Source organism: Anopheles arabiensis, chromosome 2, assembly GCF_016920715.1.
Source record: "Anopheles arabiensis isolate DONGOLA chromosome 2, AaraD3, whole genome shotgun sequence".
Classification (NCBI taxonomy): domain Eukaryota; kingdom Metazoa; phylum Arthropoda; class Insecta; order Diptera; family Culicidae; genus Anopheles; species Anopheles arabiensis.
The window spans coordinates 49635182-49707057 of NC_053517.1; the positions used below are offsets into that span (position 1 = coordinate 49635182).

At 46.5% G+C, this 71876-nt stretch overlaps 4 protein-coding genes and 3 pseudogenes across 7 annotated transcripts; 6 read left to right on the forward strand and 1 right to left on the reverse strand.

Annotated features, from left to right (window-relative positions):
• The first annotated feature begins 290 nt into the window (after nucleotides 1–290).
• On the forward strand, nucleotides 291–6822 carry LOC120898593 (vitellogenin-A1-like). The gene is made up of 3 exons (XM_040304669.1): nucleotides 291–399; nucleotides 499–5439; nucleotides 5514–6822. The coding sequence occupies exons 1-3, from the start codon at nucleotides 369–371 to the stop codon at nucleotides 6695–6697; spliced, it is 6156 nt and encodes a 2051-aa protein (XP_040160603.1). The 5' UTR covers nucleotides 291–368; the 3' UTR covers nucleotides 6698–6822.
• Nucleotides 6823–9640: 2818 nt separating this feature from the next.
• On the forward strand, nucleotides 9641–16105 carry LOC120898602 (annotated as a pseudogene).
• A 2966-nt stretch (nucleotides 16106–19071) lies between these two features.
• LOC120907918 lies at nucleotides 19072–25455 on the forward strand (annotated as a pseudogene).
• A 2885-nt stretch (nucleotides 25456–28340) lies between these two features.
• LOC120898618 (vitellogenin-A1-like) lies at nucleotides 28341–34874 on the forward strand. The gene is given in 4 exon segments (XM_040304703.1): nucleotides 28341–28448; nucleotides 28548–28589; nucleotides 28592–33487; nucleotides 33562–34874. Coding segments are annotated over 4 exon segments (6153 nt in total). The 5' UTR covers nucleotides 28341–28417; the 3' UTR covers nucleotides 34746–34874.
• A 2838-nt stretch (nucleotides 34875–37712) lies between these two features.
• Nucleotides 37713–44217, forward strand: LOC120898612 (annotated as a pseudogene).
• A 13229-nt stretch (nucleotides 44218–57446) lies between these two features.
• Nucleotides 57447–59816, reverse strand: LOC120898631 (E3 ubiquitin-protein ligase TRIM37-like). 4 transcript variants are annotated; one of them, XM_040304749.1, is made up of 5 exons: nucleotides 59797–59816; nucleotides 58789–59706; nucleotides 58232–58687; nucleotides 57962–58168; nucleotides 57447–57892 (listed from the first exon to the last, which is right to left on the reverse strand). In XM_040304749.1, the coding sequence occupies exons 2-5, from the start codon at nucleotides 59511–59513 to the stop codon at nucleotides 57505–57507; spliced, it is 1776 nt and encodes a 591-aa protein (XP_040160683.1). In that variant the 5' UTR covers nucleotides 59514–59706; nucleotides 59797–59816; the 3' UTR covers nucleotides 57447–57504. The 4 variants fall into 4 exon arrangements, with proteins under 4 accessions (XP_040160683.1, XP_040160692.1, XP_040160675.1 ...); XM_040304758.1 differs by having other exon boundaries at nucleotides 59801–59814; XM_040304741.1 differs by having other exon boundaries at nucleotides 59778–59803.
• Nucleotides 59817–60442: 626 nt separating this feature from the next.
• On the forward strand, nucleotides 60443–67019 carry LOC120898626 (vitellogenin-A1-like). Its single transcript, XM_040304718.1, has 3 exons — nucleotides 60443–60547; nucleotides 60647–65587; nucleotides 65662–67019. The coding sequence occupies exons 1-3, from the start codon at nucleotides 60517–60519 to the stop codon at nucleotides 66843–66845; spliced, it is 6156 nt and encodes a 2051-aa protein (XP_040160652.1). The 5' UTR covers nucleotides 60443–60516; the 3' UTR covers nucleotides 66846–67019.
• Nucleotides 67020–71876: the final 4857 nt, after the last annotated feature.

Sequence of the window (71876 nt, forward strand, 5' to 3'; positions counted from 1 at the left end):
AGGTTCAACAATCATCATGCATCGTATAAGCGTTAAAGTAAAAAGGCAAACAATCAATTACCGTTGAAGCAATTGACGCTGAAGCAAAAAAAAAAAACTTCCATACACTCCCATCTTTAACCTATTTTACCAGAGACGTTGTGCTGCACTGATAAGAATCGAACTGTAAACATGTGGGCAGTAAAAATTATTTCATCGTTTAAAACGGCGATCATTACACTATTCGAAGCAGCTGAAAAGATTTGATGATAGCAGGACCGTGAGATCAGCAAATTTGAGGTATAAAAGATGATCCTGTGACCACCAGAAGGCACATTCGAGCTTTGGAGTGCATTCAAAGCATCCGGGCAACTGCGAACAACCGAACCATGATTGCGAAGTTACTCCTCCTCACTCTTGGTAAGTGTTATTCATTCAATCGTTGGCTATTCCATTCGAAGGATTTCATCTGCCGTGCAATATAACTAATCGGTTAGTGTGCTGCTTTGTGCTTTACAGTGGGGTTGTGTACGGCGTACCAGTACTCGTACGAGTATGAGTTCCCCTCCTCTCGCCCGTTCAACAAGACGGGCTTCGAGTTCGGTGCCTGGGAACCGAACAAGGAGTACGTGTACAACGTGACGACGAAAACCATGACCGCTCTGCCGGACCTCGAGGACTACTGGACCGGCATTGTGACGCACGGCTATTTGGTGATCCGTCCCAAGGATCACAACTACGTCGTTGCCTACATTGACCGTCCGACGTACGCGGCGTTCAACGAGTATCTGCCCCGTGGATACCGCACTGAACTGTCGCGCTTCAACCTGAAATGGCAGCCGATGCCATTCAGCTCGAAGCCCTTCGGAATCTACTACAACAAGGGAGCCGTCAAGGGCTTCTATGTTGAGAAGACGGTCCCCAACCACGAGGTCAACATGCTCAAGGGCTGGGTCAGCCAGCTGCAGCTGGACACTCAGGGAGCGTACGTGATCAAGTCGGAGTTCAACCAGTTCCCGGAGAACAACACCCTCACCGGTGTGTACAAGACCATGGAGCCATCGGTGACCGGCGAATGTGAAACCCTTTACGACGTCAACCCAGTCCCGGAATTCCACTTCCAGTCCCACAAGGAATGGGTTCCTCAGCCCCAGTGGCTCGAGGAGGACCAGCATGTGTTCCATGTTGTCAAGTCCCGCAACTTTGACCATTGCGAGCAGCGCATGGGCTTCCACTTTGGCTTCAGCGGGTTCAGCGACTTCAAGCCAAACACCAACCAGATGGGTAACATCATGACCAAGTCGGAAGTGACCCAGATGTATCTGACCGGCAACTGGTACAACTATACCATCCAGTCGGTGTCCACCGTCAACAAGGTTGTGGTCAGCCCGTCGCTGGTCAACAGCCAGAAGGCTATGGTCTACGCTCAGGTCAACATGACGCTCAATGAAATCACGCCCTACGATAAGTACCCCGAAGGCCCAGCTGACGATCGTCAGGTCTTCGTCGACCTGGTGTACAGCTACAACATGGCTCATGATAAGAACAACTTCGTTCGTCCGGCCAACGAGACCGATGACTCTTCGTCGTCGTCGTCGTCGTCGTCTTCGGATTCCGACTCTGACTCGTCCAGCACTTCGGACTCGTCCAGCTCTAGCTCGGAGGAGGAAACGGAAAACTTCAAAATCAGCCCGGCTGAGCAGTACAAGAAGCAGGCTAAGGAAGTCGAGCGTCGTGGAAACCGCAACCGTCGTGATCTGAATGCCTTCAAGGAGAAGCAGTACTACGAAGCGTACAAGCGCGACCAGTACCGTCTGCGTAAGCAAAACGACACCTCGTCCGACTCGTCTAGCTCCGATGATTCTTCGTCCAGCAGCTCTTCGTCCAGCTCTTCGGAGTCGGATGAGCACGACTTCTACAGCTCTTCCGAGTCCGACTCCGACTCGCTGAGCAGCGAGGAGTTCTACCAGCCGATCCCGGAAAGCATGAAGGATGCCCCTCAGACTCCCTTCCTTCCCTACTTCACTGGATACAAGGGATACAGCGTGCAATACGCCCACAACGTCGATGCCTCTCGCTACGCCTACAAGCTGGCCTACGAGATCGCCGACGAGCTGCAGGAAATCTCCCAGGTCCCCAAGTCGAACACGCTGAACAAGTTCACCATTTTGGCCCGTGTTCTGCGCACCATGCACTACCAGGACATCTACGACGTTTGCCAGAAGCTGTTTGTTTCGCAGAAGGAACGCGAAGAGGGCAGCAACCACAGCGAGTCGTTCGCCAAAAAGGTTGACGCCTGGAACACTTTCCGCGACGCTTTGGCCCAGGCCGGTACCCCGCCTGCCTTCAAGGTGATCAAGGAGTTGATCGAAGAGAAGAAACTGCGTGGTGATGAAGCTGCCAGCGTCATCGCTACTCTGCCCAAGACCATCCGCTACCCGACCGAAACGGTGATGCACGAGTACTTCCTGCTGGTGACGTCTAACGCTGTCCAGCATCAGGAGTACCTGAACACCACCGCTCTCATTTCCTACTGTGACTTCCTGAACCGTGCCCAGGTCAACAACCGTTCGGCCTACAACTACTACCCGGTGTATAGCTTCGGCCGTTTGGCTGATGCCGACTACAAGATCGTGGCTCACAAGGTTGTGCCGTGGTTCGCGCACCAGCTGCGTGAAGCCGTCAAGGCTGGTGACAGCGTGAAGGTGCAGGTGTACATCCGCTGTCTTGGACATTTGGGACACCCCGAGATCCTGAACGTTTTCGAACCGTACCTGGAAGGCAAGATCCCAGTGACCCACTTCCAGCGTCTGGCTTTCATTGTCGCTCTGGACCGTCTGGTCGAGAACTACCCGCGTCTGGCTCGCTCTGTGCTGTTCAAGGTGTACCAGAACACCGGAGATGCCCATGAGGTCCGTTGTGCCGCAGTGTACCTGCTGATCCGCACGAAGCCCCCGGTATACATGCTCCAGCGTATGGCTGAGCAGACCCACTACGACCCGAGCACGTACGTCCGCGCTGCCGTCAAGACCGCTCTGGAGAGCGCTTCCGAGGCTGATGAGTTTGATGATGATTACGAGTTCTCCCAGAACGCACAGGCCGCTGTCAAGCACCTGAACCCCCGTGACTTTAGCCTGCAGTACTCTGGCACTTTCCTGCGTGATTTTGCCTTCAAGGAGCTTGAGCTCTCGTACCGCATGTACTTCTCCCAGATCGCTGCTGACGACCACTACGTCCCGAGCGGCTTCTTCTTCCACCTGCGCAAGAACATGGGTGGCCTGAAGCGTTTCTCGACCTTCTACTACCTGATCTCGAGCATGGAGACGTTCTTCGATTTGCTCGACAAGCAGTACGACAGCTACAACAAGCACCAGGAGTACAAGTCTAGCGACTATTACTACAAGTACTACAAGCAGTATCCGCACCTGTTCAAGGACTACTTCAGCCAGTACAACAAGAACCACAAGTACCAGAACGATTACTACGAGCAGTTCGGAAACAAGAACCAGGAGGAGTTCCAGAAGTGGTCCACCACCCGCATCGCCAAGCTGCTGAACATCGATCCCGAGGAGGCTGAGGAGCTGGAGGGTCAGTTCATGTTTCAGATCTTCAACGGAGAGCGCTTCTTCGCCTTCAACAACCAGACCATTGAGCAGTTCCCGAGCCTTGTGAAGAAGTACTTCGAGGACTTCGAGGATGGTTTCGCCTACAACATGACCAAGTTCTATCAGCAGAACGTTGTCACCATGGCCTTCCCGCTGGCCACCGGTCTGCCATTCCACTACAGCCTGAAGACCCCGACTCTGATGAAGTTCGAGTTCGAGGCCTCTGCCACCACCTACCCGAGCATTTTCAAGACCCCCACTGGATACCCCGAGAAGGAGAACGACGACTTTATCCATATGCCCCGTTGGTTCAACGGATCCGCTGATGTGAACATGGCCTACTCTCGCCTGGTTGATGCCAAGGTTGGCTTCATTACGCCCTTCGACCACCAGCGTTATGTCGCCGGTTACCAGAAGAAGTTCCAGGGATACCTGCCATTCAGCTTCGACTTTGGCTTCGACTTTGAGAACAACGACTTTGAAGTGAACGTGCAGCCACTGGAGCCCAAGAAGGACGTGCTACTCTTCCACATGAGCTCGTGGCCGTACACCGGATACAAGGACATCGCCGATCTGCGCCCGATGGCCGAGCAGCCGAGCGTGCACATTCTGCACGATCGCGCCCAAACCACCAAGTCGTTCGAGCAGTCGTTCGGTCAGTCGCTGACCGGCTTTGCTCTGCGCTTCCAGGCCAAGTACGACAAGGACTTCATCGACTACGCCTACCTGATGAAGCACATTGAGCAGCACGACTACTGGTCTGCGCTGGTCTATCCGTTCGCCTCGGAGACCTACCACTACCATCAGTTTAACCTGTACTACGATGCTCAGCGCACCAGCGTGAAGAATGTCAAGTTTGTGCTACAGCACAAGCAGGCCGACTACGACCAGGACTTCCAGACCGCCGACGTGAAACACCCGAAGAGTCGCCACGGATACTCTGGATTCTACAACGAGTACAACTACGCCCAGCCCTTCGTGTACTACGCCGGAAGCCAGCGCCGACAGGAGCAGTTCATGCGCAACGCTGGTGCCGGTATTCGCAACAGCGATGTCAATGTCTACGATTTCGGAATCGTGTTCGAGGGCAAGCAGCAGAAGGCTGAGTTCGTGTTTACCACCGCCTATGCCGACAGCCCAGTCGACGAGAAGGAGCGTCTGTTGATGTTCCTGTCCTTCAGCCCGTACGTGTCGTCCAGTGCCTTCTTCGAGTTCATTCCGTTCTCTGGCAAGCAGTTCCAGATGTGCTTCTCGGCCACCAACCAGTACCCGAACATGCCTAAGCTCAACTTCCTCAATGTTCTCAACTTTGACAAGGTCGGAAGCATGAACTGGGAGCTGGCATACGGTGAGAAGTGCCAGGGAGGATCGCACGTCTCGATGAAGGGTAAGCTGATCCAGTCGGAGCCCTACCGCCACTTCCTGCGTATCTCCGAGGCTGGCCAGAGCTGCAAACAGCAGATGGACCAGGGATACTTCCAACTGCCCGCATGTCAAAACGCCACTCGCCAGGCCGGATACTTCGATCAGTACTCGTTCAACTTTGAGTACAAGGATGTCTCGAACTATGCAAAGAACCTGACCTACCAGTTCTTCGACTACGCTCGTTACTTCACCTTCCCGTACTGGAACGAGGACTACTTCTTCCAGGGCAAGCACAACCAGTTCCAGATCGACTTCCAGCTGGCTCCGTACTTTGATTACTACAACGCTTCCTTCTACGGATCTGACCGTAGCTTCGCTATCCAGAACTACCCGATCGAAAGCGAATACGCCCGTTACTTCTTCTCCGTCCACCCCGACTTTGACTACTACGAGCGCATGTTCAACTACGCTTACCGCGGAAACTACCATCGTAAGTATACTGGCGGAACATCATCATTATTACACGCTCCAAAGATACCAATAATTGTTTTCTTTCCTCTACAGCATCTTGCGCTGTGTCGAACAAATTCGTCAACACCTTCGATGGAAAGACCTACGACTATGAGCTTGGCAACTGCTGGCATGTTGTGCTGCACACCGTCAAGCCTGACTACTATTTCTACGCCCAGGACTCGCACTTCATGAACTCGGACTACGAATACAACTGGAAGAACGGCTTCGGAGAGGATGAGCAGATCACCATCCTGGCCCGTCACGGCGAGGACAACCAGCTCTTCTTGAAGGCTATCCTTGGCCAGTACAAGCAGAACGACTACAACATCGATATCATCCCCCACGGACACGAGCTCCCGATGGTCTACATCAATGGCAAGCCCCAGCAGATCCACGAGAAGTACGCCGTCGAAATGTACACCAATGATGATGGTGGCGATCAGCCGCTGATCCGCGTCTATGCCCTGCCTGGCAACGAGCTGGAGATCAGCTTCCGCGATGACGACATCAAGATCGTGTTCGACGGATACCGTGCCCGTTTCTTCGCCGACCAGTCGTACTTCAACAACTTCGTCGGTCTTTGCGGTACCAACAATGGCGAAGGAGAGGACGACTTCATCACCCCCGACCAGTGCGTCATGCGCAAGCCTGAATACTTTGCCGCTTCGTACGCGCTCACCGGCATGAACTGCAGTGGGCCAGCTCAGGCCTACTTCACCGAGTACCACCAGAAGGCTCAGCAGCACTGCGTCAAGCCCCAGTACTACTTCGGCAACGTCATCAGCGAGCAGGAAGCCGGACGTCAGCGTTACAACTACTACTACAAGGACTTTGATCTTTCGGACTCATCCTCGTCCGAGTCTTCGTCGTCGTCGGATGAATCTGATGATTCCAACTCGTCCTCGTCGGAAGAGCGCAAGCCGAACCGTGAGCACTTCTTTGAGAAGCAGCAATACACCGAAAAGGAGTGCCCCGTGAAATACCAGGCTCAGTACGTCGAGCAGGGTGACAAGATTTGCTTCACTAGCCGTCCGCTCCCAACTTGCGCTTCGCAATGCAAGGCTACCGAAAAGGCTCCCAAGTACGTCGATGTCCACTGCCGTGACGCTACCGATTCCGTGGCTCAGCTGTACAAGCAGCAGATCCGCAAGGGAGTCAACCCGGACATGAGCAACAAGTCGGTCACCAAGACCGTCAAGTTTTTCTTGCCCAAGAAATGTGTGCACGTCTACTAAAAACCACAAATCAAACTGAAACCACGAGCCAAATGAACCGTTTGTGAAAGAATCGAAATCAAGCATTATGAAAATGTATAAAAAAATGGAGGTGTATTTACAATAAAAAGAGCATTTTATGAAAACCTATGGTCTAAAGAACTTATTAAAACTAAACTATCTATCAGCAACCAGTTGGTGAACTCGGATGAGCAAATATACTCGTCTTAACTGGACGTGCCAACACATTTTGGCATCATCTCGAGCTTAGTTGTAATCCTATACAGAATAATATGTATATATTACAAAAGCATGGAATCATTAATAGGGTATATAAAGGGATCATAAAATGTTTGAGGTAAAGAGCCAAATTTTTAATTCAGTAAATGATCAAGTGCCGCGGGCCAGAAGAATGCATTTTTTGTTTTATTTTTGCACTTAATTTAAGTGCTCATTGTATAAAATGTGAGAAACAAACTAAATGGTAAATGATATCAAGCAACACGAATTGTGATGTTGTTGTGTTAGTTGTTATATCATCCAAGTGAGGTTCAAAATTAGTACTTCCTATTATTAACAACTAAATGTAAAAATTCATCAGTCAATGATCGGCAACATAGTGCGAAAAAGTGTGATAAGCCACGATCAAAGACAACATCTTTTATTGATGCCCCCCTCTCTTCCCATGCCGCAAATTTCTTCTATTTTGGCGTAACGTCCTACGCTGCGACATGTCAGCCTATACAGCCTCTCGAGACTTATTGAGTACCACCCAGGCGGATAGTTAATGCTTGCTACGGGGGGACGGTTCATATGAGGCTTGAACCCACTATGGTCATGATGTTAAGTCGTTCGAACTGACTGCTATACCATGCCTCACCATGCCGTAAACAATATTCCTAACAAATAATAACTAATAATTAATTTCTCATGAAAAAGCTCTTTGACAATCGTTGTACTCGTAAACAAAATCATCAGGATTTGTTAAATGTTGGATGATGTTTTCCAATTCGACAATTTTTTCCTAAAATCGATAACATTGAAGCCAAATAATTAGTATGAAATAAAGGAGAACTAATGGATCAGAGAAAATATACTACCGCGAGAAAAATTCATAGAGCTATTTCATGATTTTTAAATCGTTGTATTGCAGATAATTGACACGATATTACGTTGGCAAAAGGCATTGACGCATGCAAAACTTCAGTTATACCCATAAAATCAGTAAAGACCTAGGTGTATTTTCTCTATACAAAATTTCGTATGCGATTTTCATCATTGTGAATATCTCATCGTCGTGCGGAAATAATGTTAGTATTACATACGGGAAATTTTGACCTCGAGTTCAACTCGACTATAATAATTGATCCGTCAATCCATATTGGTCCGCAATAATGAAAGTTGCAAGAGTACGACGGTATGAAAAGAGGTTCAGTAAGTTGTAAACTAATAGTTTCTTCCCAACGTTCAAATGCTGGCAAATCTTTTCGCGGGCCGCACTTCGTCGATCGCTAGTCTTAATGATAATTTCTGAGAAAAAGGTGCTACTGCATCTACTATATTCTACTGGATATAAATGAAATAACAACGTGAGACTCACCTACAACATGTAATTTATTGATGGTTTAGTTTAACCAACCTATGAAATAATTTGATATAGAAATTTGTAGTCGTTTTTCTATGAAGTAAAATTCTAAAATCAAACATTAAACTGTTTTGTAGTACCCGGACTCATGGTATGGCTTCTATAAGCCGTAAACAAAGATTTACAGTTGACTAAGGTTAGGTCCGACACTGTAGGAGCCAGCGCGTCCTTTCAATACATCAACGGACCATCTCGTGTTGTTAAATACTTATTATTATTATGGTTTGCTAATTGATATGTTCCAAGACCGATTTGGATTTCGAAATAAGTATTCTCTGATTCATTTTGGGAGCCGGTCTCGTGATACAGTCGTCAGCCCGTACGACTTAACTACATTCTCGTCATGGGTTCAAGCCCCAGATGGACCGTGCCGCCATACGTAGAGTCAGTCCTATCCTGTTATGGGGGGTAATACATAAGACACTGAAAGCCAACCCCACAAGTGGTACAGACAAGCCTTGACCGACAATTGTTGTTGAGCCAAACAGAAGAAGAATCCATTTCGGGAAATGATTTTATCATTCAATCAAACCAGTCAATCATAAACATCATAGTTTTAAATACTCAAAACTAGCTGAGACCTTTAAAACACATTATTTTAGTTTAATTAAATGATCTGTTAGTTAGAAGGTAGAAACGATATTTTAGACGTTTCGTAATAGATCGCAAATCTCTATTATGTTGGTAATTCACTTCGTAAAACTCTTAGGCAAAACTCTTATTAGTAAAAAAAAATACTAATCAAACACTGATAAACTAACGCGATTTATACATTGGACAAAGAAGAGGCTGATTATAAAAATACTCGCTTTAAAATTTGCTTCATTCATCAATGTATTGTAAAGCACATAAAAAACACAATCATTGACTGAAAACAATTCCACGTCCCAGCCAACTTCCAGGATCAATGAAATAGACAAAAGCAAGTTCCAAGTTCCATTTCATTGATTATGGTAACTACTGATTATTTTCAATAACAAATATTTCGAAGACTACACAATTCAAAAGTATGAAAGAAAGGATTACTATCAATTGTGGGTTAATCAAACTAAGACAGGTGGCAAAAATGGAACCATTGATTAAGGCAGCCACTGACCGATTTCATTAAAAAACACACTCTTGGAAGTTTCCACACAATCTCACCTTTTGCCAATTTTTGCAAAGACGTTGTGCTGCACTGATAAGAATCGAACTGTAAACATGTGGGCAGTAAAAATTATTTCATCGTTCAACACGGCGGTCATTACACTATTCGAAGCAGCTGAAAAGATTTGATGATAGCAGGACCGTGAGATCAGCAAATTTGAGGTATAAAAGATGATCCTGCGACCACCAGAAGGCACATTCGAGCTTTGGAGTGCATTCAAAGCATCCGGGCAACTGCGAACAACCGAACCATGATTGCGAAGTTACTCCTCCTCACTCTTGGTAAGTGTTATTCATTCAATCGTTGGCTATTCCATTCGAAGGATTTCATCTGCCGTGCAATATAACTAATCGGTTAGTGTGCTGCTTTGTGCTTTACAGTGGGGTTGTGTACGGCGTACCAGTACTCGTACGAGTATGAGTTCCCCTCCTCTCGCCCGTTCAACAAGACGGGCTTCGAGTTCGGTGCCTGGGAACCGAACAAGGAGTACGTGTACAACGTGACGACGAAAACCATGACCGCTCTGCCGGACCTCGAGGACTACTGGACCGGCATTGTGACGCACGGCTATTTGGTGATCCGTCCCAAGGATCACAACTACGTCGTTGCCTACATTGACCGTCCGACGTACGCGGCGTTCAACGAGTATCTGCCCCGTGGATACCGCACTGAACTGTCGCGCTTCAACCTGAAATGGCAGCCGATGCCATTCAGCTCGAAGCCCTTCGGAATCTACTACAACAAGGGGAGCCGTCAAGGGCTTCTATGTTGAGAAGACGGTCCCCAACCACGAGGTCAACATGCTCAAGGGCTGGGTCAGCCAGCTGCAGCTGGACACTCAGGGAGCGTACGTGATCAAGTCGGAGTTCAACCAGTTCCCGGAGAACAACACCCTCACCGGTGTGTACAAGACCATGGAGCCATCGGTGACCGGCGAATGTGAAACCCTTTACGACGTCAACCCAGTCCCGGAATTCCACTTCCAGTCCCACAAGGAATGGGTTCCTCAGCCCCAGTGGCTCGAGGAGGACCAGCATGTGTTCCATGTTGTCAAGTCCCGCAACTTTGACCATTGCGAGCAGCGCATGGGCTTCCACTTTGGCTTCAGCGGGTTCAGCGACTTCAAGCCAAACACCAACCAGATGGGTAACATCATGACCAAGTCGGAAGTGACCCAGATGTATCTGACCGGCAACTGGTACAACTATACCATCCAGTCGGTGTCCACCGTCAACAAGGTTGTGGTCAGCCCGTCGCTGGTCAACAGCCAGAAGGCTATGGTCTACGCTCAGGTCAACATGACGCTCAATGAAATCACGCCCTACGATAAGTACCCCGAAGGCCCAGCTGACGATCGTCAGGTCTTCGTCGACCTGGTGTACAGCTACAACATGGCTCATGATAAGAACAACTTCGTTCGTCCGGCCAACGAGACCGATGACTCTTCGTCGTCGTCGTCGTCGTCGTCTTCGGATTCCGACTCTGACTCGTCCAGCTCTTCGGACTCGTCCAGCTCTAGCTCGGAGGAGGAAGCGGAAAACTTCAAAATCAGCCCGGCTGAGCAGTACAAGAAGCAGGCTAAGGAAGTCGAGCGTCGTGGAAACCGCAACCGTCGTGATCTGAATGCCTTCAAGGAGAAGCAGTACTACGAAGCGTACAAGCGCGACCAGTACCGTCTGCGTAAGCAAAACGACACCTCGTCCGACTCGTCTAGCTCCGATGATTCTTCGTCCAGCAGCTCTTCGTCCAGCTCTTCGGAGTCGGATGAGCACGACTTCTACAGCTCTTCCGAGTCCGACTCCGACTCGCTGAGCAGCGAGGAGTTCTACCAGCCGATCCCGGAAAGCATGAAGGATGCCCCTCAGACTCCCTTCCTTCCCTACTTCACTGGATACAAGGGATACAGCGTGCAGTACGCCCACAACGTCGATGCCTCTCGCTACGCCTACAAGCTGGCCTACGAGATCGCCGACGAGCTGCAGGAAATCTCCCAGGTCCCCAAGTCGAACACGCTGAACAAATTCACCATTTTGGCCCGTGTTCTGCGCACCATGCACTACCAGGACATCTACGACGTTTGCCAGAAGCTGTTTGTTTCGCAGAAGGAACGCGAAGAAGGCAGCAACCACAGCGAGTCGTTCGCCAAGAAGGTTGACGCCTGGAACACTTTCCGCGACGCTTTGGCCCAGGCCGGTACCCCGCCTGCCTTCAAGGTGATCAAGGAGTTGATCGAAGAGAAGAAACTGCGTGGTGATGAAGCTGCCAGCGTCATCGCTACTCTGCCCAAGACCATCCGCTACCCGACCGAAACGGTGATGCACGAGTACTTCCTGCTGGTGACGTCTAACGCTGTCCAGCATCAGGAGTACCTGAACACCACCGCTCTCATTTCCTACTGTGACTTCCTGAACCGTGCCCAGGTCAACAACCGTTCGGCCTACAACTACTACCCGGTGTATAGCTTCGGCCGTTTGGCTGATGCCGACTACAAGATCGTGGCTCACAAGGTTGTGCCGTGGTTCGCGCACCAGCTGCGTGAAGCCGTCAAGGCTGGTGACAGCGTGAAGGTGCAGGTGTACATCCGCTGTCTTGGACATTTGGGACACCCCGAGATCCTGAACGTTTTCGAACCGTACCTGGAAGGCAAGATCCCAGTGACCCACTTCCAGCGTCTGGCTTTCATTGTCGCTCTGGACCGTCTGGTCGAGAACTACCCGCGTCTGGCTCGCTCTGTGCTGTTCAAGGTGTACCAGAACACCGGAGATGCCCATGAGGTCCGTTGTGCCGCAGTGTACCTGCTGATCCGCACGAAGCCCCCGGTATACATGCTCCAGCGTATGGCTGAGCAGACCCACTACGACCCGAGCACGTACGTCCGCGCTGCCGTCAAGACCGCTCTGGAGAGCGCTTCCGAGGCTGATGAGTTTGATGATGATTACGAGTTCTCCCAGAACGCACAGGCCGCTGTCAAGCACCTGAACCCCGTGACTTTAGCCTGCAGTACTCTGGCACTTTCCTGCGTGATTTTGCCTTCAAGGAGCTTGAGCTCTCGTACCGCATGTACTTCTCCCAGATCGCTGCTGACGACCACTACGTCCCGAGCGGCTTCTTCTTCCACCTGCGCAAGAACATGGGTGGCCTGAAGCGTTTCTCGACCTTCTACTACCTGATCTCGAGCATGGAGACGTTCTTCGATTTGCTCGACAAGCAGTACGACAGCTACAACAAGCACCAGGAGTACAAGTCTAGCGACTATTACTACAAGTACTACAAGCAGTATCCGCACCTGTTCAAGGACTACTTCAGCCAGTACAACAAGAACCACAAGTACCAGAACGATTACTACGAGCAGTTCGGAAACAAGAACCAGGAGGAGTTCCAGAAGTGGTCCACCACCCGCATCGCCAAGCTGCTGAACATCGATCCCGAGGAGGCTGAGGAGCTGGAGGGTCAGTTCATGTTCCAGATCTTCAACGGAGAGCGCTTTTTCGCCTTCAACAACCAGACCATTGAGCAGTTCCCGAGCCTTGTGAAGAAGTACTTCGAGGACTTCGAGGATGGTTTCGCCTACAACATGACCAAGTTCTATCAGCAGAACGTTGTCACCATGGCCTTCCCGCTGGCCACCGGTCTGCCATTCCACTACAGCCTGAAGACCCCGACTCTGATGAAGTTCGAGTTCGAGGCCTCTGCCACCACCTACCCGAGCATTTTCAAGACCCCCACTGGATACCCCGAGAAGGAGAACGACGACTTTATCCATATGCCCCGTTGGTTCAACGGATCCGCTGATGTGAACATGGCCTACTCTCGCCTGGTTGATGCCAAGGTTGGCTTCATTACGCCCTTCGACCACCAGCGTTATGTCGCCGGTTACCAGAAGAAGTTCCAGGGATACCTGCCATTCAGCTTCGACTTTGGCTTCGACTTTGAGAACAACGACTTTGAAGTGAACGTGCAGCCGCTGGAGCCCAAGAAGGACGTGCTACTCTTCCACATGAGCTCGTGGCCGTACACCGGATACAAGGACATCGCCGATCTGCGCCCGATGGCCGAGCAGCCGAGCGTGCACATTCTGCACGATCGCGCCCAAACCACCAAGTCGTTCGAGCAGTCGTTCGGTCAGTCGCTGACCGGCTTTGCTCTGCGCTTCCAGGCCAAGTACGACAAGGACTTCATCGACTACGCCTACCTGATGAAGCACATTGAGCAGCACGACTACTGGTCTGCGCTGGTCTATCCGTTCGCCTCGGAGACCTACCACTACCATCAGTTTAACCTGTACTACGATGCTCAGCGCACCAGCGTGAAGAATGTCAAGTTTGTGCTACAGCACAAGCAGGCCGACTACGACCAGGACTTCCAGACCGCCGACGTGAAACACCCGAAGAGTCGCCACGGATACTCTGGATTCTACAACGAGTACAACTACGCCCAGCCCTTCGTGTACTACGCCGGAAGCCAGCGCCGACAGGAGCAGTTCATGCGCAACGCTGGTGCCGGTATTCGCAACAGCGATGTCAATGTCTACGATTTCGGAATCGTGTTCGAGGGCAAGCAGCAGAAGGCTGAGTTCGTGTTTACCACCGCCTATGCCGACAGCCCAGTCGACGAGAAGGAGCGTCTGTTGATGTTCCTGTCCTTCAGCCCGTACGTGTCGTCCAGTGCCTTCTTCGAGTTCATTCCGTTCTCTGGCAAGCAGTTCCAGATGTGCTTCTCGGCCACCAACCAGTACCCGAACATGCCTAAGCTCAACTTCCTCAATGTTCTCAACTTTGACAAGGTCGGAAGCATGAACTGGGAGCTGGCATACGGTGAGAAGTGCCAGGGAGGATCGCACGTCTCGATGAAGGGTAAGCTGATCCAGTCGGAGCCCTACCGCCACTTCCTGCGTATCTCCGAGGCTGGCCAGAGCTGCAAACAGCAGATGGACCAGGGATACTTCCAACTGCCCGCATGTCAAAACGCCACTCGCCAGGCCGGATACTTCGATCAGTACTCGTTCAACTTTGAGTACAAGGATGTCTCGAACTATGCAAAGAACCTGACCTACCAGTTCTTCGACTACGCTCGTTACTTCACCTTCCCGTACTGGAACGAGGACTACTTCTTCCAGGGCAAGCACAACCAGTTCCAGATCGACTTCCAGCTGGCTCCGTACTTTGATTACTACAACGCTTCCTTCTACGGATCTGACCGTAGCTTCGCTATCCAGAACTACCCGATCGAAAGCGAATACGCCCGTTACTTCTTCTCCGTCCACCCCGACTTTGACTACTACGAGCGCATGTTCAACTACGCTTACCGCGGAAACTACCATCGTAAGTATACTGGCGGAACATCATCATTATTACACGCTCCAAAGATACCAATAATTGTTTTCTTTCCTCTACAGCATCTTGCGCTGTGTCGAACAAATTCGTCAACACCTTCGATGGAAAGACCTACGACTATGAGCTTGGCAACTGCTGGCATGTTGTGCTGCACACCGTCAAGCCTGACTACTATTTCTACGCCCAGGACTCGCACTTCATGAACTCGGACTACGAATACAACTGGAAGAACGGCTTCGGAGAGGATGAGCAGATCACCATCCTGGCCCGTCACGGCGAGGACAACCAGCTCTTCTTGAAGGCTATCCTTGGCCAGTACAAGCAGAACGACTACAACATCGATATCATCCCCCAGGGACACGAGCTCCCGATGGTCTACATCAATGGCAAGCCCCAGCAGATCCACGAGAAGTACGCCGTCGAAATGTACACCAATGATGATGGTGGCGATCAGCCGCTGATCCGCGTCTATGCCCTGCCTGGCAACGAGCTGGAGATCAGCTTCCGCGATGACGACATCAAGATCGTGTTCGACGGATACCGTGCCCGTTTCTTCGCCGACCAGTCGTACTTCAACAACTTCGTCGGTCTTTGCGGTACCAACAATGGCGAAGGAGAGGACGACTTCATCACCCCCGACCAGTGCGTCATGCGCAAGCCTGAATACTTTGCCGCTTCGTACGCGCTCACCGGCATGAACTGCAGTGGGCCAGCTCAGGCCTACTTCACCGAGTACCACCAGAAGGCTCAGCAGCACTGCGTCAAGCCCCAGTACTACTTCGGCAACGTCATCAGCGAGCAGGAAGCCGGACGTCAGCGTTACAACTACTACTACAAGGACTTTGATCTTTCGGACTCATCCTCGTCCGAGTCTTCGTCGTCGTCGGATGAATCTGATGATTCCAACTCGTCCTCGTCGGAAGAGCGCAAGCCGAACCGTGAGCACTTCTTTGAGAAGCAGCAATACACCGAAAAGGAGTGCCCCGTGAAATACCAGGCTCAGTACGTCGAGCAGGGTGACAAGATTTGCTTCACTAGCCGTCCGCTCCCAACTTGCGCTTCGCAATGCAAGGCTACCGAAAAGGCTCCCAAGTACGTCGATGTCCACTGCCGTGACGCTACCGATTCCGTGGCTCAGCTGTACAAGCAGCAGATCCGCAAGGGAGTCAACCCGGACATGAGCAACAAGTCGGTCACCAAGACCGTCAAGTTTTTCTTGCCCAAGAAATGTGTGCACGTCTACTAAAAACCACAAATCAAACTGAAACCACGAGCCAAATGAACCGTTTGTGAAAGAATCGAAATCAAGCATTATGAAAATGTATAAAAAAAATGGAGGTGTATTTATAATAAAAAGAGCATTTTATGAAAACCTATGGTCTAAAGAACTTATTAAAACTAAACTATCTATCAGCAACCAGTTGGTGAACTCGGATGAGCAAATATACTCGTCTTAACTGGACGTGCCAACACATTTTGGCATCATCTCGAGCCTAGTTGTAATCCTATACAGAATAATATGTATATATTACAAAAGCATGGAATCATTAATAGGGTATATAAAGGGATCATAAAATGTTTGAGGTAAAGAGCCAAATTTTTAATTCAGTAAATGATCAAGTGCCGCGGGCCAGAAGAATGCATTTTTTGTTTTATTTTTGCACTTAATTTAAGTGCTCATTGTATAAAATGTGAGAAACAAACTAAATGGTAAATGATATCAAGCAACACGAATTGTGATGTTGTTGTGTTAGTTGTTATATCATCCAAGTGAGGTTCAAAATTAGTACTTCCTATTATTAACAACTAAATGTAAAAATTCATCAGTCAATGATCGGCAACATAGTGCGAAAAAGTGTGATAAGCCACGATCAAAGACAACATCTTTTATTGATGCCCCCCTCTCTTCCCATGCCGCAAATTTCTTCTATTTTGCGTAACGTCCTACGCTGCGACATGTCAGCCTATACAGCCTCTCGAGACTTATTGAGTACCACCCAGGCGGATAGTTAATGCTTGCTACGGGGGGACGGTTCATATGAGGCTTGAACCCACTATGGTCATGATGTTAAGTCGTTCGAACTGACTGCTGTACCATGCCTCACCATGCCGTAAACAATATTCCTAACAAATAATAACTAATAATTAATTTCTCATGAAAAAGCTCTTTGACAATCGTTGTACTCGTAAACAAAATCATCAGGATTTGTTAAATGTTGGATGATGTTTTCCAATTCGACAATTTTTTCCTAAAATCGATAACATTGAAGCCAAATAATTAGTATGAAATAAAGGAGAACTAATGGATCAGAGAAAATATACTACCGCGAGAAAAATTCATAGAGCTATTTCATGATTTTTAAATCGTTGTATTGCAGATAATTGACACGATATTACGTTGGCAAAAGGCATTGACGCATGCAAAACTTCAGTTATACCCATAAAATCAGTAAAGACCTAGGTGTATTTTCTCTATACAAAATTTCGTATGCGATTTTCATCATTGTGAATATCTCATCGTCGTGCGGAAATAATGTTAGTATTACATACGGGAAATTTTGACCTCGAGTTCAACTCGACTATAATAATTGATCCGTCAATCCATATTGGTCCGCAATAATGAAAGTTGCAAGAGTACGACGGTATGAAAAGAGGTTCAGTAAGTTGTAAACTAATAGTTTCTTCCCAACGTTCAAATGCTGGCAAATCTTTTCGCGGGCCGCACTTCGTCGATCGCTAGTCTTAATGATAATTTCTGAGAAAAAGGTGCTACTGCATCTACTATATTCTACTGGATATAAATGAAATAACAACGTGAGACTCACCTACAACATGTAATTTATTGATGGTTTAGTTTAACCAACCTATGAAATAATTTGATATAGAAATTTGTAGTCGTTTTTCTATGAAGTAAAATTCTAAAATCAAACATTAAACTGTTTTGTAGTACCCGGACTCATGGTATGGCTTCTATAAGCCGTAAACAAAGATTTACAGTTGACTAAGGTTAGGTCCGACACTGTAGGAGCCAGCGCGTCCTTTCAATACATCAACGGACCATCTCGTGTTGTTAAATACTTATTATTATTATGGTTTGCTAATTGATATGTTCCAAGACCGATTTGGATTTCGAAATAAGTATTCTCTGATTCATTTTGGGAGCCGGTCTCGTGATACAGTCGTCAGCCCGTACGACTTAACTACATTCTCGTCATGGGTTCAAGCCCCAGATGGACCGTGCCGCCATACGTAGAGTCAGTCCTATCCTGTTATGGGGGGTAATACATAAGACACTGAAAGCCAACCCCACAAGTGGTACAGACAAGCCTTGACCGACAATTGTTGTTGAGCCAAACAGAAGAAGAATCCATTTCGGGAAATGATTTTATCATTCAATCAAACCAGTCAATCATAAACATCATAGTTTTAAATACTCAAAACTAGCTGAGACCTTTAAAACACATTATTTTAGTTTAATTAAATGATCTGTTAGTTAGAAGGTAGAAACGATATTTTAGACGTTTCGTAATAGATCGCAAATCTCTATTATGTTGGTAATTCACTTCGTAAAACTCTTAGGCAAAACTCTTATTAGTAAAAAAAAATACTAATCAAACACTGATAAACTAACGCGATTTATACATTGGACAAAGAAGAGGCTGATTATAAAAATACTCGCTTTAAAATTTGCTTCATTCATCAATGTATTGTAAAGCACATAAAAACACAATCATTGACTGAAAACAATTCCACGTCCCAGCCAACTTCCAGGATCAATGAAATAGACAAAAGCAAGTTCCAAGTTCCATTTCATTGATTATGGTAACTACTGATTATTTTCAATAACAAATATTTCGAAGACTACACAATTCAAAAGTATGAAAGAAAGGATTACTATCAATTGTGGGTTAATCAAACTAAGACAGGTGGCAAAAATGGAACCATTGATTAAGGCAGCCACTGACCGATTTCATTAAAAAAACACACTCTTGGAAGTTTCCACACAATCTCACCTTTTGCCAATTTTTGCAAAGACGTTGTGCTGCACTGATAAGAATCGAACTGTAAACATGTGGGCAGTAAAAATTATTTCATCGTTCAACACGGCGGTCATTACACTATTCGAAGCAGCTGAAAAGATTTGATGATAGCAGGACCGTGAGATCAGCAAATTTGAGGTATAAAAGATGATCCTGCGACCACCAGAAGGCACATTCGAGCTTTGGAGTGCATTCAAAGCATCCGGGCAACTGCGAACAACAACCGAACCATGATTGCGAAGTTACTCCTCCTCACTCTTGGTAAGTGTTATTCATTCAATCGTTGGCTATTCCATTCGAAGGATTTCATCTGCCGTGCAATATAACTAATCGGTTAGTGTGCTGCTTTGTGCTTTACAGTGGGGTTGTGTACGGCGTACCAGTACTCGTACGAGTATGAGTTCCCTCCTCTCGCCCGTTCAAAAGACGGGCTTCGAGTTCGGTGCCTGGGAACCGAACAAGGAGTACGTGTACAACGTGACGACGAAAACCATGACCGCTCTGCCGGACCTCGAGGACTACTGGACCGGCATTGTGACGCACGGCTATTTGGTGATCCGTCCCAAGGATCACAACTACGTCGTTGCCTACATTGACCGTCCGACGTACGCGGCGTTCAACGAGTATCTGCCCCGTGGATACCGCACTGAACTGTCGCGCTTCAACCTGAAATGGCAGCCGATGCCATTCAGCTCGAAGCCCTTCGGAATCTACTACAACAAGGGAGCCGTCAAGGGCTTCTATGTTGAGAAGACGGTCCCCAACCACGAGGTCAACATGCTCAAGGGCTGGGTCAGCCAGCTGCAGCTGGACACTCAGGGAGCGTACGTGATCAAGTCGGAGTTCAACCAGTTCCCGGAGAACAACACCCTCACCGGTGTGTACAAGACCATGGAGCCATCGGTGACCGGCGAATGTGAAACCCTTTACGACGTCAACCCAGTCCCGGAATTCCACTTCCAGTCCCACAAGGAATGGGTTCCTCAGCCCCAGTGGCTCGAGGAGGACCAGCATGTGTTCCATGTTGTCAAGTCCCGCAACTTTGACCATTGCGAGCAGCGCATGGGCTTCCACTTTGGCTTCAGCGGGTTCAGCGACTTCAAGCCAAACACCAACCAGATGGGTAACATCATGACCAAGTCGGAAGTGACCCAGATGTATCTGACCGGCAACTGGTACAACTATACCATCCAGTCGGTGTCCACCGTCAACAAGGTTGTGGTCAGCCCGTCGCTGGTCAACAGCCAGAAGGCTATGGTCTACGCTCAGGTCAACATGACGCTCAATGAAATCACGCCCTACGATAAGTACCCCGAAGGCCCAGCTGACGATCGTCAGGTCTTCGTCGACCTGGTGTACAGCTACAACATGGCTCATGATAAGAACAACTTCGTTCGTCCGGCCAACGAGACCGATGACTCTTCGTCGTCGTCGTCGTCGTCGTCTTCGGATTCCGACTCTGACTCGTCCAGCTCTTCGGACTCGTCCAGCTCTAGCTCGGAGGAGGAAGCGGAAAACTTCAAAATCAGCCCGGCTGAGCAGTACAAGAAGCAGGCTAAGGAAGTCGAGCGTCGTGGAAACCGCAACCGTCGTGATCTGAATGCCTTCAAGGAGAAGCAGTACTACGAAGCGTACAAGCGCGACCAGTACCGTCTGCGTAAGCAAAACGACACCTCGTCCGACTCGTCTAGCTCCGATGATTCTTCGTCCAGCAGCTCTTCGTCCAGCTCTTCGGAGTCGGATGAGCACGACTTCTACAGCTCTTCCGAGTCCGACTCCGACTCGCTGAGCAGCGAGGAGTTCTACCAGCCGATCCCGGAAAGCATGAAGGATGCCCCTCAGACTCCCTTCCTTCCCTACTTCACTGGATACAAGGGATACAGCGTGCAGTACGCCCACAACGTCGATGCCTCTCGCTACGCCTACAAGCTGGCCTACGAGATCGCCGACGAGCTGCAGGAAATCTCCCAGGTCCCCAAGTCGAACACGCTGAACAAATTCACCATTTTGGCCCGTGTTCTGCGCACCATGCACTACCAGGACATCTACGACGTTTGCCAGAAGCTGTTTGTTTCGCAGAAGGAACGCGAAGAAGGCAGCAACCACAGCGAGTCGTTCGCCAAGAAGGTTGACGCCTGGAACACTTTCCGCGACGCTTTGGCCCAGGCCGGTACCCCGCCTGCCTTCAAGGTGATCAAGGAGTTGATCGAAGAGAAGAAACTGCGTGGTGATGAAGCTGCCAGCGTCATCGCTACTCTGCCCAAGACCATCCGCTACCCGACCGAAACGGTGATGCACGAGTACTTCCTGCTGGTGACGTCTAACGCTGTCCAGCATCAGGAGTACCTGAACACCACCGCTCTCATTTCCTACTGTGACTTCCTGAACCGTGCCCAGGTCAACAACCGTTCGGCCTACAACTACTACCCGGTGTATAGCTTCGGCCGTTTGGCTGATGCCGACTACAAGATCGTGGCTCACAAGGTTGTGCCGTGGTTCGCGCACCAGCTGCGTGAAGCCGTCAAGGCTGGTGACAGCGTGAAGGTGCAGGTGTACATCCGCTGTCTTGGACATTTGGGACACCCCGAGATCCTGAACGTTTTCGAACCGTACCTGGAAGGCAAGATCCCAGTGACCCACTTCCAGCGTCTGGCTTTCATTGTCGCTCTGGACCGTCTGGTCGAGAACTACCCGCGTCTGGCTCGCTCTGTGCTGTTCAAGGTGTACCAGAACACCGGAGATGCCCATGAGGTCCGTTGTGCCGCAGTGTACCTGCTGATCCGCACGAAGCCCCCGGTATACATGCTCCAGCGTATGGCTGAGCAGACCCACTACGACCCGAGCACGTACGTCCGCGCTGCCGTCAAGACCGCTCTGGAGAGCGCTTCCGAGGCTGATGAGTTTGATGATGATTACGAGTTCTCCCAGAACGCACAGGCCGCTGTCAAGCACCTGAACCCCGTGACTTTAGCCTGCAGTACTCTGGCACTTTCCTGCGTGATTTTGCCTTCAAGGAGCTTGAGCTCTCGTACCGCATGTACTTCTCCCAGATCGCTGCTGACGACCACTACGTCCCGAGCGGCTTCTTCTTCCACCTGCGCAAGAACATGGGTGGCCTGAAGCGTTTCTCGACCTTCTACTACCTGATCTCGAGCATGGAGACGTTCTTCGATTTGCTCGACAAGCAGTACGACAGCTACAACAAGCACCAGGAGTACAAGTCTAGCGACTATTACTACAAGTACTACAAGCAGTATCCGCACCTGTTCAAGGACTACTTCAGCCAGTACAACAAGAACCACAAGTACCAGAACGATTACTACGAGCAGTTCGGAAACAAGAACCAGGAGGAGTTCCAGAAGTGGTCCACCACCCGCATCGCCAAGCTGCTGAACATCGATCCCGAGGAGGCTGAGGAGCTGGAGGGTCAGTTCATGTTCCAGATCTTCAACGGAGAGCGCTTTTTCGCCTTCAACAACCAGACCATTGAGCAGTTCCCGAGCCTTGTGAAGAAGTACTTCGAGGACTTCGAGGATGGTTTCGCCTACAACATGACCAAGTTCTATCAGCAGAACGTTGTCACCATGGCCTTCCCGCTGGCCACCGGTCTGCCATTCCACTACAGCCTGAAGACCCCGACTCTGATGAAGTTCGAGTTCGAGGCCTCTGCCACCACCTACCCGAGCATTTTCAAGACCCCCACTGGATACCCCGAGAAGGAGAACGACGACTTTATCCATATGCCCCGTTGGTTCAACGGATCCGCTGATGTGAACATGGCCTACTCTCGCCTGGTTGATGCCAAGGTTGGCTTCATTACGCCCTTCGACCACCAGCGTTATGTCGCCGGTTACCAGAAGAAGTTCCAGGGATACCTGCCATTCAGCTTCGACTTTGGCTTCGACTTTGAGAACAACGACTTTGAAGTGAACGTGCAGCCACTGGAGCCCAAGAAGGACGTGCTACTCTTCCACATGAGCTCGTGGCCGTACACCGGATACAAGGACATCGCCGATCTGCGCCCGATGGCCGAGCAGCCGAGCGTGCACATTCTGCACGATCGCGCCCAAACCACCAAGTCGTTCGAGCAGTCGTTCGGTCAGTCGCTGACCGGCGTTGCTCTGCGCTTCCAGGCCAAGTACGACAAGGACTTCATCGACTACGCCTACCTGATGAAGCACATTGAGCAGCACGACTACTGGTCTGCGCTGGTCTATCCGTTCGCCTCGGAGACCTACCACTACCATCAGTTTAACCTGTACTACGATGCTCAGCGCACCAGCGTGAAGAATGTCAAGTTTGTGCTACAGCACAAGCAGGCCGACTACGACCAGGACTTCCAGACCGCCGACGTGAAACACCCGAAGAGTCGCCACGGATACTCTGGATTCTACAACGAGTACAACTACGCCCAGCCCTTCGTGTACTACGCCGGAAGCCAGCGCCGACAGGAGCAGTTCATGCGCAACGCTGGTGCCGGTATTCGCAACAGCGATGTCAATGTCTACGATTTCGGAATCGTGTTCGAGGGCAAGCAGCAGAAGGCTGAGTTCGTGTTTACCACCGCCTATGCCGACAGCCCAGTCGACGAGAAGGAGCGTCTGTTGATGTTCCTGTCCTTCAGCCCGTACGTGTCGTCCAGTGCCTTCTTCGAGTTCATTCCGTTCTCTGGCAAGCAGTTCCAGATGTGCTTCTCGGCCACCAACCAGTACCCGAACATGCCTAAGCTCAACTTCCTCAATGTTCTCAACTTTGACAAGGTCGGAAGCATGAACTGGGAGCTGGCATACGGTGAGAAGTGCCAGGGAGGATCGCACGTCTCGATGAAGGGTAAGCTGATCCAGTCGGAGCCCTACCGCCACTTCCTGCGTATCTCCGAGGCTGGCCAGAGCTGCAAACAGCAGATGGACCAGGGATACTTCCAACTGCCCGCATGTCAAAACGCCACTCGCCAGGCCGGATACTTCGATCAGTACTCGTTCAACTTTGAGTACAAGGATGTCTCGAACTATGCAAAGAACCTGACCTACCAGTTCTTCGACTACGCTCGTTACTTCACCTTCCCGTACTGGAACGAGGACTACTTCTTCCAGGGCAAGCACAACCAGTTCCAGATCGACTTCCAGCTGGCTCCGTACTTTGATTACTACAACGCTTCCTTCTACGGATCTGACCGTAGCTTCGCTATCCAGAACTACCCGATCGAAAGCGAATACGCCCGTTACTTCTTCTCCGTCCACCCCGACTTTGACTACTACGAGCGCATGTTCAACTACGCTTACCGCGGAAACTACCATCGTAAGTATACTGGCGGAACATCATCATTATTACACGCTCCAAAGATACCAATAATTGTTTTCTTTCCTCTACAGCATCTTGCGCTGTGTCGAACAAATTCGTCAACACCTTCGATGGAAAGACCTACGACTATGAGCTTGGCAACTGCTGGCATGTTGTGCTGCACACCGTCAAACCTGACTACTATTTCTACGCCCAGGACTCGCACTTCATGAACTCGGACTACGAATACAACTGGAAGAACGGCTTCGGAGAGGATGAGCAGATCACCATCCTGGCCCGTCACGGCGAGGACAACCAGCTCTTCTTGAAGGCTATCCTTGGCCAGTACAAGCAGAACGACTACAACATCGATATCATCCCCCACGGACACGAGCTCCCGATGGTCTACATCAATGGCAAGCCCCAGCAGATCCACGAGAAGTACGCCGTCGAAATGTACACCAATGATGATGGTGGCGATCAGCCGCTGATCCGCGTCTATGCCCTGCCTGGCAACGAGCTGGAGATCAGCTTCCGCGATGACGACATCAAGATCGTGTTCGACGGATACCGTGCCCGTTTCTTCGCCGACCAGTCGTACTTCAACAACTTCGTCGGTCTTTGCGGTACCAACAATGGCGAAGGAGAGGACGACTTCATCACCCCCGACCAGTGCGTCATGCGCAAGCCTGAATACTTTGCCGCTTCGTACGCGCTCACCGGCATGAACTGCAGTGGGCCAGCTCAGGCCTACTTCACCGAGTACCACCAGAAGGCTCAGCAGCACTGCGTCAAGCCCCAGTACTACTTCGGCAACGTCATCAGCGAGCAGGAAGCCGGACGTCAGCGTTACAACTACTACTACAAGGACTTTGATCTTTCGGACTCATCCTCGTCCGAGTCTTCGTCGTCGTCGGATGAATCTGATGATTCCAACTCGTCCTCGTCGGAAGAGCGCAAGCCGAACCGTGAGCACTTCTTTGAGAAGCAGCAATACACCGAAAAGGAGTGCCCCGTGAAATACCAGGCTCAGTACGTCGAGCAGGGTGACAAGATTTGCTTCACTAGCCGTCCGCTCCCAACTTGCGCTTCGCAATGCAAGGCTACCGAAAAGGCTCCCAAGTACGTCGATGTCCACTGCCGTGACGCTACCGATTCCGTGGCTCAGCTGTACAAGCAGCAGATCCGCAAGGGAGTCAACCCGGACATGAGCAACAAGTCGGTCACCAAGACCGTCAAGTTTTTCTTGCCCAAGAAATGTGTGCACGTCTACTAAAAACCACAAATCAAACTGAAACCACGAGCCAAATGAACCGTTTGTGAAAGAATCGAAATCAAGCATTATGAAAATGTATAAAAAAAATGGAGGTGTATTTATAATAAAAAGAGCATTTTATGAAAACCTATGGTCTAAAGAACTTATTAAAACTAAACTATCTATCAGCAACCAGTTGGTGAACTCGGATGAGCAAATATACTCGTCTTAACTGGACGTGCCAACACATTTTGGCATCATCTCGAGCCTAGTTGTAATCCTATACAGAATAATATGTATATATTACAAAAGCATGGAATCATTAATAGGGTATATAAAGGGATCATAAAATGTTTGAGGTAAAGAGCCAAATTTTTAATTCAGTAAATGATCAAGTGCCGCGGGCCAGAAGAATGCATTTTTTGTTTTATTTTTGCACTTAATTTAAGTGCTCATTGTATAAAATGTGAGAAACAAACTAAATGGTAAATGATATCAAGCAACACGAATTGTGATGTTGTTGTGTTAGTTGTTATATCATCCAAGTGAGGTTCAAAATTAGTACTTCCTATTATTAACAACTAAATGTAAAAATTCATCAGTCAATGATCGGCAACATAGTGCGAAAAAGTGTGATAAGCCACGATCAAAGACAACATCTTTTATTGATGCCCCCCTCTCTTCCCATGCCGCAAATTTCTTCTATTTTGCGTAACGTCCTACGCTGCGACATGTCAGCCTATACAGCCTCTCGAGACTTATTGAGTACCACCCAGGCGGATAGTTAATGCTTGCTACGGGGGGACGGTTCATATGAGGCTTGAACCCACTATGGTCATGATGTTAAGTCGTTCGAACTGACTGCTATACCATGCCTCACCATGCCGTAAACAATATTCCTAACAAATAATAACTAATAATTAATTTCTCATGAAAAAGCTCTTTGACAATCGTTGTACTCGTAAACAAAATCATCAGGATTTGTTAAATGTTGGATGATGTTTTCCAATTCGACAATTTTTTCCTAAAATCGATAACATTGAAGCCAAATAATTAGTATGAAATAAAGGAGAACTAATGGATCAGAGAAAATATACTACCGCGAGAAAAATTCATAGAGCTATTTCATGATTTTTAAATCGTTGTATTGCAGATAATTGACACGATATTACGTTGGCAAAAGGCATTGACGCATGCAAAACTTCAGTTATACCCATAAAATCAGTAAAGACCTAGGTGTATTTTCTCTATACAAAATTTCGTATGCGATTTTCATCATTGTGAATATCTCATCGTCGTGCGGAAATAATGTTAGTATTACATACGGGAAATTTTGACCTCGAGTTCAACTCGACTATAATAATTGATCCGTCAATCCATATTGGTCCGCAATAATGAAAGTTGCAAGAGTACGACGGTATGAAAAGAGGTTCAGTAAGTTGTAAACTAATAGTTTCTTCCCAACGTTCAAATGCTGGCAAATCTTTTCGCGGGCCGCACTTCGTCGATCGCTAGTCTTAATGATAATTTCTGAGAAAAAGGTGCTACTGCATCTACTATATTCTACTGGATATAAATGAAATAACAACGTGAGACTCACCTACAACATGTAATTTATTGATGGTTTAGTTTAACCAACCTATGAAATAATTTGATATAGAAATTTGTAGTCGTTTTTCTATGAAGTAAAATTCTAAAATCAAACATTAAACTGTTTTGTAGTACCCGGACTCATGGTATGGCTTCTATAAGCCGTAAACAAAGATTTACAGTTGACTAAGGTTAGGTCCGACACTGTAGGAGCCAGCGCGTCCTTTCAATACATCAACGGACCATCTCGTGTTGTTAAATACTTATTATTATTATGGTTTGCTAATTGATATGTTCCAAGACCGATTTGGATTTCGAAATAAGTATTCTCTGATTCATTTTGGGAGCCGGTCTCGTGATACAGTCGTCAGCCCGTACGACTTAACTACATTCTCGTCATGGGTTCAAGCCCCAGATGGACCGTGCCGCCATACGTAGAGTCAGTCCTATCCTGTTATGGGGGGTAATACATAAGACACTGAAAGCCAACCCCACAAGTGGTACAGACAAGCCTTGACCGACAATTGTTGTTGAGCCAAACAGAAGAAGAATCCATTTCGGGAAATGATTTTATCATTCAATCAAACCAGTCAATCATAAACATCATAGTTTTAAATACTCAAAACTAGCTGAGACCTTTAAAACACATTATTTTAGTTTAATTAAATGATCTGTTAGTTAGAAGGTAGAAACGATATTTTAGACGTTTCGTAATAGATCGCAAATCTCTATTATGTTGGTAATTCACTTCGTAAAACTTTTAGGCAAAACTCTTATTAGTAAACAAAATACTAATCAAACACTGATAAACTAACGCGATTTATACATTGGACAAAGAAGAGGCTGATTATAAAAATACTCGCTTTAAAATTTGCTTCATTCATCAATGTATTGTAAAGCACATAAAAAACACAATCATTGACTGAAAACAATTCCACGTCCCAGCCAACTTCCAGGATCAATGAAATAGACAAAAGCAAGTTCCAAGTTCCATTTCATTGATTATGGTAACTACTGATTATTTTCAATAACAAATATTTCGAAGACTACACAATTCAAAAGTATGAAAGAAAGGATTACTATCAATTGTGGGTTAATCAAACTAAGACAGGTGGCAAAAATGGAACCATTGATTAAGGCAGCCACTGACCGATTTCATTAAAAAACACACTCTTGGAAGTTTCCACACAATCTCACCTTTTGCCAATTTTTGCAAAGACGTTGTGCTGCACTGATAAGAATCGAACTGTAAACATGTGGGCAGTAAAAATTATTTCATCGTTCAACACGGCGGTCATTACACTATTCGAAGCAGCTGAAAAGATTTGATGATAGCAGGACCGTGAGATCAGCAAATTTGAGGTATAAAAGATGATCCTGCGACCACCAGAAGGCACATTCGAGCTTTGGAGTGCATTCAAAGCATCCGGGCAACTGCGAACAACCGAACCATGATTGCGAAGTTACTCCTCCTCACTCTTGGTAAGTGTTATTCATTCAATCGTTGGCTATTCCATTCGAAGGATTTCATCTGCCGTGCAATATAACTAATCGGTTAGTGTGCTGCTTTGTGCTTTACAGTGGGGTTGTGTACGGCGTACCAGTACTCGTACGAGTATGAGTTCCCTCCTCTCGCCCGTTCAACAAGACGGGCTTCGAGTTCGGTGCCTGGGAACCGAACAAGGAGTACGTGTACAACGTGACGACGAAAACCATGACCGCTCTGCCGGACCTCGAGGACTACTGGACCGGCATTGTGACGCACGGCTATTTGGTGATCCGTCCCAAGGATCACAACTACGTCGTTGCCTACATTGACCGTCCGACGTACGCGGCGTTCAACGAGTATCTGCCCCGTGGATACCGCACTGAACTGTCGCGCTTCAACCTGAAATGGCAGCCGATGCCATTCAGCTCGAAGCCCTTCGGAATCTACTACAACAAGGGAGCCGTCAAGGGCTTCTATGTTGAGAAGACGGTCCCCAACCACGAGGTCAACATGCTCAAGGGCTGGGTCAGCCAGCTGCAGCTGGACACTCAGGGAGCGTACGTGATCAAGTCGGAGTTCAACCAGTTCCCGGAGAACAACACCCTCACCGGTGTGTACAAGACCATGGAGCCATCGGTGACCGGCGAATGTGAAACCCTTTACGACGTCAACCCAGTCCCGGAATTCCACTTCCAGTCCCACAAGGAATGGGTTCCTCAGCCCCAGTGGCTCGAGGAGGACCAGCATGTGTTCCATGTTGTCAAGTCCCGCAACTTTGACCATTGCGAGCAGCGCATGGGCTTCCACTTTGGCTTCAGCGGGTTCAGCGACTTCAAGCCAAACACCAACCAGATGGGTAACATCATGACCAAGTCGGAAGTGACCCAGATGTATCTGACCGGCAACTGGTACAACTATACCATCCAGTCGGTGTCCACCGTCAACAAGGTTGTGGTCAGCCCGTCGCTGGTCAACAGCCAGAAGGCTATGGTCTACGCTCAGGTCAACATGACGCTCAATGAAATCACGCCCTACGATAAGTACCCCGAAGGCCCAGCTGACGATCGTCAGGTCTTCGTCGACCTGGTGTACAGCTACAACATGGCTCATGATAAGAACAACTTCGTTCGTCCGGCCAACGAGACCGATGACTCTTCGTCGTCGTCGTCGTCGTCGTCTTCGGATTCCGACTCTGACTCGTCCAGCTCTTCGGACTCGTCCAGCTCTAGCTCGGAGGAGGAAGCGGAAAACTTCAAAATCAGCCCGGCTGAGCAGTACAAGAAGCAGGCTAAGGAAGTCGAGCGTCGTGGAAACCGCAACCGTCGTGATCTGAATGCCTTCAAGGAGAAGCAGTACTACGAAGCGTACAAGCGCGACCAGTACCGTCTGCGTAAGCAAAACGACACCTCGTCCGACTCGTCTAGCTCCGATGATTCTTCGTCCAGCAGCTCTTCGTCCAGCTCTTCGGAGTCGGATGAGCACGACTTCTACAGCTCTTCCGAGTCCGACTCCGACTCGCTGAGCAGCGAGGAGTTCTACCAGCCGATCCCGGAAAGCATGAAGGATGCCCCTCAGACTCCCTTCCTTCCCTACTTCACTGGATACAAGGGATACAGCGTGCAGTACGCCCACAACGTCGATGCCTCTCGCTACGCCTACAAGCTGGCCTACGAGATCGCCGACGAGCTGCAGGAAATCTCCCAGGTCCCCAAGTCGAACACGCTGAACAAGTTCACCATTTTGGCCCGTGTTCTGCGCACCATGCACTACCAGGACATCTACGACGTTTGCCAGAAGCTGTTTGTTTCGCAGAAGGAACGCGAAGAAGGCAGCAACCACAGCGAGTCGTTCGCCAAGAAGGTTGACGCCTGGAACACTTTCCGCGACGCTTTGGCCCAGGCCGGTACCCCGCCTGCCTTCAAGGTGATCAAGGAGTTGATCGAAGAGAAGAAACTGCGTGGTGATGAAGCTGCCAGCGTCATCGCTACTCTGCCCAAGACCATCCGCTACCCGACCGAAACGGTGATGCACGAGTACTTCCTGCTGGTGACGTCTAACGCTGTCCAGCATCAGGAGTACCTGAACACCACCGCTCTCATTTCCTACTGTGACTTCCTGAACCGTGCCCAGGTCAACAACCGTTCGGCCTACAACTACTACCCGGTGTATAGCTTCGGCCGTTTGGCTGATGCCGACTACAAGATCGTGGCTCACAAGGTTGTGCCGTGGTTCGCGCACCAGCTGCGTGAAGCCGTCAAGGCTGGTGACAGCGTGAAGGTGCAGGTGTACATCCGCTGTCTTGGACATTTGGGACACCCCGAGATCCTGAACGTTTTCGAACCGTACCTGGAAGGCAAGATCCCAGTGACCCACTTCCAGCGTCTGGCTTTCATTGTCGCTCTGGACCGTCTGGTCGAGAACTACCCGCGTCTGGCTCGCTCTGTGCTGTTCAAGGTGTACCAGAACACCGGAGATGCCCATGAGGTCCGTTGTGCCGCAGTGTACCTGCTGATCCGCACGAAGCCCCCGGTATACATGCTCCAGCGTATGGCTGAGCAGACCCACTACGACCCGAGCACGTACGTCCGCGCTGCCGTCAAGACCGCTCTGGAGAGCGCTTCCGAGGCTGATGAGTTTGATGATGATTACGAGTTCTCCCAGAACGCCCAGGCCGCTGTCAAGCACCTGAACCCCCGTGACTTTAGCCTGCAGTACTCTGGCACTTTCCTGCGTGATTTTGCCTTCAAGGAGCTTGAGCTCTCGTACCGCATGTACTTCTCCCAGATCGCTGCTGACGACCACTACGTCCCGAGCGGCTTCTTCTTCCACCTGCGCAAGAACATGGGTGGCCTGAAGCGTTTCTCGACCTTCTACTACCTGATCTCGAGCATGGAGACGTTCTTCGATTTGCTCGACAAGCAGTACGACAGCTACAACAAGCACCAGGAGTACAAGTCTAGCGACTATTACTACAAGTACTACAAGCAGTATCCGCACCTGTTCAAGGACTACTTCAGCCAGTACAACAAGAACCACAAGTACCAGAACGATTACTACGAGCAGTTCGGAAACAAGAACCAGGAGGAGTTCCAGAAGTGGTCCACCACCCGCATCGCCAAGCTGCTGAACATCGATCCCGAGGAGGCTGAGGAGCTGGAGGGTCAGTTCATGTTCCAGATCTTCAACGGAGAGCGCTTTTTCGCCTTCAACAACCAGACCATTGAGCAGTTCCCGAGCCTTGTGAAGAAGTACTTCGAGGACTTCGAGGATGGTTTCGCCTACAACATGACCAAGTTCTATCAGCAGAACGTTGTCACCATGGCCTTCCCGCTGGCCACCGGTCTGCCATTCCACTACAGCCTGAAGACCCCGACTCTGATGAAGTTCGAGTTCGAGGCCTCTGCCACCACCTACCCGAGCATTTTCAAGACCCCCACTGGATACCCCGAGAAGGAGAACGACGACTTTATCCATATGCCCCGTTGGTTCAACGGATCCGCTGATGTGAACATGGCCTACTCTCGCCTGGTTGATGCCAAGGTTGGCTTCATTACGCCCTTCGACCACCAGCGTTATGTCGCCGGTTACCAGAAGAAGTTCCAGGGATACCTGCCATTCAGCTTCGACTTTGGCTTCGACTTTGAGAACAACGACTTTGAAGTGAACGTGCAGCCACTGGAGCCCAAGAAGGACGTGCTACTCTTCCACATGAGCTCGTGGCCGTACACCGGATACAAGGACATCGCCGATCTGCGCCCGATGGCCGAGCAGCCGAGCGTGCACATTCTGCACGATCGCGCCCAAACCACCAAGTCGTTCGAGCAGTCGTTCGGTCAGTCGCTGACCGGCGTTGCTCTGCGCTTCCAGGCCAAGTACGACAAGGACTTCATCGACTACGCCTACCTGATGAAGCACATTGAGCAGCACGACTACTGGTCTGCGCTGGTCTATCCGTTCGCCTCGGAGACCTACCACTACCATCAGTTTAACCTGTACTACGATGCTCAGCGCACCAGCGTGAAGAATGTCAAGTTTGTGCTGCAGCACAAGCAGGCCGACTACGACCAGGACTTCCAGACCGCCGACGTGAAACACCCGAAGAGTCGCCACGGATACTCTGGATTCTACAACGAGTACAACTACGCCCAGCCCTTCGTGTACTACGCCGGAAGCCAGCGCCGACAGGAGCAGTTCATGCGCAACGCTGGTGCCGGTATTCGCAACAGCGATGTCAATGTCTACGATTTCGGAATCGTGTTCGAGGGCAAGCAGCAGAAGGCTGAGTTCGTGTTTACCACCGCCTATGCCGACAGCCCAGTCGACGAGAAGGAGCGTCTGTTGATGTTCCTGTCCTTCAGCCCGTACGTGTCGTCCAGTGCCTTCTTCGAGTTCATTCCGTTCTCTGGCAAGCAGTTCCAGATGTGCTTCTCGGCCACCAACCAGTACCCGAACATGCCTAAGCTCAACTTCCTCAATGTTCTCAACTTTGACAAGGTCGGAAGCATGAACTGGGAGCTGGCATACGGTGAGAAGTGCCAGGGAGGATCGCACGTCTCGATGAAGGGTAAGCTGATCCAGTCGGAGCCCTACCGCCACTTCCTGCGTATCTCCGAGGCTGGCCAGAGCTGCAAACAGCAGATGGACCAGGGATACTTCCAACTGCCCGCATGTCAAAACGCCACTCGCCAGGCCGGATACTTCGATCAGTACTCGTTCAACTTTGAGTACAAGGATGTCTCGAACTATGCAAAGAACCTGACCTACCAGTTCTTCGACTACGCTCGTTACTTCACCTTCCCGTACTGGAACGAGGACTACTTCTTCCAGGGCAAGCACAACCAGTTCCAGATCGACTTCCAGCTGGCTCCGTACTTTGATTACTACAACGCTTCCTTCTACGGATCTGACCGTAGCTTCGCTATCCAGAACTACCCGATCGAAAGCGAATACGCCCGTTACTTCTTCTCCGTCCACCCCGACTTTGACTACTACGAGCGCATGTTCAACTACGCTTACCGCGGAAACTACCATCGTAAGTATACTGGCGGAACATCATCATTATTACACGCTCCAAAGATACCAATAATTGTTTTCTTTCCTCTACAGCATCTTGCGCTGTGTCGAACAAATTCGTCAACACCTTCGATGGAAAGACCTACGACTATGAGCTTGGCAACTGCTGGCATGTTGTGCTGCACACCGTCAAGCCTGACTACTATTTCTACGCCCAGGACTCGCACTTCATGAACTCGGACTACGAATACAACTGGAAGAACGGCTTCGGAGAGGATGAGCAGATCACCATCCTGGCCCGTCACGGCGAGGACAACCAGCTCTTCTTGAAGGCTATCCTTGGCCAGTACAAGCAGAACGACTACAACATCGATATCATCCCCCACGGACACGAGCTCCCGATGGTCTACATCAATGGCAAGCCCCAGCAGATCCACGAGAAGTACGCCGTCGAAATGTACACCAATGATGATGGTGGCGATCAGCCGCTGATCCGCGTCTATGCCCTGCCTGGCAACGAGCTGGAGATCAGCTTCCGCGATGACGACATCAAGATCGTGTTCGACGGATACCGTGCCCGTTTCTTCGCCGACCAGTCGTACTTCAACAACTTCGTCGGTCTTTGCGGTACCAACAATGGCGAAGGAGAGGACGACTTCATCACCCCCGACCAGTGCGTCATGCGCAAGCCTGAATACTTTGCCGCTTCGTACGCGCTCACCGGCATGAACTGCAGTGGGCCAGCTCAGGCCTACTTCACCGAGTACCACCAGAAGGCTCAGCAGCACTGCGTCAAGCCCCAGTACTACTTCGGCAACGTCATCAGCGAGCAGGAAGCCGGACGTCAGCGTTACAACTACTACTACAAGGACTTTGATCTTTCGGACTCATCCTCGTCCGAGTCTTCGTCGTCGTCGGATGAATCTGATGATTCCAACTCGTCCTCGTCGGAAGAGCGCAAGCCGAACCGTGAGCACTTCTTTGAGAAGCAGCAATACACCGAAAAGGAGTGCCCCGTGAAATACCAGGCTCAGTACGTCGAGCAGGGTGACAAGATTTGCTTCACTAGCCGTCCGCTCCCAACTTGCGCTTCGCAATGCAAGGCTACCGAAAAGGCTCCCAAGTACGTCGATGTCCACTGCCGTGACGCTACCGATTCCGTGGCTCAGCTGTACAAGCAGCAGATCCGCAAGGGAGTCAACCCGGACATGAGCAACAAGTCGGTCACCAAGACCGTCAAGTTTTTCTTGCCCAAGAAATGTGTGCACGTCTACTAAAAACCACAAATCAAACTGAAACTCCGAGCCAAATGAACCGTTTGTGAAAGAATCGAAATCAAGCATTATGAAAATGTATAAAAAAATGGAGGTGTATTTATAATAAAAAGAGCATTTTATGAAAACCTATGGTCTAAAGAACTTATTAAAACTAAACTATCTATCAGCAACCAGTTGGTGAACTCGGATGAGCAAATATACTCGTCTTAACTGGACGTGCCAACACATTTTGGCATCATCTCGAGCCTAGTTGTAATCCTATACAGAATAATATGTATATATTACAAAAGCATGGAATCATTAATAGGGTATATAAAGGGATCATAAAATGTTTGAGGTAAAGAGCCAAATTTTTAATTCAGTAAATGATCAAGTGCCGCGGGCCAGAAGAATGCATTTTTTGTTTTATTTTTGCACTTAATTTAAGTGCTCATTGTATAAAATGTGAGAAACAAACTAAATGGTAAATGATATCAAGCAACACGAATTGTGATGTTGTTGTGTTAGTTGTTATATCATCCAAGTGAGGTTCAAAATTAGTACTTCCTATTATTAACAACTAAATGTAAAAATTCATCAGTCAATGATCGGCAACATAGTGCGAAAAAGTGTGATAAGCCACGATCAAAGACAACATCTTTTATTGATGCCCCCTCTTCCCATGCCGCAAATTTCTTCTATTTTGCGTAACGTCCTACGCTGCGACATGTCAGCCTATACAGCCTCTCGAGACTTATTGAGTACCACCCAGGCGGATAGTTAATGCTTGCTACGGGGGACGGTTCATATGAGGCTTGAACCCACTATGGTCATGATGTTAAGTCGTTCGAACTGACTGCTATACCATGCCTCACCATGCCGTAAACAATATTCCTAACAAATAATAACTAATAATTAATTTCTCATGAAAAAGCTCTTTGACAATCGTTGTACTCGTAAACAAAATCATCAGGATTTGTTAAATGTTGGATGATGTTTTCCAATTCGACAATTTTTTCCTAAAATCGATAACATTGAAGCCAAATAATTAGTATGAAATAAAGGAGAACTAATGGATCAGAGAAAATATACTACCGCGAGAAAAATTCATAGAGCTATTTCATGATTTTTAAATCGTTGTATTGCAGATAATTGACACGATATTACGTTGGCAAAAGGCATTGACGCATGCAAAACTTCAGTTATACCCATAAAATCAGTAAAGACCTAGGTGTATTTTCTCTATACAAAATTTCGTATGCGATTTTCATCATTGTGAATATCTCATCGTCGTGCGGAAATAATGTTAGTATTACATACGGGAAATTTTGACCTCGAGTTCAACTCGACTATAATAATTGATCCGTCAATCCATATTGGTCCGCAATAATGAAAGTTGCAAGAGTACGACGGTATGAAAAGAGGTTCAGTAAGTTGTAAACTAATAGTTTCTTCCCAACGTTCAAATGCTGGCAAATCTTTTCGCGGGCCGCACTTCGTCGATCGCTAGTCTTAATGATAATTTCTGAGAAAAAGGTGCTACTGCATCTACTATATTCTACTGGATATAAATGAAATAACAACGTGAGACTCACCTACAACATGTAATTTATTGATGGTTTAGTTTAACCAACCTATGAAATAATTTGATATAGAAATTTGTAGTCGTTTTTCTATGAAGTAAAATTCTAAAATCAAACATTAAACTGTTTTGTAGTACCCGGACTCATGGTATGGCTTCTATAAGCCGTAAACAAAGATTTACAGTTGACTAAGGTTAGGTCCGACACTGTAGGAGCCAGCGCGTCCTTTCAATACATCAACGGACCATCTCGTGTTGTTAAATACTTATTATTATTATGGTTTGCTAATTGATATGTTCCAAGACCGATTTGGATTTCGAAATAAGTATTCTCTGATTCATTTTGGGAGCCGGTCTCGTGATACAGTCGTCAGCCCGTACGACTTAACTACATTCTCGTCATGGGTTCAAGCCCCAGATGGACCGTGCCGCCATACGTAGAGTCAGTCCTATCCTGTTATGGGGGGTAATACATAAGACACTGAAAGCCAACCCCACAAGTGGTACAGACAAGCCTTGACCGACAATTGTTGTTGAGCCAAACAGAAGAAGAATCCATTTCGGGAAATGATTTTATCATTCAATCAAACCAGTCAATCATAAACATCATAGTTTTAAATACTCAAAACTAGCTGAGACCTTTAAAACACATTATTTTAGTTTAATTAAATGATCTGTTAGTTAGAAGGTAGAAACGATATTTTAGACGTTTCGTAATAGATCGCAAATCTCTATTATGTTGGTAATTCACTTCGTAAAACTCTTAGGCAAAACTCTTATTAGTAAACAAAATACTAATCAAACACTGATAAACTAACGCGATCTATACATTGGACAAAGAAGAGGCTGATTATAAAAATACTCGCTTTAAAATTTGCTTCATTCATCAATGTATTGTAAAGCACATAAAAACACAATCATTGACTGAAAACAATTCCACGTCCCAGCCAACTTCCAGGATCAATGAAATAGACAAAAGCAAGTTCCAAGTTCCATTTCATTGATTATGGTAACTACTGATTATTTTCAATAACAAATATTTCGAAGACTACACAATTCAAAAGTATGAAAGAAAGGATTACTATCAATTGTGGGTTAATCAAACTAAGACAGGTGGCAAAAATGGAACCATTGATTAAGGCAGCCACTGACCGATTTCATTAAAAAACACACTCTTGGAAGTTTCCACACAATCTCACCTTTTGCCAATTTTTGCAAAGACGTTGTGCTGCACTGATAAGAATCGAACTGTAAACATGTGGGCAGTAAAAATTATTTCATCGTTCAACACGGCGGTCATTACACTATTCGAAGCAGCTGAAAAGATTTGATGATAGCAGGACCGTGAGATCAGCAAATTTGAGGTATAAAAGATGATCCTGCGACCACCAGAAGGCACATTTGAGCTTTGGAGTGCATTCAAAGCATCCGGGCAACTGCGAACAACCGAACCATGATTGCGAAGTTACTCCTCCTCACTCTTGGTAAGTGTTATTCATTCAATCGTTGGCTATTCCATTCGAAGGATTTCATCTGCCGTGCAATATAACTAATCGGTTAGTGTGCTGCTTTGTGCTTTACAGTGGGGTTGTGTACGGCGTACCAGTACTCGTACGAGTATGAGTTCCCTCCTCTCGCCCGTTCAACAAGACGGGCTTCGAGTTCGGTGCCTGGGAACCGAACAAGGAGTACGTGTACAACGTGACGACGAAAACCATGACCGCTCTGCCGGACCTCGAGGACTACTGGACCGGCATTGTGACGCACGGCTATTTGGTGATCCGTCCCAAGGATCACAACTACGTCGTTGCCTACATTGACCGTCCGACGTACGCGGCGTTCAACGAGTATCTGCCCCGTGGATACCGCACTGAACTGTCGCGCTTCAACCTGAAATGGCAGCCGATGCCATTCAGCTCGAAGCCCTTCGGAATCTACTACAACAAGGGAGCCGTCAAGGGCTTCTATGTTGAGAAGACGGTCCCCAACCACGAGGTCAACATGCTCAAGGGCTGGGTCAGCCAGCTGCAGCTGGACACTCAGGGAGCGTACGTGATCAAGTCGGAGTTCAACCAGTTCCCGGAGAACAACACCCTCACCGGTGTGTACAAGACCATGGAGCCATCGGTGACCGGCGAATGTGAAACCCTTTACGACGTCAACCCAGTCCCGGAATTCCACTTCCAGTCCCACAAGGAATGGGTTCCTCAGCCCCAGTGGCTCGAGGAGGACCAGCATGTGTTCCATGTTGTCAAGTCCCGCAACTTTGACCATTGCGAGCAGCGCATGGGCTTCCACTTTGGCTTCAGCGGGTTCAGCGACTTCAAGCCAAACACCAACCAGATGGGTAACATCATGACCAAGTCGGAAGTGACCCAGATGTATCTGACCGGCAACTGGTACAACTATACCATCCAGTCGGTGTCCACCGTCAACAAGGTTGTGGTCAGCCCGTCGCTGGTCAACAGCCAGAAGGCTATGGTCTACGCTCAGGTCAACATGACGCTCAATGAAATCACGCCCTACGATAAGTACCCCGAAGGCCCAGCTGACGATCGTCAGGTCTTCGTCGACCTGGTGTACAGCTACAACATGGCTCATGATAAGAACAACTTCGTTCGTCCGGCCAACGAGACCGATGACTCTTCGTCGTCGTCGTCGTCGTCGTCTTCGGATTCCGACTCTGACTCGTCCAGCTCTTCGGACTCGTCCAGCTCTAGCTCGGAGGAGGAAGCGGAAAACTTCAAAATCAGCCCGGCTGAGCAGTACAAGAAGCAGGCTAAGGAAGTCGAGCGTCGTGGAAACCGCAACCGTCGTGATCTGAATGCCTTCAAGGAGAAGCAGTACTACGAAGCGTACAAGCGCGACCAGTACCGTCTGCGTAAGCAAAACGACACCTCGTCCGACTCGTCTAGCTCCGATGATTCTTCGTCCAGCAGCTCTTCGTCCAGCTCTTCGGAGTCGGATGAGCACGACTTCTACAGCTCTTCCGAGTCCGACTCCGACTCGCTGAGCAGCGAGGAGTTCTACCAGCCGATCCCGGAAAGCATGAAGGATGCCCCTCAGACTCCCTTCCTTCCCTACTTCACTGGATACAAGGGATACAGCGTGCAGTACGCCCACAACGTCGATGCCTCTCGCTACGCCTACAAGCTGGCCTACGAGATCGCCGACGAGCTGCAGGAAATCTCCCAGGTCCCCAAGTCGAACACGCTGAACAAGTTCACCATTTTGGCTCGTGTTCTGCGCACCATGCACTACCAGGACATCTACGACGTTTGCCAGAAGCTGTTTGTTTCGCAGAAGGAACGCGAAGAGGGCAGCAACCACAGCGAGTCGTTCGCCAAAAAGGTTGACGCCTGGAACACTTTCCGCGACGCTTTGGCCCAGGCCGGTACCCCGCCTGCCTTCAAGGTGATCAAGGAGTTGATCGAAGAGAAGAAACTGCGTGGTGATGAAGCTGCCAGCGTCATCGCTACTCTGCCCAAGACCATCCGCTACCCGACCGAAACGGTGATGCACGAGTACTTCCTGCTGGTGACGTCTAACGCTGTCCAGCATCAGGAGTACCTGAACACCACCGCTCTCATTTCCTACTGTGACTTCCTGAACCGTGCCCAGGTCAACAACCGTTCGGCCTACAACTACTACCCGGTGTATAGCTTCGGCCGTTTGGCTGATGCCGACTACAAGATCGTGGCTCACAAGGTTGTGCCGTGGTTCGCGCACCAGCTGCGTGAAGCCGTCAAGGCTGGTGACAGCGTGAAGGTGCAGGTGTACATCCGCTGTCTTGGACATTTGGGACACCCCGAGATCCTGAACGTTTTCGAACCGTACCTGGAAGGCAAGATCCCAGTGACCCACTTCCAGCGTCTGGCTTTCATTGTCGCTCTGGACCGTCTGGTCGAGAACTACCCGCGTCTGGCTCGCTCTGTGCTGTTCAAGGTGTACCAGAACACCGGAGATGCCCATGAGGTCCGTTGTGCCGCAGTGTACCTGCTGATCCGCACGAAGCCCCCGGTATACATGCTCCAGCGTATGGCTGAGCAGACCCACTACGACCCGAGCACGTACGTCCGCGCTGCCGTCAAGACCGCTCTGGAGAGCGCTTCCGAGGCTGATGAGTTTGATGATGATTACGAGTTCTCCCAGAACGCCCAGGCCGCTGTCAAGCACCTAAACCCCCGTGACTTTAGCCTGCAGTACTCTGGCACTTTCCTGCGTGATTTTGCCTTCAAGGAGCTTGAGCTCTCGTACCGCATGTACTTCTCCCAGATCGCTGCTGACGACCACTACGTCCCGAGCGGCTTCTTCTTCCACCTGCGCAAGAACATGGGTGGCCTGAAGCGTTTCTCGACCTTCTACTACCTGATCTCGAGCATGGAGACGTTCTTCGATTTGCTCGACAAGCAGTACGACAGCTACAACAAGCACCAGGAGTACAAGTCTAGCGACTATTACTACAAGTACTACAAGCAGTATCCGCACCTGTTCAAGGACTACTTCAGCCAGTACAACAAGAACCACAAGTACCAGAACGATTACTACGAGCAGTTCGGAAACAAGAACCAGGAGGAGTTCCAGAAGTGGTCCACCACCCGCATCGCCAAGCTGCTGAACATCGATCCCGAGGAGGCTGAGGAGCTGGAGGGTCAGTTCATGTTCCAGATCTTCAACGGAGAGCGCTTTTTCGCCTTCAACAACCAGACCATTGAGCAGTTCCCGAGCCTTGTGAAGAAGTACTTCGAGGACTTCGAGGATGGTTTCGCCTACAACATGACCAAGTTCTATCAGCAGAACGTTGTCACCATGGCCTTCCCGCTAGCCACCGGTCTGCCATTCCACTACAGCCTGAAGACCCCGACTCTGATGAAGTTCGAGTTCGAGGCCTCTGCCACCACCTACCCGAGCATTTTCAAGACCCCCACTGGATACCCCGAGAAGGAGAACGACGACTTTATCCATATGCCCCGTTGGTTCAACGGATCCGCTGATGTGAACATGGCCTACTCTCGCCTGGTTGATGCCAAGGTTGGCTTCATTACGCCCTTCGACCACCAGCGTTATGTCGCCGGTTACCAGAAAGAAGTTCCAGGGATACCTGCCATTCAGCTTCGACTTTGGCTTCGACTTTGAGAACAACGACTTTGAAGTGAACGTGCAGCCACTGGAGCCCAAGAAGGACGTGCTACTCTTCCACATGAGCTCGTGGCCGTACACCGGATACAAGGACATCGCCGATCTGCGCCCGATGGCCGAGCAGCCGAGCGTGCACATTCTGCACGATCGCGCCCAAACCACCAAGTCGTTCGAGCAGTCGTTCGGTCAGTCGCTGACCGGCGTTGCTCTGCGCTTCCAGGCCAAGTACGACAAGGACTTCATCGACTACGCCTACCTGATGAAGCACATTGAGCAGCACGACTACTGGTCTGCGCTGGTCTATCCGTTCGCCTCGGAGACCTACCACTACCATCAGTTTAACCTGTACTACGATGCTCAGCGCACCAGCGTGAAGAATGTCAAGTTTGTGCTGCAGCACAAGCAGGCCGACTACGACCAGGACTTCCAGACCGCCGACGTGAAACACCCGAAGAGTCGCCACGGATACTCTGGATTCTACAACGAGTACAACTATGCCCAGCCCTTCGTCTACTACGCCGGAAGCCAGCGCCGACAGGAGCAGTTCATGCGCAACGCCGGTGCCGGTATTCGCAACAGCGACGTCAATGTCTACGATTTTGGAATCGTGTTCGAGGGCAAGCAGCAGAAGGCTGAGTTCGTGTTTACCACCGCCTATGCCGACAGCCCAGTCGACGAGAAGGAGCGTCTGTTGATGTTCCTGTCCTTCAGCCCGTACGTGTCGTCCAGTGCCTTCTTCGAGTTCATTCCGTTCTCTGGCAAGCAGTTCCAGATGTGCTTCTCGGCCACCAACCAGTACCCGAACATGCCCAAGCTCAACTTCCTCAATGTTCTCAACTTTGACAAGGTCGGAAGCATGAACTGGGAGCTGGCATACGGTGAGAAGTGCCAGGGAGGATCGCACGTCTCGATGAAGGGTAAGCTGATCCAGTCGGAGCCCTACCGCCACTTCCTGCGTATCTCCGAGGCTGGCCAGAGCTGCAAACAGCAGATGGACCAGGGATACTTCCAACTGCCCGCATGTCAAAACGCCACTCGCCAGGCCGGATACTTCGATCAGTACTCGTTCAACTTTGAGTACAAGGATGTCTCGAACTATGCTAAGAACCTGACCTACCAGTTCTTCGACTACGCTCGTTACTTCACCTTCCCGTACTGGAACGAGGACTACTTCTTCCAGGGCAAGCACAACCAGTTCCAGATCGACTTCCAGCTGGCTCCGTACTTTGATTACTACAACGCTTCCTTCTACGGATCTGACCGTAGCTTCGCTATCCAGAACTACCCGATCGAAAGCGAATACGCCCGTTACTTCTTCTCCGTCCACCCCGACTTTGACTACTACGAGCGCATGTTCAACTACGCTTACCGCGGAAACTACCATCGTAAGTATACTGGCGGAACATCATCATTATTACACGCTCCAAAGATACCAATAATTGTTTTCTTTCCTCTACAGCATCTTGCGCTGTGTCGAACAAATTCGTCAACACCTTCGATGGAAAGACCTACGACTATGAGCTTGGCAACTGCTGGCATGTTGTGCTGCACACCGTCAAGCCTGACTACTATTTCTACGCCCAGGACTCGCACTTCATGAACTCGGACTACGAATACAACTGGAAGAACGGCTTCGGAGAGGATGAGCAGATCACCATCCTGGCCCGTCACGGCGAGGACAACCAGCTCTTCTTGAAGGCTATCCTTGGCCAGTACAAGCAGAACGACTACAACATCGATATCATCCCCCACGGACACGAGCTCCCGATGGTCTACATCAATGGCAAGCCCCAGCAGATCCACGAGAAGTACGCCGTCGAAATGTACACCAATGATGATGGTGGCGATCAGCCGCTGATCCGCGTCTATGCCCTGCCTGGCAACGAGCTGGAGATCAGCTTCCGCGATGACGACATCAAGATCGTGTTCGACGGATACCGTGCCCGTTTCTTCGCCGACCAGTCGTACTTCAACAACTTCGTCGGTCTTTGCGGTACCAACAATGGCGAAGGAGAGGACGACTTCATCACCCCCGACCAGTGCGTCATGCGCAAGCCTGAATACTTTGCCGCTTCGTACGCGCTCACCGGCATGAACTGCAGTGGGCCGGCTCAGGCCTACTTCACCGAGTACCACCAGAAGGCTCAGCAGCACTGCGTCAAGCCCCAGTACTACTTCGGCAACGTCATCAGCGAGCAGGAAGCCGGACGTCAGCGTTACAACTACTACTACAAGGACTTTGATCTTTCGGACTCATACTCGTCCGAGTCTTCGTCGTCGTCGGATGAATCTGATGATTCCAACTCGTCCTCGTCGGAAGAGCGCAAGCCGAACCGTGAGCACTTCTTTGAGAAGCAGCAATACACCGAAAAGGAGTGCCCCGTGAAATACCAGGCTCAGTACGTCGAGCAGGGTGACAAGATTTGCTTCACTAGCCGTCCGCTCCCAACTTGCGCTTCGCAATGCAAGGCTACCGAAAAGGCTCCCAAGTACGTCGATGTCCACTGCCGTGACGCTACCGATTCCGTGGCTCAGCTGTACAAGCAGCAGATCCGCAAGGGAGTCAACCCGGACATGAGCAACAAGTCGGTCACCAAGACCGTCAAGTTTTTCTTGCCCAAGAAATGTGTGCACGTCTACTAAAAACCACAAATCAAACTGAAACTCCGAGCCAAATGAACCGTTTGTGAAAGAATCGAAATCAAGCATTATGAAAATGTATAAAAAAATGGAGGTGTATTTATAATAAAAAGAGCATTTTATGAAAACCTATGGTCTAAAGAACTTATTAAAACTAAACTATCTATCAGCAACCAGTTGGTGAACTCGGATGAGCAAATATACTCGTCTTAACGGGATGTGCCAACACATTTTGGCATCATGTAGTTGTAATCCTATACAGAATAATTGGTGAATATTACAGAGGTATGGAATGATAATGGCTCAATATTAGTTTTTCTGAATAAATTGGATTGTCACATGAAACTATTGGTGATTTGTTGTTCCAAATATAGGTAATTCTATTATATACAACTGGGAAGCACAAAATTTATTTGACGATAATATTTAATTTAATTAGGTTTATGGTGTTTCAAACTAGCTTTGATAAGGGCTGTGACATAAACTTCTACATTTTCTCGGTCTTGTTTGATTGTTTTGTACAAATCAATGTTATAATATTGGGGGAAGATATTAGGTTTTATATTTAAATAATTGACAGTTTTACTTTTTGCACAATTTCGTACGAAATGAAGTCCCGATTCCTCAATAGAAACATTGGTTTCTGAAAGTTTTTTTTTCTTTATTTTTATAGAGATCTTGAGCCAATTGGCCTCCTTCGCCTCTTGAAGAAAGTTAAAGAGTACATGGCTAAATGAAAATATTTCCCGATATCATATTTACTCCTTTTAGGGTTATAGTAAATGTGTTTTCCTTAGTACTATAAGTCGAAAAACTCGCAACATAAGATTTGTTAGGCGAATATGAATATGGCAATACTAATTATGTTTCGTATTATGGCAATACTAATTATGTTTCGTAAATTGCAATAATGTGGATGGTGCAAAAGCGCAAATGATTTGCTATTATTAGCATATTGTTGGCATCAATTTCATAGTATAAAAATAAAACTGCATTTTAATATATGGCTTGCTCAAGGTTACTGCGGTTCCTGGAATAGCATAGAGTTGTCTGCCACAATTAGGCAAGTTGTTTTTAGGCAAGATTTAGGTTAGGTTTAGGTTTTTGGGCAAGATAATGTTTTTAAAGGATAAAGGATAAAACAAATGTATTGAAAGGATAGTACACATCGATGCAACAGTAAATGCACATATACAAATAAAGAAATAAAAGGCAACAGCTATGCAATTGTATTCTTCCTTCTTGGCATATTCCCCTTATGGTTTAAAATTTCGTATGGACCAAGTTCTTTATAAAAAAGAATGTCTATCGTAATGGGTATACAAATATAATTTACATTAGATAATGTAGCTAAATATCTGAAAGTGGTATAATCAAGAAAATATGAAAATTATTTTGCTTTATACAGTAATATTGACTTACCATTCCTTCACATAACGACACTCGAACGTTTGATTGTGCATCACCTACAACACTGCCCTTGTAATAGCAACCTTGAAGCCACCTACTTTCTTCGTGATCCTCGGGCTTGCGTAAAGTTTCGTTTGGAAAAAAATGAGTCACCTGTCAAATGGCAATAGAGATTTTTTTAGTATGTCTATGTTTAAAATGTGTTAGGGGATGCAATCATGTTATGATAATTCATTTTCAAGTCGAGATAAACAATAAAAGCCAGATTTTATTTGTAATTTGAACATCTCATCCTCACTTATGATGTCACACGTACTTCATTCTTCTTACCTTCATATCCTTATGAATAAATTCTCCGTCATGCGATAATTTAATATGCATTCTGATCCCAAATACGTTCAGCTCGTACTCTGGATGAGGATCCCAGATTTTTGACGATCTACTTCGAAAAGCACCAGTGGCATCACGGGCGACATCATGAGCTAGAGGTAATTATTCACAAAGATATAGTAAACATTTATATGTCAGCAAGACCAAATGTGATAGACGAAGTAAAACTAAATGCAAAAGTAAATGAAATGCTTTAAAGTGTTTGTATTTTGCTTATAAAATCCTACAAGATTATGCTTGCTTACCTGTTTTGGATTCGTATAACAGATCATCTTGATGCAAGGGCCGCGCTATTTTGGTAATGTACGCAAATTCCGTATCGTTATTTACTTCATGCGCCTGCATCACATCGCCATTATCTATATTATTGCTAATAATACTATTGGTACTAATGTGGCCATCAGATACTGATGGTACTATCCTACTGCTCCCGCTGTCATCATTGACTATAGCTACTCGCAAGGTCGATTCTCTCACTGCAGCTTCTGTAAAAACATATGTAAAGAAGAGCAATTAGTTTTTGCCTAAAAACATTATTTTTTAAAAACTAATTTCAAATTAGCCAGACTCATGGTACAGTCGACATCTCGTACGATTTAACAACATGAAAGTCATGGGTTCAATCCCCGTGCCGCCATACGTAGGACTGACCATCCTGCTATGGGGGGTAATACATAAGACACTGAAAGCCAACCCCACAAGTGGTACAGGCAAGCCTTGACCGACAACGGTTGTTGAGCCAAAGAAGAAGAAGAAGAAGAAGAAGAATTTCAAATCATGTTTTTGATTGCAAGTCTATACTGTACAGCGTACAGTATGCTGCAGCAGTATATGCATCTTTCTTCACGTTTCTTTTTGCTTGGTAAGCATAAGGATGCGCTCAAAACAAGAATAAACATGTGAAAAAAATGTTTTCGAAGCGAAACGATCTACCGGCAAATTTTTGGTAATTCTGATGTAGGTCATCAAATTAGACGATTTTTGGCCTTGCACGTTTTGCCTAAAACATTCCACCTATACATTTAGGAGGTCCGACACTTGGATGACGGTATCGTTTTTCGAATGACAGCAAATATATTTCATAAGCCAGCCGTTGAGATCAAGCAATGGTACAGGAAACACAAAACAGTGTGAAGATTAACATTTCTACACAGTCCAATGCTGGAGTAGACGGAAGGACCAGGAACCACGATAAAGTGGAACGGTAAAATGGTCTGGTCGGTTAGTTGGCTTTTATACAATCCAACACTATCCAATGTTGTGCAAGTGTATGACGTATGTTAACTTCACATTCTGCTTCCCCTCACATAGCAATGGTCAGATTAGGTATTCTAATCTTCCCAGAACCAGTAAAAAAGCATCTTTGGTGTGGTCCTTTAACTCTGACAGAGGTCAGCATCAAAAAGTTCGCTCTTAAGCCTTACAAAGCGAATATGAAAGCAAACCGTACGTATGAGCGGGGTGAAGATTTTGATTTTTTTTTTGCTAGACTTAAATAGGATGAACACAAGTAAGAAATTTTAACGGAAAAGAACTCATAACAATATTACCCAATTAAAATACCATCACGGTCTATCAGTCACTAAGAATGATGTTTAAAATAAAGCAAAATTGTGCCGAATCAACCCCTCATCTTTATGCGTCTGTCCAGCTGAAGGTCCGGCCAGTGCAAACCAAACGCAATCAACCAAACCCATAAAAGGAATGGTTAAAACCACAAATATGTAGGGATGAATAATCGTCCTTACGACCAGAGTGCACGCAGAACGATCATTTTAATCTGCTTTGCAGTCCGTGTTTAATTAATCGCTTCTTTCATCTTTTGCGACGATGATGCATTCGAAAAAAAAAACAGTCTGAAAGATAAAAAGTGCATTTTGATGCCGCTTAATACGATCGTACTTTCCTGTTAGTTTATAGACAAACATTTTTGCACCCGACCGCCCGACAATTAATGATTGTTTTTATCTAAATGAGCGCTAATGGAATGCCGTTAGCGTAAATTAAAATAAACCAATAATTCGAAGAAAATAAATTGCATCTCTCATTCTCGCTGCTCTTGCCCTCTAGTCCTAGTTAGGTATCTTCGAATAATTTCGCTGTTAAGCAAAATTTTTTTTCTAAATATGGTGGCTATGTTTGCGCAATTGAAACTAGAGAAATCACTGCGCATGATATACTAGTACAATTCAATAAGTAATAAGGTATCCATCTTTGTAATGAACCTCAACGCTCAAATCATCGTAGATTCAATAGAGTATGAAGAAAACAATGCACAATCTTGAAAATATGATCATTAGCATAAATTGGCCATCACTGTCATGTTGTCGGATGCCCGTGCCATTATCGAGCTTAGGGAGTCATGGGAAGAAATAGCGAAAGAGGAATCCAAACAACTGTACCAACATATGAGTAAGGTATGATTTTCAGCTCCAACTCCCTCCCAACTATCATCTCTAACTCCCCCCACCAGCCTCAAGAATGATAGAGAACAGACACACATTTCAATACCAAGACAACATTGTTCGAGTTTTGTTCAAACGGTGGTGAAACAATCGAAGGAAAGAAAATGTGCTTAATGATGCATTCAAATTGAATTGTTCCAATGGAATGTTATTAGAGTACGCAATGGTCCGACACTTCGATGTATCAAATATCATTTATGGGTGGTCGCAACATAACACCATGAAGCACATCAGCCGTTGTAGAATGATCATGTTTGAAGTTGATCGATGCAATATAAATACTTGCATGAGTATACTCATACATGTACTATACTTGCATTTATTTATTTATTTCAAATACAAAACCTTTAAGGTTTGACAAATATTAAATATAAAGCTTAGAAACTAACACTGCCTAGCTCTAAGTAGTGAAGACTAATTCTTAACAAAAAATGTGCTATTTGGGAAATGGTTAAAGTGGAAGGAGAGGAGGCTTGAAGACGGGAACGAAAGGATGGCAAAGAACATGTAAAGTCGAAGTGGTTGGAATCAGTATTAAACTGCCTGAGGCAATTTAGCAAGGGATCATTATGACAGTTACGATAGTACATGTACATGATTAAGATAGTACATGTTTCATTTGTAGTTTTGCTATGAACTACGAAAAAACTCTAGTACAAACTGAAAAGACTTAAAGGAGAGCAAGAAACGCATAAATACATATCATCCAGCATATTCACACATCGTTACTTACTGCTCATTGAGGACAATTTCAACGACGAGCTTTCAAACACGACACAATCGAACGCTCCGGGTGGTCGGCTCATATTGTTGTTGGTATGTAATTGAACTGAGAGATAAATGAAATGACTCGCATGCACATCGACATCATAGTAGGGCATTTTTTACATTTGAATGGCGCTGACATTAATGTGCTGGAGAAATTATTTTATAACCAGCAAGCGTAGAAATGTAAATGAACCAGGATGGACAAAAGATCTGTTTCAATATGAGGCAAATGGAATTATTCCTGTGAGTGGACTGTAGACTGGAGAAGATTGTAAAGCATTAAAGCTACAAGCAACATTCTATGCGTTATCAAACTGGATGAAACGAGAGTTTTAAAGGTTAAAAGCGCATATGTGCTCAATGCTGTGTTAAATATCAGTATAAATCAACAACAAAGTTGAACAATATTGTTTCTCATGTATTGTATTGATTTTTGCTCAAAATTTGGCTTAATTGATATGATTTGTCCGATACGTTAATAATGATTATTCATCTGGTTAATAATTCATCTGGTCAAACATTCAAGCACACAGCAATTTTTGATTACTTACCAACAAAGGTGTTCTCGAGAAACTAAGATTTTGTCTGGGAAGTATTTAGCTATTTATGATTATTATTGTTATTATTATTATTATTTATTCCAAAAGTTATCCAGCTGGCGTAAGCTTACATAACATACTTATTTCAATAATTAAGCTATAGAACAGTGCTAACAAAAACGCATCGAAAGACATAACTAGTTTAACTGTCAATTAACCAAATAAATAACATAAACTGTGGATGGGTCATATTAAGCTATGTAAAAAGGTCTGTAAATTGTTTTAGTTTAATTTCAAGCCGACATTGTTTCCTAGCGAGTTATCATTTTTAATAAAGGATCGTTAGATCCAAAATAAGTCGATCTGAATTCTATGTTGAATAATGTCCTGGTTCTTAAAATTCTACTGGGGGCCTGAAAGTTCAATTTACTAAGAATTGACGGGGTGTCTAAAGATCCGCTAACAAGTTTGTGTATAAATAAGCAATGTGCCGTCTTTCTTCTATGTTGCATAGGTTCTAGTCAAAATAACAGGCACCTTGTACAGTAAGAGGGACAAACAGAATTACGAGACCACGGGGGACGATAAAACAATGAAGGAGTAAACTTGCGTTGAACCGATTCTAGCCTATCTATTAAATATTGCTGTGTCAGAGTCCAAATAATTCTAGCAAATTCTAAGGTAGGACGGACAATTGCACAATACAGAGCTTTTATACTGAATGGATCTTTGAAGTATTGCTTACTTTATAGTGGTACTATTACTATTATAGTGGTTCTGTAACGTTAGTCTGCTATCTAAATCTAAACACCTAAATCGTGGATCACATTATTACGCGGCACTGATCTATCATCAATTTTATAATCGCAAATAATGGGAGATCTTTTCCTAGTGTAGGATATAACAAAGCATTTCGATATGTTGAAACGCATACAATTGGAATTACACCATAAGTTAAATCAAGTTAAACAGTTTTGAAGAGTTAAACAATCGGTTTGATCTGATACCGGTAGGAACATTTTCATATCATCTGCATGAAACAATTTTTCGCAATATGGTATAACGTAAATAACATCATTTATGAAAATGTTAAAAATAATAGGGCCGGGAATACTGCCTTGTGGAACCTCGGACGTGTTGGTGAATGGTGCAGATAGAGAGGAGGAAATATTCACTGCAATAAGCCTATCACTTAAATAACACGAGAGCCAATAAACTAGCGCCCCATTTACTCGGTAGCTTGAACGTTTTGAAATTAGCATTTAGTGAAAGAGTCATAGGCAGCACTGAAGTCGGTGTAGATTATTACGTCTACCTGTTTTCCGTTGTCCATTGAAGGATAGCAGGTGCTCAATAAAGAGAGAAGGTTAGTTTCAATTGAGCGGTTGGGTAGAAAGCCGTGCTGTTTGTTGGAAATTATATTTTTGAAACCACTTGATAGGTGTTTCGAAAATTTTGCTGACTGCACATAACATATAAATACCACGGTAATTACATATGTCATTTCTATTTCCATTTTTGTAAACCGGGAACATGCATGATGATTTAAGGGCTTAAAGGAAGCATTTGGAGCTGTACCGTTGCAACATGCTGGACTAGATTTGGTCAAAATTTTAATTAAGAACTCAACGAGCTTAATGCAAGGTTCAATTGACTTATTTATATTCTTTTACAAATATTCCAATTTCCTTTTCATGAGGATCTGCTTGATTTGGCAACAAATCGCTATCGAAAAAAACTTTTCATTGACTTTCACTACAATAGTTTTTGACGACTTTTGCAACAGGTAATAAAAGTGTTGAAATATTACAAAATGATACTGTTTGAAGCATCGCATAGATTTAGGCTTTCATTTGACTTTCATGGAAAAATATTATTTTTTGACATCGTCTCAAAAGCACTGAATTACTGAAAAAACTAAAAACAGCACATCAAGAGAACTAATTCTATTTCAACGTTAGTACCGATCTTTTTAAATGCGTTTGTTTGTTCCTAACTGGATACGAGAAATAACGAACAAGCGTGTGCGACAGAAAACCGATGGCTTGTTGCAATTGGGTAGGAAGACATAGGACACGAAGGACTTGTAGCAGTATGCAGTTACCGAATACAACTGATGTAATACGTGCATCAAAAGTAAGCGAATCATCTTTCACAACAATCCAAAGTATCTCTCCTTCGAACTAAAAAGTGAACATTGCTCTAATGGGGTTTTGTAATCCTTCCAAGCAGTGCTTGACCATAGAATTCTCTTTACTTTGAAAATGAAAGCAATAATTTCTTTTGCCTGACGATGGATGTTACCCACTAAGCGCTAAGCTAAGCAAGCATTTAATATTTTCAATTTATCACGGTTTCAGTCTCCCAGCTCAGTGCTCGTCTGTATATCGGTCGGTGGTCGTGACAGGAGGGATAGGTTAGTAACATGCATCCCGCAAGAATGCATGATTGCGCTCTGTTCCTTTTACCTGCTCCTCCCTTTGTTGAAGAGGGGAGTGGAACCCTACCCAGGGGTCAAGTCATGGTAAAATAAAGCATAAGATTAACTACAAACTTCCTGATAGCTGGCAGAATTATTATAATAATCATATTTTAAGCTGACAAACAAATCTTACCCCGGCTTTACCCGTTCGGTAGAAGGCCTCGTGCGACGGCTTCGTAAAACACTATTCACTCAATTTATTCTTTCAGGCTCTAATGGGGTCTAATCAAACGAATTAACAAGGCGTTGAATATTAATGCAAAAAGTGGAAAATTAATTACCATCAAGCATCATGTGTTTCACGCAGTAAGCAAAATATCTATCTCTGTAGGTACTAGTACACCTGTGACTGCACGAATGGAATGGAACAGGGGTCTCCAAACTTTTCAGTTGGCGGGCCTCATTGCTTCGCAAACAGCGTTGTTGGATCATTATGACGTTACCTTTAGCTGATGGTTGAACTTTAAATTTCCTTTTCATAAGAAAGTACGAATAAATCAAAAACTAAAAAATCTCATCTCGAGTTTTGTCTTCAAATAACTAATGGTATTTTAATATTATTATTATTATTATTATTATTATTATTATTATTATTAGTATTATTATTTAAAAACATTTTAATAAAATAGACACTATGTTTTTAATGCTTTGCAAAGTCATATCAGGTAAAAATTGTAGGCTTTAGAGGGCATGCGGCTCGCGGGCCGTAATTTGGAGACCCCTGGAATGGAAACACTGAATCGCAGCGAGGGATAAAAAATCTTCTTTACCTAGGCAGATTGAAGATGATCGACAAACAACCTCAGTGTTTGTTGATACAACGAACAACTTTACGTTGAATATAAAAATAAATGCACTTTAAATGAAGAATAGCCCATTGACCTAAAGTCCTAGTTTAACGCAAGCAGATAGTTTTTTCCATACCAGCAGAAAATGATAAGAGCACAGATGTAGATGGAGGTATGGTTGAATAATTGAAAATCAATATTGTTTATGCTAATTGTGCAAATTGTGGTTTATCGGCCCGCGGCCGTATTTAATTGATACTGATTTGTTTTCACTTCCGACCTGCTATAGACTATCGTCGCTCCTTGCGGCATTGTCACTCCTTGCACCGTTTTCTCTTTTCTCAACCAAGTTTCTTGGAGACAACCCTCGAAGTACGAGCTTGTTTAATTTATTCCCCACCGTTTGTGGACAGATCTCTCGATAGTGTCATCGATGTTTGCATTCAAGCCAAGTGCGATGCAGTTACAAGCAAGATGCACCTCTTCATGGTTGAACGCGTATTGTGTGTATTTCCCGGATCAAGAGCCAAAGAGGGCTTAACCGCTGCGCAGAGTCGTAAATGAAGAATCCTACTTCCCCGTTTGGTTTGCTTACCCTTTAACACCTTTACATCTGCGGGCCAGCCCCAGTTCCCCAGTGTCACAAGAAACGAATGGCGCCACGACAGATTCTTGACAATTTAAATGTCTCTTGTTTTCATCGGCCTATTCTTTGCTGTTGCTTTTTTATTAATACCATTATTGATTTAGCAAGATAGTGAATGACTCTCGACATACACCATACATTAAGGCAAGGGGCACCCGTTCACCCATTAACCATTTTTGCAGGCAATCAGTGACAACAGTAGTTTGTCGGGAATGTGGATGTGAAAGAAAAGCCTTTTCTCTCCCCCTCCGCTCCAGATCCTAGAGGGAACCAGTTGTGTGCGCGTGTGGAGAACTCAATGAACGAGGGAAATGGTCGTTTTGTTTTATACGTGCATCGTACGCATTGGATAGTTCACAACATCACGGAAGTAAGAGTTCAAGGCCGACGACTGTCGTTAACTGGGAGTGGGGGTCACATGATGTCCAAATAACGGCAATCTTCTTTGTTTTTAATATCCATTTGGTTGCTTCTGAAAATGCTGCTGTATCTCTTGGACGACATGGGTTTATTGCACCAAATAAATGGAAATGATTGACAGACAGTCGTTTGACTGGTTTTATTAACGGACGCATTTCCTTATCGACGCTACATCGTTTGCAATGTTTGAATTTTATTGAAGAAAGTTTTCAATGGTTTTCCGGCACTCAGAATTAATGTTTTGATAAAAGTCATTCAATTCACCCCCAATAAAGCTGACTTTTTACTTTTGCTACTTAAACTTTTATTTCCCCCATCCCTGGGATATTCGCCAAACGAAATGAGTCGAAGGCAGTTCATTTATCAGTCATCTCGAAAACAAACACCCAACCTCCAATTTTGATCACTCTTTTTCTTAAATAACCCAATTCCAAGCGATCAGATAACAAGTTGAAGCAATTCAAAAATCGGGTCCACTTCACCCTCATCATCGAGACTAATCGATTCCGATTATCGGTCGTTAGGTGGCGTTTACTCTATAGCTCTGGAGGCTGTCTTTCGCATTTCAATAATTCAATCTGATAAGGCCACTCATACTGCCACATTCTCGTCTCTGAGTGCGAGCTACCAAAGTGGACCCTTCGGAGAATCTGCGATCGACCAGCTGGACAGGCTGCACACAGGCGATGTATAAATTACTGCACGTACGGGCACAGGTCAGGCAAGTGAGTCTGACGTGCCGATAACTAGATTCCATCGACGTATGCCAGAAGAAGAAGCATGCCGCTACGGAAAACTTTGAAATAGGGACAGGAGCAACAGGAGCGAAGAGGAAACGTATGGCGTCAGTGCAAAAAAAACAACTATTATGCGAATTTCTGGTGCCACTAATGAAGCACAGCTGGTACTTCAGAAAATAACGATAATTACACCATGCTGTGCAGATCTGGGTGTTAATGCGGGTTAGTGGCAAAATAATCGAGGCACTTTGTTTCTGGAGATCGGCAACAGCGCAGGTGCGGTTTCGATCACCTCCGACTTTAAGTCGGCCAGTGTGTGTCACTCCAGTCTCGCACGATAAACGGATGCAATTATGCAGCAAATCATTGTCATTTACTCCTAGCTGGATTACGATTCGTCCCGATGATTGGTTGCCCCTAGGCCTCTAAGCGTGCTGCAACCAGGACGGCAGCAGACATCACTAGCGCAACGGCAGTTTGCCTGCCCGTGAATCATTCAAGGAAATGACAAACGTGTACGTGGCGTAAAATTTTCGAGGTCAGTTGGTGGCGTTCTCGACGACAGCCTACTGATTGTCTGCCACCAAACGATGGTATGGCGTGATCTACACTACACCCGGAAAAGTCGGTCACTCTTGATCACGCAATAGGCGACGGTAGCGCATTACTGAAGTGGTCAGGGAGTTTAAGGAAATGAGCAACACTAGTTTAGCGATCTCTATTATACTTGCATGCAAAATTTAACATACATACATACAAGACCCCAGTGCTAAATTTGACTAGTGGTGTTTTCACTATGAAGGAATGTTCTGAAGGCGAATGTCACACTTGCGCTCGACCGACAGTTCGTGACTCTTTAGTAGCGCTCCAAGAGCGTTCGCGCACAAATAGTGCATAACTGCGCAGGCCTAACCACTTGATAGTTGATTTATGATTGGATTGTGAATGCCGGATTAGCCACCCTGTTTGGTTCTAAATGCAACGGATCACGTGCCGGCAATAGGGAGGAAAAAAAATAAATACTCGATTTGCATACACATCAATGATCAGATGACGCGACCGGTCGTGTTCTATCGATCGCCTTTGATTTCACTTTCCGTGCAGCTGTCAGTGCATGAAGTAATGCTTGGCATAATTCATAGAGCATACTCATATACAATTATTTTAGTTTTCATTCTAATGGATTGTAACATCAGTATGGATCATACAAATAAAATGAATGTCATGAAGCATGTTTTTTACAAGATAATACTACTTACATTCTCAAAATAGTACAACACAAAGCAACAATATATTTGTATTACACAGCTATGGAATCACATCAATCAGTCACATCATAACAATAAACGCCTTTTATTCATTATATATTATTGCATTACATTGCGTAACTATGCAGAAGGGTATAGAAACACAGGGATTTCATCCAATTTTTTCTTCTTTTTTATTTTTTCTAAATATGAATTGGATTGAATTTAAAATTTCACTGTATTGCCAAATAGTTCAACAATTAGTATATATATTTTTCCATGTGATGCACAGCACTTTTTAACGTCAAAGCGTCTGACTGCCTTGAGGCGTTTGATATGTAAGATTTTATTTAAAGGATTGTTGTGTTGCCCTACAGCAATTAGAAGATCTCACTTTTTCGAAAAAGTTTATTATTTTGAACAGACGGCTTGCTCATCTCATCAGCCATAGTGTGGCATTCTTCAAACATTTTTTATATGAATTTGTATTTTCCTGATTTGTGTTGCCGATACCAATATTTATCTGCCTTATATAATACACATTGATCGACAATAATAAATTTATAAAAAGTCTATAACAAGACCAAGATTGAAAAAGTTTGAAATAGTAAGGTATTTTCCTATTATACATTAATTAAATTTAATGATGATTAACTAAATGATGATTAACTTAACGAAACATCTCTAATGTAATTAATGAAGAAAACTTATTTAAATTTGAAGCTAGCATTCAACATGATTGAAGTGATATACAAGATGCTTCGAAAAAATAGAATGGAAAATTATGATTAATACAATAAAACGATTCATGAAATAATAACAGATTTACCATCTTTACCGCGTAGCTTTATTTGGTACCGATGCTCACAATTTTTTTTTTCTAAATGGTGTAATAGTATATCAAAGTTCATTTCTCTCAGTACGCGGTATTCTTAAAAGATACCCGTATGATCACTGTCCATTTGAACATAATAACAGACGCTACACCACGAGCTAAGTGCCGTATAACGGCTGACGCGGTGTTGCATGAAAAAAAATCGTGACGTTCTGCGTAACTTTTTACATTCCTTTCTTCTTATAATCTCAACCCACCCATACTATTGCTGCCTCGCGACGAGTTTCGCCGTTTACGGCAGGCAATGCCTTCACGAGTTAATGCGCAAACGCAGCGCTAAGCGTTTGCGCAGTACCGGTAATCGGTAAGATCAAGTTCAATGAAATCGAGTCTGGCCGCCGTGTTTACTGTCGTTGTAACACAAATTTGATGGTTCTCACGTGGGTAAGCCACCACTTTCGATAGCTACCCGGTTTACGATTTGATTTATAATCGTGTTCAAATGGCAGTTCACCATTCTGGTTTGCTGTATGTGAGTTGGATGGCGTGAATTTCATTACACTACCAAACGACTCAGAAAAGGAAAAAAGTTGCTAAACAACTGAACAATAAAAAAATAATAGAAAATGTAAGCTGGGATAGTAAAAATGCTTTTTATTGTAATATTCCACGATTATATTGAAGCACGCTTATTGTTGATCAGTGCTGGGAGACTTGGTGAAAAGATTTTTAACGAAGCTTATGGAAGTTTTGCGCAGCCGTGACTCTAGCGGTTCCTGTGACGTAGTGGGTTTGCAATCGTTGGAAGCTACAGACTCTTTCCGCTGTGGGTACATATTTCCGAAAGCTTGATCATGATACTGGCGGAAATAGATCAGCTTCTGGGTCGCGTTTGGTGGCTTTATAGTTAGACGAATTGAAAGTGAATCCTTCTGGATGTAACCATTGTTGATCAATTCTTCTCGTCCCAAAAACGATTTCCACCCGAAAGGTAGCGATGGTTGGATACAATATTCTAGCGATTTTTTGACGACCTTTTTGTCATTTTGGTGCAAAATCGCCACAGTAAAGTCGTATCTGTAGTAAATAAAGTGAGTTTAATTGAGATTGATCAGGTTTTAATTACGGACTTGTCGGAATTCTTACTTGTTAGCAATGCCCGAGCAAAGCTCGATGAAAATGCTCAAAAATTGCCCTTTACACTCGGCATTCCCACCAGGGTAGATCTGTATCCGCCACCGGCCACCAATATCATCATTTAGAATGTCAGAATATAGACAATTAGACGATTTTATTGCATCAACCACGTTGCGAACGGTTATCACTTCGGTTAAACAGTCTGGATGGGCTAACCTGAAAACGTCAAATATATCATTACTTGAACGATTCTTTGTACGTTTTACAAATGGGGCTTACTTGTTTAATTGGTCAACTTCAGTCGTCAATAGATCTGCTCGTTTTTTCATTTTCTCGTACTTGTCGATCAGGTTGAGTGCTCGAACAGAAAATGTAAGCTCAAGTGCGTCGTTCTCAAGAAACGATTCCTGCAAGGACTTTAAGTCGATGAAATGATTTTGACCCCAGCCCCTCCGCAGCTCGAAAAATGCTTCATCCTCGTATCGGTGATTCCTAGAGCTGCCCAGCAATTCAATCGAATAGTGATAGTTTCCTACAATCCCGTTGTACAGCTGTAGGAAAATACTGAGCGAGGTGTTTTTGGCGTCTTCAAACCCACTCGGATGTACTTCCAAACGCCATACGGAACCAATATCATCCGTAACTAATTCTGAATACTGAACTTCATTCGTGCGCCTTACTGATGAGTACTTATTTACGATAAATTTCCATGTTGATGGTTCGGGTATTAGGTTACTACGGGTAATGAAAAGGACACAATTTCGTATTAAACAACAACAACTACGTAATATGAATGTAATCAATCAACATTACATATTTTAAATGGAAATGTTTACCTCTTAAAACAAGGCGGTTTGACGTTCAGGCAAATTGTTTTCAAACCTTCGATGACTTGTGTGCAGGACCTTTCAATCTCCGACTGCTTCGTTACGAGCTCTTGAGGAGAATTTTGTCCCACCGTCGCCTTTACGGACAATAGTGCAAATTGATGCTTGTCCAATTTCTTTGTCAATATATCGGCCCACGCATTTATTTCACCCGTTTTTGCATGGAACTGTTGATGTATATCTTTGAGCTCCTGTTGTACCATCACATTTATGGTCTTTATCAGATTATCCTTAGTTTGTTTCACCAGCGCTCGTTGTTTCTCCAACTCCTCTGAAACGCGACGATCAGTTTCGTTAAATAGCCCCTGTGTTTCTAGTAGTATCTTTTCTAGGTGTTGCTGTATCTTTCCAGAGTCAAGCATTGTCGACGATGCGTCAAATTGATCTGACTTGCTCGTGTCATTGTCGATGGGTTTCGATGGATATAACGGACTGCCTTCAAGAATCTTAACAAAATTATCTATTCCACACGGGCACCGACAGTTCGGACATGCCGGATTACCACTTTCTAGCTCCGCCTTTTGTAACCAATCACGGATGCAACTGTAGCAAAACAGCTTCGAACATTGTGGACAAAGCCGAGGATCGTCAATGTGTCTCATACAGATCAAACACTGTGATGCTTCACTAGCCCACTGCACGCGCTGATCTTCTGAACTAGAAGCCATTGGCATTAAAGGTGGTCAATGAACGATTAACGATAAGCTCTGGTTAATCTCGAATGATCGTGCTAATCGGCTAGGCCATCAACCACATATGTATGCTTATCATGAATGCTTCTCACAGAACAGCTGTTGCGACGGTGTACTTATCAGCTGATTGGTTTTTGTAAGTCCACTGTATAGTTTTTGAACGTAAATTGGCCCTCTACAGAGTGTTTACGAAAACATGAAATAATTTTTAAGTTCAATTAAATTACGAGACGAGAATTACAATACCGAAAAACGAAAACCGAACCTACACAACATGTGGATCACATCCGACTGAATTTTCGCAAGCGGAAAAATAAGAGAACGTACAACGAAACTGAGAAAACCATCAACATTTACTCATTTTCTTGCTCTCTTGAAGGAAATCTCTCTAAAACGCGAGACCCACCCGAATGTGTTCTATTTTAAGAAGACCATACGAATGATCCCATTGTGCGATGTTGGTTCCAACTCATGTCTGTTTGTATCGCGAGATACTCAACGAACATTAAATGTTTGTAGGAAAAGGACCGAACTAAAATGGAGAAGCAGCAAAAGAGTTTGGGATCGTATAGGTCATGCAAAGCATTCGGAGATGAGCTGAAAACGGCAATGACTTTCAACATTTGTTACAAGGTTTATAATCACGCGATGAATTCGCCGAATATCGAGAAGTCTAAAAATAATTTCAGTGTTGATCATGGCTGAGCACCAAATTTGAAGCATCGGCAATGCACACATGTGACTAATCAGTATATATAACGTGCACAAAAATTATTTAACATGCAACTGATAGCGTAGAAGGCTAGCTTCCGTGCCAGATCAATGATAATAAAAATGAAGTAGAAAGATTTCATTGAGCAAACCACTGATAAGAAATAAAATCATAGCAAAGTCGAGTATAAAAGAAGATCCTGTGACCACCAGAAGGCACATTCGAGCTTTGGAGTGCATTCAAAGCATCCGGGCAACTGCGAACAACCGAACCATGATTGCGAAGTTACTCCTCCTCACGCTTGGTAAGTGTTATTCATTCAATCGTTGGCTATTCCATTCGAAGGATTTCATCTGCCGTGCAATATAACTAATCGGTTGGTGTGCTGCTTTGTGCTTTACAGTGGGGTTGTGTACGGCGTACCAGTACTCGTACGAGTATGAGTTCCCCTCCTCTCGCCCGTTCAACAAGACGGGCTTCGAGTTCGGTGCCTGGGAACCGAACAAGGAGTACGTGTACAACGTGACGACGAAAACCATGACCGCTCTGCCGGACCTCGAGGACTACTGGACCGGCATTGTGACGCACGGCTATTTGGTGATCCGTCCCAAGGATCACAACTACGTCGTTGCCTACATTGACCGTCCGACGTACGCGGCGTTCAACGAGTATCTGCCCCGTGGATACCGCACTGAACTGTCGCGCTTCAACCTGAAATGGCAGCCGATGCCATTCAGCTCGAAGCCCTTCGGAATCTACTACAACAAGGGAGCCGTCAAGGGCTTCTATGTTGAGAAGACGGTCCCCAACCACGAGGTCAACATGCTCAAGGGCTGGGTCAGCCAGCTGCAGCTGGACACTCAGGGAGCGTACGTGATCAAGTCGGAGTTCAACCAGTTCCCGGAGAACAACACCCTCACCGGTGTGTACAAGACCATGGAGCCATCGGTGACCGGCGAATGTGAAACCCTTTACGACGTCAACCCAGTCCCGGAATTCCACTTCCAGTCCCACAAGGAATGGGTTCCTCAGCCCCAGTGGCTCGAGGAGGACCAGCATGTGTTCCATGTTGTCAAGTCCCGCAACTTTGACCATTGCGAGCAGCGCATGGGCTTCCACTTTGGCTTCAGCGGGTTCAGCGACTTCAAGCCAAACACCAACCAGATGGGTAACATCATGACCAAGTCGGAAGTGACCCAGATGTATCTGACCGGCAACTGGTACAACTATACCATCCAGTCGGTGTCCACCGTCAACAAGGTTGTGGTCAGCCCGTCGCTGGTCAACAGCCAGAAGGCTATGGTCTACGCTCAGGTCAACATGACGCTCAATGAAATCACGCCCTACGATAAGTACCCCGAAGGCCCAGCTGACGATCGTCAGGTCTTCGTCGACCTGGTGTACAGCTACAACATGGCTCATGATAAGAACAACTTCGTTCGTCCGGCCAACGAGACCGATGACTCTTCGTCGTCGTCGTCGTCGTCGTCTTCGGATTCCGACTCTGACTCGTCCAGCTCTTCGGACTCGTCCAGCTCTAGCTCGGAGGAGGAAGCGGAAAACTTCAAAATCAGCCCGGCTGAGCAGTACAAGAAGCAGGCTAAGGAAGTCGAGCGTCGTGGAAACCGCAACCGTCGTGATCTGAATGCCTTCAAGGAGAAGCAGTACTACGAAGCGTACAAGCGCGACCAGTACCGTCTGCGTAAGCAAAACGACACCTCGTCCGACTCGTCTAGCTCCGATGATTCTTCGTCCAGCAGCTCTTCGTCCAGCTCTTCGGAGTCGGATGAGCACGACTTCTACAGCTCTTCCGAGTCCGACTCCGACTCGCTGAGCAGCGAGGAGTTCTACCAGCCGATCCCGGAAAGCATGAAGGATGCCCCTCAGACTCCCTTCCTTCCCTACTTCACTGGATACAAGGGATACAGCGTGCAGTACGCCCACAACGTCGATGCCTCTCGCTACGCCTACAAGCTGGCCTACGAGATCGCCGACGAGCTGCAGGAAATCTCCCAGGTCCCCAAGTCGAACACGCTGAACAAATTCACCATTTTGGCCCGTGTTCTGCGCACCATGCACTACCAGGACATCTACGACGTTTGCCAGAAGCTGTTTGTTTCGCAGAAGGAACGCGAAGAGGGCAGCAACCACAGCGAGTCGTTCGCCAAAAAGGTTGACGCCTGGAACACTTTCCGCGACGCTTTGGCCCAGGCCGGTACCCCGCCTGCCTTCAAGGTGATCAAGGAGTTGATCGAAGAGAAGAAACTGCGTGGTGATGAAGCTGCCAGCGTCATCGCTACTCTGCCCAAGACCATCCGCTACCCGACCGAAACGGTGATGCACGAGTACTTCCTGCTGGTGACGTCTAACGCTGTCCAGCATCAGGAGTACCTGAACACCACCGCTCTCATTTCCTACTGTGACTTCCTGAACCGTGCCCAGGTCAACAACCGTTCGGCCTACAACTACTACCCGGTGTATAGCTTCGGCCGTTTGGCTGATGCCGACTACAAGATCGTGGCTCACAAGGTTGTGCCGTGGTTCGCGCACCAGCTGCGTGAAGCCGTCAAGGCTGGTGACAGCGTGAAGGTGCAGGTGTACATCCGCTGTCTTGGACATTTGGGACACCCCGAGATCCTGAACGTTTTCGAACCGTACCTGGAAGGCAAGATCCCAGTGACCCACTTCCAGCGTCTGGCTTTCATTGTCGCTCTGGACCGTCTGGTCGAGAACTACCCGCGTCTGGCTCGCTCTGTGCTGTTCAAGGTGTACCAGAACACCGGAGATGCCCATGAGGTCCGTTGTGCCGCAGTGTACCTGCTGATCCGCACGAAGCCCCCGGTATACATGCTCCAGCGTATGGCTGAGCAGACCCACTACGACCCGAGCACGTACGTACGCGCTGCCGTCAAGACCGCACTGGAGAGCGCCTCCGAGGCTGATGAGTTTGATGATGATTACGAGTTCTCCCAGAACGCACAGGCCGCTGTCAAGCACCTGAACCCCCGTGACTTTAGCCTGCAGTACTCTGGCACTTTCCTGCGTGATTTTGCCTTCAAGGAGCTTGAGCTCTCGTACCGCATGTACTTCTCCCAGATCGCTGCTGACGACCACTACGTCCCGAGCGGCTTCTTCTTCCACCTGCGCAAGAACATGGGTGGCCTGAAGCGTTTCTCGACCTTCTACTACCTGATCTCGAGCATGGAGACGTTCTTCGATTTGCTCGACAAGCAGTACGACAGCTACAACAAGCACCAGGAGTACAAGTCTAGCGACTATTACTACAAGTACTACAAGCAGTATCCGCACCTGTTCAAGGACTACTTCAGCCAGTACAACAAGAACCACAAGTACCAGAACGATTACTACGAGCAGTTCGGAAACAAGAACCAGGAGGAGTTCCAGAAGTGGTCCACCACCCGCATCGCCAAGCTGCTGAACATCGATCCCGAGGAGGCTGAGGAGCTGGAGGGTCAGTTCATGTTCCAGATCTTCAACGGAGAGCGCTTTTTCGCCTTCAACAACCAGACCATTGAGCAGTTCCCGAGCCTTGTGAAGAAGTACTTCGAGGACTTCGAGGATGGTTTCGCCTACAACATGACCAAGTTCTATCAGCAGAACGTTGTCACCATGGCCTTCCCGCTGGCCACCGGTCTGCCATTCCACTACAGCCTGAAGACCCCGACTCTGATGAAGTTCGAGTTCGAGGCCTCTGCCACCACCTACCCGAGCATTTTCAAGACCCCCACTGGATACCCCGAGAAGGAGAACGACGACTTTATCCATATGCCCCGTTGGTTCAACGGATCCGCTGATGTGAACATGGCCTACTCTCGCCTGGTTGATGCCAAGGTTGGCTTCATTACGCCCTTCGACCACCAGCGTTATGTCGCCGGTTACCAGAAGAAGTTCCAGGGATACCTGCCATTCAGCTTCGACTTTGGCTTCGACTTTGAGAACAACGACTTTGAAGTGAACGTGCAGCCGCTGGAGCCCAAGAAGGACGTGCTACTCTTCCACATGAGCTCGTGGCCGTACACCGGATACAAGGACATCGCCGATCTGCGCCCGATGGCCGAGCAGCCGAGCGTGCACATTCTGCACGATCGCGCCCAAACCACCAAGTCGTTCGAGCAGTCGTTCGGTCAGTCGCTGACCGGCGTTGCTCTGCGCTTCCAGGCCAAGTACGACAAGGACTTCATCGACTACGCCTACCTGATGAAGCACATTGAGCAGCACGACTACTGGTCTGCGCTGGTCTATCCGTTCGCCTCGGAGACCTACCACTACCATCAGTTTAACCTGTACTACGATGCTCAGCGCACCAGCGTGAAGAATGTCAAGTTTGTGCTGCAGCATAAGCAGGCCGACTACGACCAGGACTTCCAGACCGCCGACGTGAAACACCCGAAGGGTCGCCACGGATACTCTGGATTCTACAACGAGTACAACTACGCCCAGCCCTTCGTGTACTACGCCGGAAGCCAGCGCCGACAGGAGCAGTTCATGCGCAACGCTGGTGCCGGTATTCGCAACAGTGATGTCAATGTCTACGATTTCGGAATCGTGTTCGAGGGCAAGCAGCAGAAGGCTGAGTTCGTGTTTACCACCGCCTATGCCGACAGCCCAGTCGACGAGAAGGAGCGTCTGTTGATGTTCCTGTCCTTCAGCCCGTACGTGTCGTCCAGTGCCTTCTTCGAGTTCATTCCGTTCTCTGGCAAGCAGTTCCAGATGTGCTTCTCGGCCACCAACCAGTACCCGAACATGCCCAAGCTCAACTTCCTCAATGTTCTCAACTTTGACAAGGTCGGAAGCATGAACTGGGAGCTGGCATACGGTGAGAAGTGCCAGGGAGGATCACACGTCTCGATGAAGGGTAAGCTGATCCAGTCGGAGCCCTACCGCCACTTCCTGCGTATCTCCGAGGCTGGCCAGAGCTGCAAGCAGCAGATGGACCAGGGATACTTCCAACTGCCCGCATGTCAAAACGCCACTCGCCAGGCCGGATACTTCGATCAGTACTCGTTCAACTTTGAGTACAAGGATGTCTCGAACTATGCAAAGAACCTGACCTACCAGTTCTTCGACTACGCTCGTTACTTCACCTTCCCGTACTGGAACGAGGACTACTTCTTCCAGGGCAAGCACAACCAGTTCCAGATCGACTTCCAGCTGGCTCCGTACTTTGATTACTACAACGCTTCCTTCTACGGATCTGACCGTAGCTTCGCTATCCAGAACTACCCGATCGAAAGCGAATACGCCCGTTACTTCTTCTCCGTCCACCCCGACTTTGACTACTACGAGCGCATGTTCAACTACGCTTACCGCGGAAACTACCATCGTAAGTATACTGGCGGAACATCATCATTATTACACGCTCCAAAGATACCAATAATTGTTTTCTTTCCTCTACAGCATCTTGCGCTGTGTCGAACAAATTCGTCAACACCTTCGATGGAAAGACCTACGACTATGAGCTTGGCAACTGCTGGCATGTTGTGCTGCACACCGTCAAGCCTGACTACTATTTCTACGCCCAGGACTCGCACTTCATGAACTCGGACTACGAATACAACTGGAAGAACGGCTTCGGAGAGGATGAGCAGATCACCATCCTGGCCCGTCACGGCGAGGACAACCAGCTCTTCTTGAAGGCTATCCTTGGCCAGTACAAGCAGAACGACTACAACATCGATATCATCCCCCACGGACACGAGCTCCCGATGGTCTACATCAATGGCAAGCCCCAGCAGATCCACGAGAAGTACGCCGTCGAAATGTACACCAATGATGATGGTGGCGATCAGCCGCTGATCCGCGTCTATGCCCTGCCTGGCAACGAGCTGGAGATCAGCTTCCGCGATGACGACATCAAGATCGTGTTCGACGGATACCGTGCCCGTTTCTTCGCCGACCAGGCGTACTTCAACAACTTCGTCGGTCTTTGCGGTACCAACAATGGCGAAGGAGAGGACGACTTCATCACCCCCGACCAGTGCGTCATGCGCAAGCCTGAATACTTTGCCGCTTCGTACGCGCTCACCGGCATGAACTGCAGTGGGCCGGCTCAGGCCTACTTCACCGAGTACCACCAGAAGGCTCAGCAGCACTGCGTCAAGCCCCAGTACTACTTCGGCAACGTCATCAGCGAGCAGGAAGCCGGACGTCAGCGTTACAACTACTACTACAAGGACTTTGATCTTTCGGACTCATACTCGTCCGAGTCTTCGTCGTCGTCGGATGAATCTGATGATTCCAACTCGTCCTCGTCGGAAGAGCGCAAGCCGAACCGTGAGCACTTCTTTGAGAAGCAGCAATACACCGAGAAGGAATGTGCTATGCAGCATCGTGTGCAGTACATCGAGCAGGGTGACAAGATCTGTTTCACGAACCGTGCTCTGCCCACTTGCTCATCTCAGTGTAAGGCATTTGAAAAGATCCAGAAGTACGTCGATGTTCACTGCCGTGACGCTACCGATTCTGCCGCTCAGCTGTTCAAGCAGCAGATCCGCAAGGGAGTCAACCCGGACATGAGCAACAAGTCGGTCACCAAGACCGTCAAGTACTACTTCCCCAAGAAGTGTGTCTTTGCTAACTAAGGCTCATAAGATGCACTAACTATTTATGAAAATCACAAAAAAGCATTTAGAAAATCATAAAAAATATCGAGGAGAATTGAATAAAAAAAAAACAATGAATGAAATGAAAATTTGCCTTATATTCATCAAGTACATGGAAGCAGTATATTGCACATAAACAACTTCAAATTTTTAGGACGAGTCTTTTTTCTTGCAAATGACAGGAAATGCATTTGTCGGGACTAATTTAAAACTTTTTTTTCTTAATTGAATTTCATTCATCGAGTCTTATTTGTGTGAACAGTCATCGCTTTGAATGTCAAGGTTACCATCAAACGACGTTCAATTACCGAACCGCAGACATTCCACACAAGTTTTTTAAAACATTTCACTTAATTTAAAGTCAATAGGATTCAGCGCAACACGCATGAACCCCTACGAACGACGGCGAGTGCAGTGAACTTCAACTCCTAGACAACAATCAGCCTTTTAAAATACACTAATTGGTGTGCACCATCGTCTGTGTGTCTTTGCGTTCTCGTCGTCACGAGTGAAGTTTCTGCACTAGATATGCTGTCGCGACGTCTCATCCGTGATTGGCAAAAGACGGTGCTATTTTTATGCAAACGATGATTCAATGTCGAGGAATTGCTCATACCATTGCACCACTTGTAATTCATATGAAACAATTCTAAAATTTTAAGTTAGTATACTTAAAACAAAAGAAAGTTATCTTTATTGAAATTTTACTATCTTATTTATTTGTTTACAAAGGTAGTATAAGTTAAAAAGTATGTGTGTAACAGTGAAAAGTAGACCAATATTCAAAAAAATATTACATTTAAAAGCCTACAATGTTAATGAGCAAATACATCTCTTCAGTAATACAATTTCCCCGTCAATTGAGAAATTTAGGTTCTACATACTATATTGTATCGATCGTTATTCTCCAATGAGGTACACGAATAGACAAAGTCATAGGGTATTAGCCATCACCGCACGGTACTTGTGCATGCATATTGTGACTTCATTGAATCGTAAAGTGATGGCGCGACAAGTCTGTTTAGCAGCTGCGGCACCCCAATGGACGAACGATTCAATTCTCAGAGGTAGTTAATGAACCAGTTGTACGTTTGATCGGTATTTCTTTGCATAAATATTTTCTAGAGCCACGCCAACATGTCATGCCACAAATGGACAGATCGGTAAGTTTATAGAATTATTGATCATAGACGTTAATTAAGACAGCTAAGACCATACTAACAGGTAGTCCTTGAATGTGCTTCGTTTGAATACATTCACACTAATGGCGCGGTGTGTAAATGAGCTAATGCATGTGCTCGAATTTAAAGAACAAATTGAATTAAGTGAGCAGTTTGAGTGTAGGGAACTTTCGTAGGGTGTAGGTTAACTTTCACAAACTTTCTCACTTCTCATTGAATAATCAAACTGATATGTAAAACACTGTAATTAAGTGATGCACGGGTCATCTATTTCTTAAATGAAAATCAGTCCGATTCGATATCTAAAAACACTTTCCGACTATTTCGTACAAGGACCACGAATGCACACGCTATTTGTCTTTTGGCACGATGCAGCCGTTTGTCTGCATTCCGAAACAAATGGTGATGATGCAAGTTCTGATTTCACTCGACTCGAAAGTACGGAGGGAAGGTAAAAAACATAAATCTTGTTTTGCTTCCAAATAGCTTGCCGTTCAGCTCATAACACACGATCGGATGGTGGTGGAATTTGAGAGGCTGACCGACAGACAATGTTGCAACGAACTGGTAATATATGCACGTGTCTGGCCTATTCCACTCTTGCATTCAACCATTTTGCGCGAGTCAGTTTGTCTAGCTACTATGACCTAGCGCGTAACTCAGTATAAATGTAGTATGAAATTAAATGTATAAATATTTCGCGGCTAAGGTGATAAAAAGATCTACCCACCCGCCCTTGCTGTGTACAAACTGCAGGGTTGGCTTTATGCAGAATAATTTACCGTAGCTCATCTTAAGTCTGACATAAAAAAAACGATTGATTTTTGGCTGGTTTCGGAGTTGCTGTTACATTCTAATAACTAAGAAGACTTTTACAGTGCGTCATGATTTAGGACAACTGCTACAAAAATATAACACATTTCGGTCATAAATGCCATTTTTGCAAGCAAACTAGCTTGCAAGTGTCAAGGATTGAACACTTCTCAATTTGGAGTAGTTCCGTAACCGGCCAAACGTTTAATAAGACCATCTTTCAATGTAATCTTTTCAATCCTTTTGTTTTTGCTTCTTGAGTTTTGCGGCATAAATAAACGCATCAAGCAGCTCTAATTCCGATAAGTGAATAATAAATCCTTGCTGACATTAATAGCATCGTGATGGGTGCCAGTGCACTCGATAGGAATGTGAAACTGCTTAATGTGGCCTGTCTTAAATATTGCGCTATTGGTACCCGCATGCTAGCAAGCATATGGTAAGAAATCCTCGAAACCTGCCAACATTGTTCGGGGTTATCACGTTTGCTTACTTCACGCACAGCACAGCGTAAACCAATTGAAATACTTCATGATTGTGTTTAAATAGGTTCCATACATGTATAAGTGTCTCAGGGTGTTTTATGTACTGACGGCAGGACGGGGGTAGATTATTTCACTATCTTTCAGCCGTTAAGTTGACTGAAGTCAAATCGAATAAAGTGTGCACGAACGATGCTGCAACTGCAACGCTTAAATTATTTGGTCGTGGTGAAAACTGAGCCAACAATCGGTTCGTATCCTTGACCTTCATAAATTAAATGCATTTGTTGTTGTTGTTGTTATTCAATTTAACTTACGGTTAAGTCAACCGATTCTAAAAGTCTTAGAGTGACCACATCCACGGGGGGAGGGTAGACAACATTTTGGACAAATTAATTGAATATGGACTACCATCTTTCGAGACCATCGTCTACCTTAATCGAAATTTGCTACGAATTCTTTGTCTGGATGCAGATGCGACTAAATTGTGGGGTGGAAGTGATAAGGAACCGTTTCAGACTATACTATAGATATTATATCACATGGATGTGTGTTTAAATTATAACTGTAGCTACTAGAATACACACATATCTTTACATGCTAATTTTGTTTGTTTGTTTCTCAAAAAATGAAGCAATGAAACGTGATTTGAATTACGTATTGAAATTGCTATAGTTTGCGATGTTAAATGAGCAGAAGAGATATGTAACCATTCATTAGAATGAAAAACAATGTAGCAAAAATAACAAGCAAAACTTTTGGCAGACACCTGCCAAATTAGGCGATTTGAGAGTTGCAGCACACCATACATCATACCAAACAACCCAAGCGACAAAATCGACATGCTTTCTCGCTCTCTCAGGTTTACTGATCTATTGGGTAGAATGAGAAAGCATGTCAATTTTGTTACTTGGGAAGAATTTGACTGCACCGTACATCATGGCTGTAGCAACGCTTATTGCAGCACAATTAAAGAGCATCGGCGTGCGTTTGTCGATAACATACACGAAACTCCCAAGGTAATCGCTGTTAGGGGGATGATAAATGTTTAGGTACATCATTGAGCCAACTACCAACTGGCTAGTGCGCGAGTTTTCGTCCATTTTCTTTCTCTCTTTTGGAACCGGTCGGAACTTTTGTAGTTGTTTTTTTCCTGTCTCGTTGCTTGCAAACAATTTCAAAACTGTGCATTCGTGAACGAGAACGTGTTGTGTTTGATAAATCGTTGTGCATACCATTCTTCCCGTGAAATCATTTTACAAACCAAGGCGACGCAGAATCCTACTTATGGATGCGTCGCGCTAATTCGTTGAGAGAAAAAAAAATGTTCGAAAACGTGATACAAGCCAGAACCCATGCCAACGAGTGTGGGAAAGTTTTGGGCACTTAGGCTCTTTGGTGAAGTGGAACGCAAATGACTTGTAGATCGATTAACAGAACACTGTTCTTGGTCCTCATCGCAAAAGCAGACTATCTTCAATCATATGCACGGCATGTGACAACAACTGACTGACAGGATGAGTCGTACGCTAATGTATGAATATTTAAGACCTCTCAACGCTAGTGAAGCTGACTGTTGTATCTTATTTTTATATACAATAACCTAATTTGAATTGATCATTTGTCATATATGCCGTTCCCTTTGTCTGGCTGTCTGCGAGAAAAAAACACTAAATTTAACAGGTCGATTTATTAAGCAATTCACAACATTTCACGCTACAAACTATGTTACCGACAAATGTCACAGAACGCACTATGTCGCGCACACATCGAACAAAGGCGATCTGCTTTTGTTGCGACCAATAAATACGCGCTAATCTTTTTGCACTTGCCTTGCCGACTGCGTCCACCCTATGTGCGGCACAACAAACCATAAATCCATTAGCGAGGATCGCCCCCGTGCTGACCCTGAATGGTGTCCCAGGTACGCCCAGGCAATCGCCCCCATACGCGGCAATCCGATTGTCAACAGGTTGCAATTTAGCGGAGGATTTGTGCCATCGCGAGCGGTTTCATTGAATATCGGGGCTCTCTGTGTTGTTTGAACGCATCGTTACTTTGTCTCACACGGTCGGTTTCATGTCATGGGATGCTCTGATTGTCAAACAAACCGAGCGGCAGGCTCACACATACTACATGTACTCCCTGGATCCTAACGCTCTCTTTTGCTTGACCTACACGGAAACCCACTTTTGCATTATGCGTTCGTAAGCAAAGTCCCCGATTTTGGTACTCAATTTTGCAAGAAACCAAAAACCCAATACCCAGACCACAATTTTGTAGCAGCTTAAGCCGCATGAACCTTCACGGTTGCCTCTTTCGGGACGGTAAGCTCCGACATGCTGGCCTACAATCTAGGGGACTGTTTTACGATGCTATTTAGCGCCTACGCGCATTTCGCTAAGGAAATGGTGGTATCAATTAAGAACGCCGTGGGCCGATTACCGGAAGACACACCGCTAATCGGATCAAAAAGCTAGATTGATCGTCGTTCGCAAAGCACTAAGATGCGCGACGTACATGAGACACAATAT

What these genes read in the sequence shown, in the direction of transcription:
- LOC120898593 (XM_040304669.1), top strand. Translation starts at nt 369, where the DNA reads ATGATTGCGAAGTTACTCCTCCTCACTCTTG. An exon ending in GTTACTCCTCCTCACTCTTG is followed by an intron (nt 400 to 498) that starts GTAAGTGTTATT and finishes TGTGCTTTACAG; the next exon opens with TGGGGTTGTGTACGGCGTAC. An exon ending in TTACCGCGGAAACTACCATC is followed by an intron (nt 5,440 to 5,513) that starts GTAAGTATACTG and finishes TTTCCTCTACAG; the next exon opens with CATCTTGCGCTGTGTCGAAC.
- LOC120898631 (XM_040304749.1), bottom strand. Translation starts at nt 59,513, where the DNA reads ATGCCAATGGCTTCTAGTTCAGAAGATCAGCGCGTGCAGTGGGCTAGT. An exon ending in GAAGTTGACCAATTAAACAA is followed by an intron (nt 58,169 to 58,231) that starts GTAAGCCCCATT and finishes TGACGTTTTCAG; the next exon opens with GTTAGCCCATCCAGACTGTT. An exon ending in TGCTCGGGCATTGCTAACAA is followed by an intron (nt 57,893 to 57,961) that starts GTAAGAATTCCG and finishes TATTTACTACAG; the next exon opens with ATACGACTTTACTGTGGCGA.
- LOC120898626 (XM_040304718.1), top strand. Translation starts at nt 60,517, where the DNA reads ATGATTGCGAAGTTACTCCTCCTCACGCTTG. An exon ending in GTTACTCCTCCTCACGCTTG is followed by an intron (nt 60,548 to 60,646) that starts GTAAGTGTTATT and finishes TGTGCTTTACAG; the next exon opens with TGGGGTTGTGTACGGCGTAC. An exon ending in TTACCGCGGAAACTACCATC is followed by an intron (nt 65,588 to 65,661) that starts GTAAGTATACTG and finishes TTTCCTCTACAG; the next exon opens with CATCTTGCGCTGTGTCGAAC.